Source organism: Nicotiana tabacum, chromosome 4 (assembly GCF_000715075.1).
Source record: "Nicotiana tabacum cultivar K326 chromosome 4, ASM71507v2, whole genome shotgun sequence".
Lineage (NCBI taxonomy): Eukaryota > Viridiplantae > Streptophyta > Magnoliopsida > Solanales > Solanaceae > Nicotiana > Nicotiana tabacum.
The window spans coordinates 83,654,211-83,725,899 of record NC_134083.1 but is presented as its reverse complement, the minus strand read 5'-3'; the positions used below and the strand labels follow the sequence as shown (position 1 = coordinate 83,725,899).

The 71,689-nt window shown below is 37.0% G+C and overlaps 6 protein-coding genes across 9 annotated transcripts in view; 5 read left to right on the top strand and 1 right to left on the bottom strand.

Moving 5' to 3' along the window:
- Positions 1-1,211, top strand: part of LOC107813277 (WEB family protein At2g38370) — a 2,920-nt gene extending 1,709 nt beyond the window's left edge. Inside the window, 2 exon segments of the mRNA XM_016638524.2 lie at positions 1-365; positions 367-1,211. The exon segment at positions 1-365 is cut by the window's left edge and continues 463 nt beyond it. Of these exon segments, the coding sequence (XP_016494010.2) occupies positions 1-365; positions 367-972 (971 nt within the window). The 3' untranslated portion in view covers positions 973-1,211.
- Positions 1,212-19,299: 18,088 nt separating this feature from the next.
- On the top strand, positions 19,300-22,368 carry LOC107813276 (high mobility group B protein 7-like). 2 transcript variants are annotated; one of them, XR_012708377.1, is made up of 7 exons: positions 19,300-19,609; positions 19,721-19,879; positions 20,211-20,298; positions 20,445-20,534; positions 21,563-21,636; positions 21,752-21,838; positions 21,959-22,368. XR_012708377.1 is itself a non-coding variant. In XM_016638523.2 (7 exons), the coding sequence occupies exons 1-6, from the start codon at positions 19,527-19,529 to the stop codon at positions 21,806-21,808; spliced, it is 522 nt and encodes a 173-aa protein (XP_016494009.1). In that variant the 5' UTR covers positions 19,300-19,526; the 3' UTR covers positions 21,809-21,838; positions 21,959-22,368. The 2 variants fall into 2 exon arrangements, 1 of the variants encoding a protein (XP_016494009.1); XM_016638523.2 differs by having other exon boundaries at positions 21,592-21,636.
- A 1,317-nt stretch (positions 22,369-23,685) lies between these two features.
- LOC107813278 (5-amino-6-(5-phospho-D-ribitylamino)uracil phosphatase, chloroplastic) lies at positions 23,686-29,700 on the top strand. The gene is made up of 11 exons (XM_016638525.2): positions 23,686-23,882; positions 23,964-24,104; positions 25,180-25,248; positions 25,355-25,459; positions 26,378-26,432; positions 27,427-27,500; positions 27,878-27,961; positions 28,036-28,176; positions 28,269-28,334; positions 28,766-28,875; positions 29,165-29,700. Exons 1-11 carry the CDS (start codon positions 23,784-23,786, stop codon positions 29,331-29,333), a joined length of 1,113 nt encoding a protein of 370 aa, XP_016494011.1. The 5' UTR covers positions 23,686-23,783; the 3' UTR covers positions 29,334-29,700.
- Positions 29,701-41,111: 11,411 nt separating this feature from the next.
- On the bottom strand, positions 41,112-42,408 carry LOC142180013 (uncharacterized). Its single transcript, XM_075250930.1, has 3 exons — positions 41,902-42,408; positions 41,382-41,651; positions 41,112-41,141 (listed from the first exon to the last, which is right to left on the bottom strand). The coding sequence occupies exons 1-3, from the start codon at positions 42,406-42,408 to the stop codon at positions 41,112-41,114; spliced, it is 807 nt and encodes a 268-aa protein (XP_075107031.1).
- Positions 42,409-44,608: 2,200 nt separating this feature from the next.
- Positions 44,609-50,821, top strand: LOC107829118 (uroporphyrinogen decarboxylase, chloroplastic-like). The gene is made up of 6 exons (XM_016656556.2): positions 44,609-44,832; positions 45,277-45,398; positions 46,582-46,692; positions 46,889-47,077; positions 47,612-47,737; positions 50,137-50,821. The coding sequence occupies exons 1-6, from the start codon at positions 44,712-44,714 to the stop codon at positions 50,650-50,652; spliced, it is 1,185 nt and encodes a 394-aa protein (XP_016512042.1). The 5' UTR covers positions 44,609-44,711; the 3' UTR covers positions 50,653-50,821.
- Positions 50,822-54,515: 3,694 nt separating this feature from the next.
- Positions 54,516-57,914, top strand: LOC107829119 (CBL-interacting protein kinase 18). Of its 3 annotated transcripts, none has more exons than XM_016656557.2 (2): positions 54,516-54,763; positions 56,052-57,914. In XM_016656557.2, exon 2 carries the CDS (start codon positions 56,396-56,398, stop codon positions 57,719-57,721), a length of 1,326 nt encoding a protein of 441 aa, XP_016512043.2. In that variant the 5' UTR covers positions 54,516-54,763; positions 56,052-56,395; the 3' UTR covers positions 57,722-57,914. The 3 variants fall into 3 exon arrangements, with proteins under 3 accessions (XP_016512043.2, XP_016512044.2, XP_075108237.1); XM_016656558.2 differs by having other exon boundaries at positions 54,569-54,789; XM_075252136.1 differs by lacking the exon at positions 54,516-54,763 and adding an exon at positions 55,291-55,313.
- The last annotated feature ends 13,775 nt before the right edge of the window (positions 57,915-71,689 follow it).

The window sequence follows — 71,689 nt, the reverse complement described above, 5'->3', positions numbered from 1 at the left end:
ACAGTTTTGATAACTCTATGAACAAAGAGCTCAAGCAGTTGAGCTTTGAAGCAGAGCAATTCAAGAAAATGGCAGAAGCTTCAAGATATGAGGTGATGAAGGCAATGTCAGAGATCGAACGAACAAAGGCAAGTATTAGAATGGCTGAAATGAGATTGCATGCTGCGAAAAAGATGGAAGAAGCAGCTAAAGCTGTGGAAGCAATTGCTTTTGCAGAAAGGAAGGCTTTATTGAATGGAAAGAATTCTTCCGATGTTGTTCAGCACAAACCCGAGGGGATCACAATTTCATACGAAGAATATTATGCTCTTGCCCGGAAAGCACAGCAAGCTGAAGAGCTATGCAAAACAAAATTCGTAGACACGGAATACTATGCGTAGAACTAATGAAGCAAATCAATCTGAGGTCGCTATTACAAAGAAGATGGAGGAAACTACCAAGGATATTAGACACAACAGGAGTACTCTAGAAGAGGCTTTGGACAATGAAGATGGTACTCAAAGAAGTCTTATTGAACAAGATGGTTTCTATAGGGAGAGATCAGAGCATACGCAACTGCATTACTCGGGGCATAACTCAGCCAAATATAAGTTCAGAAATCCGCAGCCATCTCATACTAGTCATGGAAACCCTCGGCTGGTTGATGACAATGAACCAGACAATGTCAATGACAAACCTGTCCCTGTCTTTCGATCATCAATATCGATTGGAGATATACTGAGCAGGAAGCTGATTTTGCGAGATGATCATATTGTCATGGGCAAGCATATGGAAAGCCACACTGAAAGACAACATGTGTCTTTTAGCCAAATGCTGCGCGAGCAAAGTGGGATCATATTGAATCCTGCAAAGGCTACGAAAGATGGGAATGTACACAAGCAATACATTACTCACAAGAAGAAGTTTGGTTTCATCCAAGTACCACTTTCTAGGCAAAATAAGAAAAAGACACAACCTTTGAATATGAGATGATTTTTTTCATCCGAGGAATAACGTCGTCCGCCCTTGCTCCCACATCAGTATGTTGTTTGCTTGTTTACTAGGCTTGCACATGTTGGCTGTTTTTTTTTTTCAGTGTGCATTATGCTGTCATATCTATTGTTGTTTGTTATTTGTGATTATTGGGTGTTGCCACTTTCTCTTCACGGTTGTTGTAGAGCTCCTCTTGAAGTAAGCGAGATCTAGTGCATTTTATGGCAAAAACAGTAAAACAGAATGCAGTTCCTTTCAAACCACTTGTAGTAAAGCGCTCATGTATTCGTTATTGCTGCTTCAGTAACAAGTCCTCACCATTCATATGAAATAGCGAAAGCTCATTGTCCAACTTTCCTTTGTTATATACTAGACAATAGACATGTCGATCAAAACACAAATCGATGTTATCTGGACATATCCAGATGTAAAATGTTGCAACTTAAACAGCGGTAGACGAATTCTTGCCTCCCCAGTACATGACAAACTTTAGTGTCTGGTGTCCTACGCGCTAAACATAGGAGTATACCCATATCTTGACTGGGAAGTTGCCGGAATTTGGATTTACTGAGACTGAATGGCCCATATTCCAATATTATAATCTTGGAAGCTGAGATTGGAGCAAATATATGTTGGTCTTTTTCTTTCTCAACTTCCTTGGTATTGTATGAGGCAATCCAAATCTTCAGTTCACTTTATGGCCTAAAATGAAATGATCAAATCCGTCTGCTCTCGCTATTGAGTCAACAACCACAGAAAGGCTAGGTAGATTGTAACTTTGGATGGTGAAGGGCCGTCAGTTGTCGTTGTGGGCCTTTATTATCGAGTGCGTGCTTTATGGACGTCATTACAATTCTAACCAAATCTTTTATGACACCAGTAGTCATGAGTGTTAATTTTGACTCATAAATATGCAATTCGTCAACTCATTCAAAACATTGATGGATTGAGCGAATGATATATTTATTTGGTTAAAATATAAGTGTAATTCAATCATCATGTGAATCGGCAACTCATCGCAACTGAGAAATCAATTATAACCATCATTTTCTTCCTTAATAAATTGATTGCTTGAATGAGTTCTTAAAGTTCTTTGTTTCTTTGACCATGCTATGTGAGCTTTAATTTAATGTTTAGTCTTATAAGTACCATCCATGGTTTCTCAAATAAATTCAATGACACACTCTTTACTTCATCTTGACTCAGATAAACTTCAATTGAATTCGGTTTAAACTTGACCCCAGTCGTCTTTCTAACATTTATAGAGTCACTCGACTAAAAGCAAAGAAGAAAATGGAGTATGGCGGTAGTCTGGTAGATAGCTGTTAGTCCCTTGACAAAGTTCTTCGGTAGATGTGGGTTGTGACAAGGATTTTCATGATGGCCTTGGCACACAATCTGAAAATTAGGGCAACATCATGACGGGCAGCTCGGCATGACGGACTGTGCGGAGTTGACAAACACACCTTAACGGAGGCAAGGCGCATTTTACATGGACGTACGTGATGGCATGTTCGTCGTAAGTTAATTGACATAAATTCGGGAAGAAAATTATTTTGAGATTACAAGTATTATGCTATTTCAAACAAGGGATAAACAAATTCGTGACGGTGAGAGGTTAAGTGAATCGAAGAAAATAAGTTTCGTCAAAGTTTGATATTTTGGGATAAAATACAACCCAAGCTAAAATACCCGGTATTTATGGACTAATACCATACATGGTACCACATGGCCATGATAGTGAGGTGTATAAATTGTGTTAAAAGTGAGTAGTATTTTAAGTAAATTGAGATAATTCTTAATTATGTGGATTATTGGTTAATGCGGGAATTAGCAAGTTAATTAAAATTTAGTGAGTAATTAATTATAATTATTTGGATAAGCTAACCCCCCCCCCCCCCCAACCCCAACCCCCAAACGTGACAGCAAATTAGGTGAGAATTAATACTCAAATGAGTGACTCTTACACTATAAAACTAGGTGGCACAATTAATGAGATTGGTGGCCAAGTCATCACCCACTTTGATAAAAATAATTAAGAAAGATGTATAAGCTTGCTAAGCTTATGGATGGAATTCACAAAGCCATAATCAGAACGTGATGGCTTCAGCAAATATCATACAAGGTTATGATTAAATTCACAAAGTGATCTTACGGAATTGCTACAAAAATTCATACGAGATTTCATAAGGTAATAGCAACGGGATTTGCGATTTTAAGGGAATACGGTGCAATCTTTCTTAAGAATATCATACGGATTTTTTTCTACTTCGATCCGCTGTTACGTGTTATCGCAATCAACGGGTGTTAAAGGGATTGTCAAGAGAATCGGCTCAGGTATATTAAGGCTAAACTTTCCTTTATTTTGGCATAAGGCTGGCAAGTGGGCCGGTCCAGGCCCGGGACCGGCCCGGGACCGCGAGCCAAACGGCTAAATGGGCCAGGACGTTTGGTCCGGTTTTAGCGGGTGGGCCGGTCCTATGATTGGGCCCATCAGGCCCGGGACCGTTTGGCCCGTCAGGGCCCGGGACCGGACCGGGACTGGCCCGGTCCCCTTAGCGAGCCTAGCGGGCCCAACGGCTAATTGTTTTTTTAAAAAAAACGTTGGACTGTAAAAAATAGCCGTTGGGCTGTCAAAAATAGCCGTTGGCTATTTATGAAATAGCCATTTAACCCCTCAACTTTGTTTTAATCCCAAACTTTTTATAATTACACTTTTTTCCTATTTTCAACTATAAATACCCCATCATTATTTCATTTTTTCTTACAAAATCATCAATCTATCACAATCTCTCTACTATAATATAATATAGTATACTATAATATACTATATGTATAGCTTAAGATATATAAAAAGACAAAAATATTGTAAAGAGATATTCAAATCAATGCGTTATATTTTTATTATAGCATTAAAAATCATGGCAATATCTTTCTTAGTCTTCCTCCCCCTATGGAATGAGCACAACAAGGTGCTAATACCACCATTGAGAAGAAAAAGAAACTAATCAAGATGTGCCAAAATACAAGTTACATATTAATTTACATGGTATCTCTTACAAATTTCATAAATCCTTCAAGGTCCGGAGGAATTTTCGTTGGTGGTGGCGGAAATGAAGCTTGCTCATCACCGCTTCCAGGCGAAGCATCATCCTCCGCAAGTTCAGCAGGACTAGTGGGTGTATCATCATCCGGTTGCATTTCATCAAAATCTATTTCTTCATCATCATTTTCATCAATAGTTGGATTACCATAAAGAGCATTCATATATTTATGGTTTAATTGTTATATAAAACTATATATACATCTCATAAGATATATAGGCTATATTCGATATACATATATATATAAGCCTATATATATACTATCGAATACGGCTTATATACTATAGTATAGTATAGTATAGTATATATATACTATATATACAACTTAAGATATATAAACTATATTCGATATACTATATATACATCTTAAGATATACTATATATACTATACTATATATACATCTTAAGATATATATACATCTTAAGATATACTATATATACTATACTATACTATATATACATCTTAAGATATACTAGATATAGTAGATATACATGTATATATAGTATATCTTAAGATGTATATATAGTATATAAATCGAATATAGCTTATATATAGTAAGATGTATATATATTATAGTATAGTATAGTATATATATAAGCTTTATATATATATGTATATCGAATATATCGAATATAGCTTATATATCTTAAGTTGTATATATAGTATATACTATACTATACTATAATATATATACATCTTACTATATATATTATATATATCTTAAGATGTATACTATCGAATATGACTTATATACTATGTATATATAGTATAGTGTGTGTATATATAAGATGTATATATAGTATAGTGTGTATATATATATATATATATATATATATATATATATATATACATATATATATATATATATATATATATAATATATATATATATATATATATATATATATATATATATATATATATATATCTTAAGATGTATATATAGTATATAAATCGAATATAGCTTATATATCTTAAGATGTATATATAGTATAGTATAGTATATATATAAGCTTATATATATATGTATATCGAGTATATCGAATATATATCGAATATACTATGTATATATAGTATTGTGTCTTAAGATGTATATATATACTATAATATACTATATATATACTATAATATATATACATAGTTTATAAGTCATATTCGATAGTATACATCTTAAGATATACTATATATACATCTTACTATATATATATATATATATAGATATATATATATATAGCTTATATATCTTAAGATGTATATATATCTTAAGATCTACTATACTATACTATATATATATAGTATATCTTAAGATGTATATATAGTATATTTTAAGATGTATACTATGTATATATATAGTATATATATATATATATTTTAAGATGTATATATAGTATATAAATCGAATATAGCTTATATATCTTTATTACTATTTTTTTCTCTAACTTCTATAAAAAAAATTAAAAATACAAAGTTTCTGTTGGGCCCGTTTAGGCCCGTTTGGGCCCGGGACCGTTAGTACGTGGTCCCGGTCCCGAGCCGGTTCCAGCAATAAGCTCGCGAAGCCCAGGACCGTTTAGGACCGGACCGCATAGGACCGGCCCACTTAGGGCCGGGCCCGCGAAGCCCACTTAGGATCGGACCTGGCCCACTTGCCACCCTTATTTTGGCATGATCTCGTAATTACATGTGTTTGATAACGAGGCATAAAGAGAAGTTCATACTCCTGAATTTATATACATTATCCTAGTCTCATAAATTACAGTATTCTCCTTATCAGGACTTCATATTTAAAGATTATTTTTTATTGATTGTTAATTACAGTATTCTTCTGAATTTATTTTCATTATCATCGAGCTATAATCGATGGGAAGGCCCCTATTGGGCAACCTCTGATCAGATAGTAAGTTATATACCGAGCCTAATGTGGCCGAACGCCTATGATCGAGCCAAGTTGGCCGAGATACAGAGCCTAGTATGGTCGAGCGCCTATGAGCGAGCCTACTACGGCAGAGCAGTTATATATATACCGAGCCTTATAAGGCCGGACAACTATTTTACTTACTATATTGAGAGAGTTGAGTCAGATCAGTAGGTAAGCATAGCTTCAGATTATCTTTGACTCCCAGTTACTTTCAGTTATTATATTATCAGTTCAGTTTCAGCTTTTAGTATATTGCCTTACATACTCGGTACATTATTTGTATTGAGGTCCCTTTTGCCAGGGGACGCTGCGTTTCATGCCCGCAGGTCTCGATAGACATGTCGAGAGTCTTCCAAGTAGGCGATTAGCTCAGCGGAATATGTTGGTGCACTCCATTTACTCCGGAGTTGCTTGTTTGGTCAGTATGATTTAGATGTGTATTGTTTGGTATGGCGGGGCTCTGTCCCTACCCTTATGTCAGTTATGTATTCTTAGACGCTTGTAGACAGATGTCATGCACGTAAAAGATTGTATGGCCTTGTCGGCCTATGTTTAGTGTACGAGTGGTTATTTTGGTCTTATAGGCCCATATGTCTTATGTATAAGTTGGTATTACATGTTGTATTCTACCTATCTCACGGCATCCTCTTCGGCTCAGTTATCTATGATAGTATGATACGAAAAGATACGTTATGTTGGTACTCAATTGAGTAAGGTATCAGGTGCCCGCCGCATCCCATCGGCTAGGGTCGTACACAAGAATATATATAGGGAACTGTACTCAACATCACACTGTTGTGCGTGCAACCCGATCCAAACAACATACCTGTGGCGGCATGCCACCCGATCCACACATAAAATCTACATAAAGAGATACTTACCGAGCTAGAATGCTCATTACTACAAAATACCCGAATATCGGCCACAAGCACGCTAAGTGCATAATACCATCCCTGGGGAGACAGATAGCGCCATACGCTACAAAACTCAAGCACAACTAAGGTGTGATATATGATTTGAATCTCGAGAGCCATCCTGCTCACATAACACCATCGCTATGCGAAACCTCAATATATAAGAAATTTACCAAATCGTTTCACATCTCACACGGCACAATATAGTATTACATAAAATAGCTGACGACGAAACAACATCCAACGTCCGAATACTCCTCCATAAGGAGAGCTATGCTGAAATGAACACATCCGGCCTGATATAGAGCCTATATTCATATTTAAATCCATCCACAGACTTGTGGGTGATATGTTGGAAGTCGTCTTGCTCAACTTTGATGATAACGAGATGGATGGCTTCATAGAATATGTGAATTCTTTACAAGGAATAGGGTCGTACAACTACGCTCCCCGAAAACACTCTTTGGATCTTGAAAATAGGAAAACTCCTCCTACAAATCCTTCAATTAAAGAGCCTCCGACCTTGGAGTTGAAGCCATTGCCTCTACATCTTCAGAATGAATTTCTTGGCCCTTGTTCTACTTTACCGATTATTCTTTCCTCTTGTTTGACTAACGTGCAGGTTGAATCTATATTGGCGGTGCTACATAAGAGGAAGAAGGCTATTGGATGGACATTGGTGGATATTCGGGGAATAAGCCCCGCATTTTGCATGTACAAGATTAACTTGGAGGAAGACGCCAAACCATCTATTGAACATTAAAGGAGACTCAATGAAGCTATGCAATAAGTGGTCAAAAAGGAGATTATCAAGTTGTTGGATGTCGGGGTTGTCTATCCCATTTCTGATTAGTTCGTGAACTTCTGCGGTGCAATGTGTCCCAAAGAAATGAGGCATGACGCTGGTCACCAATGACAAAAATGAGTTGATTCCCACTAGAATGGTGACCGGGTGGAGAGTATGTATGGACTATCGCAAGCTCAACAAAGTCACAAGGAATGATCATTTCCCACTTCCCTTCCTTGACCAAATGCTTGATAGGTTGGCCGGTTGTGCTTTCTATTGCTTTCTAGATGGATATTCGGGCTACAACCAAATCCTTATTGCTCTGGAAGATCAAGAGAAAACAACTTTTACATGTCCATATGGTACTTTCGCATTCAAGCGGATGTCATTCGGTTTATGTAATGCACTGGCAACTTTTCAAAGGTGTATGATGGCAATCTTCACGGACATGGTGGAGGACTATCTTGAGGTTTTCATGGATTAATTCTCAGTGTTTGGGGATTTCTTTAATGATTATTTGGCAAATTTGGATAAAGTATTGGCAAGATGTGAAAAAATGAACTTGGTGCTAAATTGGGAGAAGTATCATTTCATGGTCGAGAAAGGCATTATCCTTGGCCACAATATCTCAAAGAATGGCATAGAAGTCGACAAAGATAAGATTGAGGTGATTTCTAAACTTTCACCTTCGACTTCGGTGAAAGGCGTGCGGAGTTTCTTAGGCCACGCGAGATTTTACCAGTGCTTCATCAAGGATTTCTCTAAAGTTGTGAACCCGTTGTGCAAGCTCTTATATAAAGATGCTAAGTTTCACTTCAATGATGATTGCATGAGAGCCTTTGAATTGTTAAAGTTCAAGTTAACAACCACTCCCATTATCACCGCTCCTAATTGGAGTATCCCTTTTGAGCTCATGTGCGATGCTAGTGACGTAGTGGTTGGAGCTGTTTTCGGGCAACACATCAACAAAAATTTTCATTCGGTCTACTATGCTAGTAAGACCATGAATGGTGCCCAAGTCAACTACACTGTTATGGAGAAAGAGCTCATTGTCATTGTGTTTGTAATTGAGAAGTTTCGCTCGTACTTGATGGGTGCAAAAGTTATTGTCCATACGGATCATGCGACATTTCGCTATCTTATGAGCAAGAAAGATTCAAAATCTCGATTGATGAGATGTGTGCTATTGTTGCAAGAGTTTGATATTGACATCCAAGATCAAAAAGGGAGTGAAAATCAAGTGGCAAACCACTTGTCTCGTTTGGAGGAAGAGGGGAGGCCGCATGATGGCCTTGAAATCAATGACTCCTTCCCCGATGAGCAACTCTTGGCTATTTCAATGAAGGATATGCCATGGTTCGCGGATTTAGCAAATTTCCTTGTGAGTGGAATTATCCCGGATGAGTTCTCTTCAAACCAAAAGGAAGAAGCTCAAACGGAATTGTCAAGATTATTATTGGGATGAGCCATACCTGTTTCGGATTTGTACGGATGGGGTAATTACAAGATGTGTACCGGAAGAAGAGCAAAGTGATATTCTTGGGGCTTGTCATTCTTCGCTATATGATGGTCACCATGGTGGAGCAAGAACAGCAGCTAAAGTGCTAAGTTGCGGTTTCTATTGGCCCACTATGTAAAAAGATTCAAGTGATATAGTGAAAAGATGTGATGAATGTCAAAGGGCCGGTGGTATCTCGAAGAAGAATGAAATGCCTCTCACTACCATTTTGGAAATTGATATTTTTGAAGTGTGGGGTATTGACTTCATGGGACCTTTTGTGAGTTCTTGTGGAAACACCTACATCTTGGTCGCGGTTGATTATGTATCTAAATGGGTTGAGGCCATTGCTCTACGCAATAATGAAGCAAGAAGTGTGGTGGCGTTCTTGAAGAAAAATATTTTCACAAGGTTTGGTACTTAGCGGGCTATCATAAGCGATAGGGGGTCGCATTTTTGCAACAAGGCTTTTGAAACTTTACTTAGAAAGTATGGTGTTACTCATAAAGTTACGAATCCCTATCATCCACAAGATAGCGGTCAAGTGGAAGTCTCAAGTCTCCAACCAGGAGATAAAGAGTATCTTGTCCAAAACAATGAATGCTAACCGGACAGATTGGTCAAAAAACTTGATGATGCATTATGGGCTATTAGACTGCTTTCAAAACTCCTATCAGAATATCTCCATACCGGTTGGTGTTCGTCAAAGCTTTCCATCTTCCTATTGAACATGAGCACAAAGCCATGTGGGCTCTAAAGAAGTTGAATCTTGATTGGGATACAACCGCTAACTTGAGGGTTGCACATTTGAATGAATTAGATGAGTTCCGGTACAAGCTTATGCAAGTTCGTCCTTGTACAAAGAAAGGATGAAGTACCTTCATGAAAAATACATATGGAACAAAGAGCTCAAGGTGGGCGATCTTGTTTTGTTGTTCAACTCACGGTTGAGGATGTTTTCCAGAAAGCTAAAGTCTAAATGGAGTGGTCATTTTGAAATTGTGGGTGTGACACCTTTTGGTGCATTGGACTTGAAAAACAATAGCAATTAAGTATTCCAAGCCAATGGTCACCGGGTGAAGCATTATTTGAGAAACGTTGGTGATGGCCACGTCGTTGATGTTATTCATTTCAAATAATGGTAATTTGCGTCGTGTCGCGACGTTAAATCATACGCTTCTTGGGAGGCAACCCATGTTTCTTTTTCTTTTCTTTTCTTCTAGTTAGGTGTTATTTTTGTGCTAACTGAATTTAAAGTGTGTTGCATGTATGAGTGTACTTTACAGGAATTGTGCCCAGAATTTTGGTTAAGTGTGGGAAAAATTGTGGACCGCAATTGTATTGTGCGGACCGCACAATTATAGTTGTTGCAGCAAAAGGTACTCTGCGTCCACACAATTGCATTGCGGACCGCATAAGTTGAAGGTGGAAAATGACAACTCTCTGAAGTTGGTCTGTCAGGAAAATGGCCAATCGGTGACTGCAAGACAAAATCTGCAGTCCGCAACAGCTTCTGTGCCCGCACAACAAATTATGCGGTCCACAAAACAACATGTCAACTAGGCCCTCAGGTAACAGAGTGCGAACCTCAATTGGAATTTTGCGGCCGTACTCACGTCTCTTTCCCTTGGCAGAAACGGTAGAGTATAAATAGAGGGGCTAAGGCACTATTCTCGTTTTTCACTCTCTGAGCTCACAAATTGCACCAAATTGAAATTTCTTATTAAATTGTCTGCCTACATGCCTAGCCATTATTGATCACTCATCTTTTGCACTCATTAACATCTGGTATGCTTCATCATCTTGATTAATTTCTTTTAATGTTTAGATTTTTTTAGTGAAAATTTAGACCATTTGTCTATTGAATCTATTTGACCAACCGTGTGGGGTAAATATGTAGTGGATAGACTGGAAAATGCTCTAAGGGGAATGGGTAAATAGATTTTCATGCTTAGATGTTATTTCCATGTCAAGATTGTGCAAAAACTTTTCAAGCCCTATGTAAAATTGACCGTCTGTTCGTAATTGTTAGAATATGCGGCCGCACAAGAAATTGTACGGTCCGCAAAAGTTAAAGACTAGGGCACCTTTGTAAGGCATGGTTCTACGGCCGCAATGAAAAATGTGCGGACCGCATAAATCCTATTGCGGTTGTAGAACAGCTTATATCCTGTGATCAAAGAGTTGTCAAAATTGGTGACTCTCAAGTGCGTACGCAAGATAATTTTTACGGACCGCAACTTCCTACCCTGCAAGCATGTTTCTACTGTGTTTTTCACTCTATCTTCTGGTGTGTCCTTACATTCATTCTATGTCCGAACTTGAATTGCAACTAACAATCACCTTTGCTTGGCACAGAATATAGTTAGATCTAGAGGTAGAGGTAACACTTCAAAAGGAAGGGGTGACCCCTCTCGGGAACGAGGGAAGAGACCCTTACTTAGTGCTCAATAGCTTGAAATTAGAAAGAAAACAACGGCCGACAGAGGGAGAGGTGCAGACTTCTCAGAGACCAATTCTTATGTCCCGTTTATGGACGTATCAGAGGGCAACTTAGCCTCTGTACATGAGTAGCCGACCGTCCAATCAAGGTCATCAGGGAGATATCAGCTTAGGGATGAGCCATCATCATCACATAGCACCTCCGAGGGTTCGGAGAGTGCATTCAGGCTTCTAAGCCTTCCATTACACCTATCCCCCAGGCACCAGAGAGATCAGATCAAGGCATCCCCGATGATGGCGGGGGGAGATGCTACTATTACCGGCCTCGAGAGGTCGAAGAAGAAAGAGGTGTGGGAGGACCAATTTTTCAGTTTGGCTGCCTTCACTGGTTTTCATCAATGGTGGCTATTGAGGTCGCTTACTCTTGAGCGACAATTTCAGTTGAAAGATTTAGAAAAGTTTAACCCTATAGTTTTGAGGAAATTTCGGGAACGCAAATGGTGGATGTGGTTTACCCAGATTGTGGTGGATGCGAAGGAATACCTTTTCTGGGAGTTCTACGCCAATGTGGAGCATATCAAGAAAGGGACAAAGGTAACTAAAGTAAGGAACCTCAAGGTGTGATTTGACCAGTACACATTGAACACTCACTTGAGGTTTGATGATATCGAGCCCACATAGTACCTTGAGAAATGTGCACTTGGGGAAATAGCTCGTCCTTGGCTAGCTGATTTTAGCAGCTCCTTGGCCACCACCACCATGGATCACAACTGGGGTTTCTATCCACAGGAGTACGCTGAGCTTTGAGGCAAAGGGGTGGCAGACCTTTGTATGCAGCCGACTAGACCCGAGATAGAATGATACATGTCTTTCTATCCCGCAGGCAATTATAGTGGAATCCATCATGGTCGGGTACCCCATCAATGTGGGAGCCATGATGTCAGCCAATATCTATGTGGTCGCTTGGCAAGCTGATACATCCTACCCATATCCCAACATCATTACAGAGTATATTACGGATACGAGCGAAGAGCCGAAGGACTTTGATATAAAGGTGCAGGCGAAGAAGCCCTTCTCATGGTGCTCATTGATGGATGCACACAACCCTGAGAAAAAGGGACAGCCGTCTACCACCACAAGCCAGTCTGATGAGCCATCGATTGTAGCTGCAGAGGCAATTGACATTCCATCCACTTAAGTCGAGCCTTCACCTATGCCTCCACTACAATCCTCAGGGCCTACAGCAGTCCCTATCACAGGTTCCACCTCGGCTTTGAAGCCGGCGCCGATGCCTATTGCTTAACTCTCTGCGCTGCGAGTCTCCCAGACATTGGCGAGCCTCAACAACTGGATGCAGATAGCTACTTCAAAGTTGTCTGATTTATCTAGTACTATTGCAGCACCGTCCTTTATGCCGGCACCTCAGATGCCCCCATCAGTGGAAGACACTCTGAAGAAGCTCCTGGAAAACCAGAACACTATCATAGTCACATTGGTACAACATGGGTCAGTGATCAAAGATGGGAAAAGAAGTTAAGAAAATAAGAAAGTCCTAGGCCTCCAAGAAGTCAGTGGACAATATCCGGAGACAAGTTAACAAGCTTGCGGCAGCCGTAGATATTCCATTTGATATGCTGATTGACCCACACCATCCAGACCCAGATCCTACAGAGCCGAGGCAGTGCGTTAGATGTTCACCAACCCAGTCACTCCCAGAGTTGAGGATGATGAGATCCGGTTGGAGGAGACTGGGGGTGGTAATGCTGTTGTGGACACAGAGATGGCCACAGAGCCATAGGGAGTTTTTTTCTTCACTCTTACCCTTTCTTTACTCCTATTTTGTTAAACATTGGGGACAATGCTTATTTTTATTGGGGGGGGAGTTTATTTGATTTGATTCAATGATTCTGAGATAAGTGGTTTGTAATAACTTGACAGTATTTTCTCCTTTTCCCTTATTCTGTATATATTCTCTCTTTTCTTCTCTCGTTTTTTATATATCTTCTCTCATTATGTATATATCTTCTCTCATTATGTATATTCGTTATGCTTTCGATAATTTTTGCTTTGTAGCTTCTTTACGTTTGTTTTCTTATTAGTTGGTATTTAACTAAGTAGTTCTTTTTGAATTAGTAGCTTCTTCTTGATTTAGTAGCTTCTTTTTATGTTTTAGTAGATAATAAGCCTTTGGTTTTTTTAATGCCACGATTCTTTCCAAAAATAATTTTTGTGTGAACCGGGTGACTCTTCCCAACGATGGATGGCGTGACAACCTTCTTAAGGGACTGGGTCCATTTTTGGTGTGTACATAATAATAATAGTAGTAGTAATGAATAAAAAGACCCAATTAAGTCATGCTCGAAGAGTCAAACATGCTTCACTTGGCACCAACACACTTAACTACGTGTTTATGGTTAGAAACAAGTTTTTTTGAAAGAAATAGCTCTAGTTAATGACTTTGTGACTCTTGTATTGACTTAGGCAATCATCGAGCGGTTTAATCGAACCATAGTGATTTTCAACCTTGAATGTGGTCGTTGTGGGCCCTCGACTCTATCCTCTTTAACAATCCAGTTGTGTGAAGGGGTGAGATATTTTGTTGCTAGCCCAAGTACCCGTGCGAATGGTCTAGAACTTGCCCCGAATATATTTCAAGGCAAAATTTTAAGTTTTGCTTGGCTTGAGAAGTGATTTTAGGCTTTCCTTGACCCGCTTGAATTTTCCATTGCCTACCAATGTTGTTATCCCTAGTCAACCTATTTGAGCCTCGAGCCTATCTCATTTGTTAACCATGTTACAAGCCTTTACCCGTTTTTTTGTGACCCTCTCTTGGCACCCGAGCTTTCCTTAGCACTCTTGTGAAATAATTGGCTAAAAACATAAGTTTGTGGGAGAGACGAAAAACTTGAAAGAGGTATCAAAGCACAAAAAGAGAAAAGAAATGATAAGAAGGAAAGGCAAGAAAAGGAAAGAACAAAGAGAAAAATGCAAAAGAAAGTAAATAAGTGGAAGAGTTGAAGGGATTCAAAGAAAGGTAATGATCCAAAACATGGAGAAATCAAAAAGGGAGAAAATGAATGTCACGATCAAGAAAGAGTAATGTCAAGTCTCTCTAATTCCCCAAGGAAAAGAAAGTGCCTCAAAGAATTGACAAGGTGTGAGCCGAGAATAAAAAGATGGAGTGCTTAAGAAAGGTGTAACCACTCAACCATAGTGTATCCAACCCTAATCCAAAAGCCTTCATTATATTCCGAAAGAAGTCCTACCCGATTTCGAGCCAAGTAAGCTTACATTAGTGGCGATCTACATGAGAGGCAAGCCTATGGTACTTGAAGTCGTACTTGCGACATTGTCTTGAGAGAGATGAGTGAACCTTTCATAAGCTTTTGGATTGAGTGTTAAAAGTTTTAAGTGAGCTATGAAAATGGAGAGTAGATGAGGAGGAGTTTAGAATCCACAATGACCCACATGAGAGAGTGAGCTTCCTTGATGAATAATGTCAACTCTTGATGCTCAAGTGTCACATTAGAATTATATGTGCATAAACATTCAACTTGTCGCCTTGTTGATAATACATAAGTAGTGTGGATAATTGTTGGTCCCAACCGATGTGTGAATGACTCACCTTTGAATGGCTGAAATGACCCTCAACTTGTGAAGGTGGTAACTATTTTTGTTTGCTTGAGGACAAGTAAAGACTTAGGTTTGGGGGAGTTGATAAGTGGGGATTTTGACTACTTATTAGCACCATTTTACTTTTGTTTTAGTCTAAAAGCATTGAATTGTGTTCCCAGAACTAATGAGAAGTGCAAACTTGCAGGAATGTTGGAAGTTGGACTCCCGAGATGAAATCTGACTAAAAAAGAGTAGTCCGAGCTCAAGTCAAATAGGGTATATAAGCATACAAAGTGCGGTCCACAAAAAGAAATTGCGGTTGCAAAAGAAATTGCGGTCCGCATAATTCCATCTGCGGTCGCAGACAATGAAGGAAATCCTAGCAGACTTTCTAGCAAACTACGAACCGTACATGAATTGTGCTGCCGCAAAAGAAGAGCTTGAGATCAAATTCAGAGAATGTGCAAATCTCATCCTTCAGAATTGCGAAGCGCACAAGAATTGTGCGGCCGCAGAAGACCAGGTTGCGGACGCAATGCTAAATATGCGAACCACAAAAATATTGTCTCGCAGTCGCAGTTCAGAATTATGAGGTCACAGAACCCCACCTCCTGCAAGATGAAGATTTTTGCGGACCGCACATGGAATTGTGTGGCCACATAACCTCCTGAAGGGAATTTTTGTCTGAAATTTTCAGCCTTGTATAAATAGATGAGTTTCATAAAATTAGGTCAACTTTTGACATCAGCAAGTCTTGTAGCCATTTTTCTTTGCCTCTTTGGAAGTTTTCTATATCTTGGAGTATTTTACTATAGATTTTATCATTTTAACTTTACAATATGAGTTTAATTAGTATTTCTTCTTCTATTTCTTCAATTTCAAGCATGAGTAGCAAGATTTTAACTAGTGTTGTGACCCAACCCTAGTATGTAAACCTTATGGGTATCTAATTTAGTGCTTGTTTATGATTGTGTGTTTGTTATTTAGCCTTGTTCATGCTTTAATTTATGAAATTAATGGTCGCAAATATTAGTTCATGCCTAATTGACTTAGTCTCTACTTGAGAAAGAGAGACTTAGTCTAGGAAATCTTAGCTAACAAGAAATTGGGTCAATCGAGAGATTGATTAACCTAATCAAAAGGGTTCAACCTAGAGATAGTAATAACCCGACTCGAGCTTTTATCAACCGTTTTGTGTGATACCCATTTGGACTTGAGAAAGCCAAATTGGGCGAAACCACTCTCTGACCGAGAGGTATTGAGTGGGTAATTGGGAGTTGATAGCTATAATACACTCCAAACACCAAAACAAGCATTAAGGTTTTTATCCCATTAGGCGAACACCTAGGTGAAGGTCATAGCCCTAGACCTTTTACAAACTTGAAAAATAACAAAAATAATTAACCTAGTCTTATTTCTTTACTTTGCAATCCTTAGTTTTAAAATAGAAACAACAACAAAACCATTTTGTGGAAGTGCAAATTAAGATAGTTCAAATTCACGCATTAGAATATATACTCCTAACTCCCATCTAGCTCCATGTGGATTCGATCCCGACTCTTCATTGGATTAATATAATTGCAATTGATTGTGTCATACTTTGTTTTGAGGTATGCATTGTGCGCGATAGGTCAGGAAGCTCGGCACGAGGGATTGTGCGGAGTTGACAAACGCACCTTGACGGAGGCAAGACGCATTTCACATGGATATACGAGATGTCATGACAATGGAAAGGCAAAACCATGTTAAAGCAGGGGCAAATGCAAGGCAAGGCAAGACAAGAAATGACAAGGGCATGGGCAGATTTGATCAAGTTGGGGGCGACTTGACATAAGTGGGTTGCTGAGGCAACGAACGTGTGCGGCTAAGTCAATGGGCGACAAGCTGTGATCATGACATTGGGGCGGAGCAGTGTCAAAGGGCAAGGCTAGGCGCAATGCCAACCGTGGGCGTGCAGCAGCTGGCCAAAACAAGCACATGCAGTGCACATGATAGGGCAGTTGAGCGGTTACAATTGCCCCATCCAAACATGACTCATCATGGGGCTAAGTGGAGGCACGTTTTTAGATCATGGCTGATTGTGTGACTTAGTGGTATACATTTTTAGCATGTTCTCCATGTTTGCCCATCAGTTGGGGCTTGTCAATTGATTGCTTTAAATGCTGCCAAGTGTAATTGGGTAGCCTGCACTATAAATATCTGCATAAGGCTGTCCCAAAGGGGCAGAACTTAGTCTTGTGGCAAAGTGTTAGCCAAAAACATCTAAGTGTAATTCCTAAGGGTGAAAAATTTGTTTTGGGGTAGGGGACTAGGGAGTTCTTTGTTCTTGGCCATAGGGTTGGCTTCTTTGTATACTAGTATTCACATATTAATACGAGTTGGGAAGAAATTCCTGTAAATTTCGTGTGTGCCTTTACTTTTCTTGTTGCCTTAATTTTTCTAAGTCCCAAACGTCCCTAAAATAATTCTAAAGTGTTGGAAAGGCTGAAGTCAATGCTGGGCTTGACTGACGCACGGTGGTGAAGCTCGGGCAGAATCCGAGTGACATAAATCACCCTTGTGACAATAGCCATGTTAGGGCTAAAACATTGTTATTCACAATCACTTAAAGTTGACAACACAACTACTGGTTGCCGGTTGCACCACTAATCTCCAATTTCTTAAAATACCTTATATTATTCTTGACATCATTTTCTTAACTACTAGGACAATTGTGTTACTCTTGTGCCTGCTTACTTGCATTATTGTGTTCCCCTCTAACCCGAATTTCGTACCTAAATTCGTCGTTTGGCTACAGGGATTAGGAGTTATCTCAGAATAAAATTTGGGAATAAATTTGTTCAATATCCGTTTGTTTTTGGTACCAAAAATATCTCTGTCATTTATATTTTAGACAACAAATGCCCTTAAACTGTTAGCCTTGTCATTGAATATGACATGACAGTCCAACTAGGTTAGATTTGTTTACATGACCATCCATCTAAGCAATCCAACATGGCAAAATTATTTTTTCGGAAAAATTATTTTTTCAAAAATATTTTTAAAATAAAAAATCAACACTTATTCCGAAAAAAGTAAAAAAAATTCTAGAAAAATTATTTTCCGAAATAAATAATTTTTCCGGGAATGTTTTACTTTTTTCGGAAGTAGTTTTGCTTTTGTGGTCCAAATGCACTTAAACCGTTATATATTTTTTCGGAAAAATTATTTATTTTGGAATTTTTTATTAAAATACAAAATCAACACATATTCCGAAAAAAGTAAAAAAAAAATTTCGAAAAATAATTTTTCCGAAATTATTTTTATTTTTTTCGGAATAAGTGTTGATTTTGTACTTTTTTTAAAAATCCGAAAAAATATTTTTTCCGAAAAATTATTTTTTCGGAAAATATTTTATCCGGAAAATTATTTTTTTGGAAAATTATTTTTCCAGATTTGTTTTTATTTTTTTCGGAATAAGTGTTGATTTTGTATTTTTAAAAAAAATTCGGAAAAATAATTTTACGAAAAAATAATTTTGCCATATTGGATTGCTTAGGTGGATGGCCATGTAAGCAAATCTAACCCAGTTGGATTGCCATGTCATATTCAATGACAAGACTAGCAGTTTAAGGGCATTTGTTGTCCAAAATATAAACGACAGAGATATTTTTGGTACAAAAAACAAACGGAATGCATTTTTGAGCTATTTCAGATAGTTCAAGGGCATTTTTGGCCCTTTTCCGTTGATTGTGAGTATTTGTTAAAATAAAGATAAAATTTATATCAAAATCATAGATTTATCTAATATCATATAGAAATTAATTAAATTTATCGTGATTATATATATATATATATATATATATATATATATATATATATATATATATATATATAATCAGATATAGAACTAAACGACCCCACTTACCCAAGATCTACGCAGCTTCACTTTTCACGTGTCATTTCCATATAGGTCCGTACAATCCCCACTTTTGAGTCATCGCGGGAAATCTTTGCCCTTTTCTTAAAGGCGCTTCAATTTCATTATTATAGACACTTTTCAAGTCCCCGCCTGCACCCCTAAAATGTAGAAAATCCTCTCGTCCCGCTAAAATGTACCCCTAATGGCGACGTGTCCCGCCACTCCTTAATTACTTTACTACTCCCCTAAGCATTAAGCAAAGGCGTTATCCTACACCCAGGTGCATGTTAGTCTAAATTTTGCCCCTTATAGCCATATTAATGGCAATTTCAATCTTCCATTAAAATCGAAGTTAAGAGGTTGGCTTTGGATTCAATGGTGTATCAAGCTAGAACAAGGAAACGGGTCCACGGTATCCAAATACGTCGTGGTCCCGACGGCAGTGCCTTTCAAAAATGGTACCCCCCCCCCCCTTTTCTTTGCTTCCCCCACTTTAATTTACTCCGACTGCTAATCTATGTGGGGTTCTTAAGTATGTATCTATTAATGCGAGTATATTTATATCGCAGTGAAATATGTGGCATTTCAGTGGCTGTCGCATTGGCTGACATGCACGAATGTGAACCCAGAAAGGATGTTAAGAAATTGAAATGCCAACCCAGGAGAGCAATCGTTGTTAAGGAGCAGAGGCCCATTGACCAACCCAAATCAGCTTTTCGAGTTTTCATGTAAGTTTGCTCTTATTCCTCTGTTTAGTAACTCTCAATCGTATTTATGAGTTTTGCTATGCCTATTTAAACATACTCAATGTGTGTGCCAAATCTTACATTAAAAACCGTATTACCTATTGGGAGATATTTCATATTAATAAAATCATGGTCTTAAGTGGTCATGGACTCATTTTGCGAAGCGAGGAATTTCGCTAAAGGTGCTCAAAATTCAAGCAGTGATATTTGACTTATATTTACAATATAATTCTCTGGTTAATGGTGTTTAGCTAACCACCCTTCGCTAGTTGTAGCTCTTCCCTTGCATGACCTCATGGGTTTGGTATTGCAGGGAGGAATTTGTGAAGACAAACATGGACGGGAATGAGTTAGAAGTGGATAAGAAAGATTTTGAGACATGGAAAAATATGACACGTGAGGTAGTTTATTTAGTACTTCTAGCCGTTTCTGTTTGCGCTTTTGGCTATATTCTTTAATCACACATCGCTAGCTAATCATGGTTCATCATCATTTGTTCATTGAAGTGTTTACTTATGTGGTTGACAAACTCCATTATTTATTTCAGGAGAGGTTCTTGTACTTCATGAAAGCCGATAAAATTAATCTTGCATACTTGAAGCTTTTGCGCAGAGAGGAGAATGATATGCAATGGAGGGTAATCAGCATTTTACATTTCTTTGTAATGCTGCTATTGCATATTCCTTGGATGATCATTGTTTGCCACTTTACATATTGTGCTCCTAAATGCACTCCTCAAAAAAAAATAGTATGCTCCTAAATGCACTCTGCTGGCTAGTGATGCATTTTTAAATAAAAATATGGCCTTGTTTGTATAGTATGGCATCCATTCTTGAATTTTCCTATGTCCTTCGAAAATTCCCAAATTTCAGCCTTGATTGAATTTCTTATGTTTTTTTTTAAACTGAAAATTCTCTCTTTTAGGAAGTTGCACGCTTATTGCTTCAGGGAATGCAAACATGATAAAATTATATTTTTTCTTATCCAGTAATTTCTAGGAGAGGACATTGATTTCTACTTGACATTAGATAAACAATCGAATCACGTCAATGATAAAAATAGTTCATATTCCAAAATTGTGTTCATCCTCCCCATTATCTGCAATTTTATTAGTCTCTCGAGCAAACATACTAGTATCTCTTACGAATGCACATTTGCCTAAGATCATGATCTAATTGAACATATCTGCCTCTAGCTTTCCAACTAGAAACTCGATTACTGTGTATTATAACTGCTGAAGACATCTGGAGGCTTAATGTACTTCAACTGTGGAAGTTTTACATCGAGAGCTCATCATGCTCTTTTATGTATTTAGTTTCTCTCTCTACATTATTTCCTTATAATTCTTTGAAAAGCTTGATACTATGATCTGCTTAATAAGTACTAATAATTTCCTTAAGGATAATGCTTTTGGTTTCTTCGATCTTTCTGATTTCTCATTAAGATGCTTAACTTTGAAATATAAGTTTCTGGATACTGTAAATGACATTAACATCCTATGTCTCCTGAATCTATCAGGATATTCTTATGGCTTTAATTTTTGGAAGGTTTCTTCTCTGACATGCTCGATGAATAATAAGTTAGTTCGTCTGCGATAGTGCATTTGGTCCCTCTTATCTTTTGCATTCCTCAATTAGATTTTTAACTTTCAAGTACAACTTTTAGAATACTGTAAATGATGTTTGCATCTATAGGCGGACGACGAGGCGGATTTAGCTGAAGTTGGCAAGTACGATTGGGTACGTTCCTTTGCCTCTAGTTTCCTCTAGAATTTTGGTTTTAGCTGATTTCTTTTCCATATTGAATCACAATAGCGATGCACACATTGCTGACTTGTTGTCTTCTTGTTAGCAGAATTATGAATATTATGATTATGATTCTGAATCTTCTGGGGATTTGATTCTGGCTTGAGACAAGGAAGAGCTTTGACAACACTAAAGGGTAGCGATTCTATTTCTCACTTATTTTTGTTTGCTTGTATTTGAATTTAGAGTATGTAGTAATGCTGTAATGGGCTCCTAATACCACAATGCAACTCTTCTCTTTTCTTCCATGAAACAGGACGGTTTGTTTCCATGGACAGCTGGTATAATATCTTGAGGATTGAACATCATTTTGAGGGCTCCATGCTTTGAATTGGTGGAGCCTTTATGTCAATGGCTGGTATCTGTTTTTGTGCAGAAGCCTTGCCCATTCCTACCTTATTGGAGGCAAGTCAGGTGGATTGTCTATTTGTTACTATAGGAGTTAGGATATTGAACATTGATACATTTTCTCAGACAATCACCAGTGATACATATCTTGAGATCAGCCAGGAGCCTTGTATAGGATGTTTTTTTGGTAAAGGTTTGCGTTTGATTTGTAGGCTTCCTCCTGGAATAGGGCCTATGTGTACAGTCTATTATGAAATGTGCATGTTCATTGAATTATTTATATTTGAATGTGACAGTGGATGATCATTCTCTTCCCAATAGGAAATATTGAAAACACCTTAATACTACCAAATTGAAGTGGTGCTTTCGTTGCTTAAAGCGATGAAGCGCGCTGGGGTGGGGTGGGGGTAGGGGGTTACACTTCACGGATGAAGCCAGAGAAGTGTGCTTTTGCTGTCGATTGTTTGAATCTCAACTTTGAACAATTGGACTAATATCAGCATTACTGTATATTAGATGCTGAAATTAGTTATTTTAGTTATAATTTTATTATTATAGTACTAAACTCATATATAACTAGATTTGGTATAGCACATGTGGCAACTTCCTTTCTTCATAATAAGAAAGATGTGCCTTCATCTTTTGAAGTTTAATTTGTAGATTAATATTTGAGAGTTGGCATTTGTGTAAAGATTGATTTCAGAATTGGTATAAAGCATTTCAAGTTGCCAAAGGAAGTACAGATGGTACCAAAAGTTGCTAACATTTTTATTGCTGAACGTCGATTTACTATATCCTGAAAATCTTAAAGTGATACCAGTATTAAGATTGGGTCCATTGGAAGTAACAACCACTATCTATGTATTTGTTATGATATAATTTTTTTTTCCATGTAAAGCATTTCATTTTTTCTTGTGCTAAGGTATGTAAGTTATAGTTATACTAGGAGGTGGTGAATGGGGCAATGAGTGGTGTTTTGGGAATAATTTGAAACATTAAAAGATTGATAATAATGTTTGGGCTAGTCGAATGGTATGAAACTGAGTAATCAATTTATGTTTTGCACAAAACAGAAAAAGAAAAAAAAAGGTTCTGTCTACTAATAACTATATCTTTTGTCATCGGTTATAAAGAAAACTCTTCTGTGAGGAAAACACTTTCAAATAATCAAATATTTAAACTAATTTCATAAAGATATTTTCGAAAAATAATCTTTTCACTTATTTAAAAACACCTCTAGTAAACTCAAACGGTCACAAAGCGATACCAAAAGGACTTCTTTTGGCAAAATACAAAAGCAAGATGCTTAATTCCGTCTATGTGAGCTTGTTTACATTGTTGGTTTGAAGTCCGAATAAAAGAGATCATAGATTGACAATCCATATAAAATTAGCCAATTTATTAATCCTCATAATACACGTATTAATGGAAAGTGCTCATCCAAAATTTATTTCGGATTAAGCGTAAATTTTATTATTTATGATCATAAAATGAAATCAGGACGCCTACGGTATAAAGAGGAAAAAGAAAATGGTAATTTGTGGCAAAACCATCTAAGAGGCCATGTATTCGAGGCCATAACCATCAACGGCCCATACCATTTGAAAACAAATTAAATGGATAAGTAAAGGTAGGCCCAACCTTGAGCTGCGGAGAAACGACCATCTCCTCCTCCTCCTCCTTTCGTTTTAATCTCAAAAGCTTCTCTCTCAATTTAATTACCCGTACTAAAAATGGAAGGTACTCTTAGCTTCAGGAGTTGCTCTCAGGCTCAGCTCCCCTTACAACCAACTTCTTTCCCTCCTCAATTCCCCAACAAGTTCCAATTCTTGGTTCGCTCTTGCTATTTTCCTCTTATATTAGTTTTTTCCTTTTTTTTATTCCAATTTTATTAATTGAGATTTTGTATGCAGAGAGTGCAGAAAACGAAGCCTTTGAGCTCGCCGCAGTGTTATCAGAGCCGTCGTTTGGTGATTAGGAAGGCGTTGGGGACGGGCGATAATGGGCACTTTGAAGATTTTCCAGTTACACATAACAAGATTTTTATGGAAGAGGTAGGTATTTTGCCTTTACTAGCTTCTTTTTAAACTTATTTCATCTATATTGCTGACAGAGGCTGAGCTAGAATTTGAACCTTATCGGAGATTATAATTCTTTTAAGTTACTGGGTCCTAATTTAATAATTTGTACATAATCATTGGATTTCTTAATACAAATACGTAGTTTGAACAAAAGTTACTGGGTTAAGCCGAACCCGCAACCTGTTCCGCCCCTTTGCACCTAGCCACCTATATTTTCCGGCCGTTTCCTCTTAGGTTGAGGCTCATAGCTTAAGAATAATATTATGGTTTATCTTCTTCATTTATATTCCTGTCTTTGAATTTTTTTTCATCCCATTTCTCTGTTCCAAAACGAAATGACGGGTTCAAAATACAAGAGTCAAAACATCTAATATTTCGTTTAAAATAATTATTTAATTCATATCTAGAAACTACACAAAATGTTCCCAAGAGGATCTTTGAATGGTTGAGGCATAGGAGTAATAATTAGGAGGTCTCGCGTTTGGGTGCTATTTATACCACTTAGTGACAATCCATTTGCTTTAGTCTTGTTGGTCAGAGACTCGGAGTTACTTGGTAGCTTTGGTCATGGGCAGTGGCGGAGCCAACAATATATGCTAGGAGATTCAAAAAAAAATACTACTAGTATGTTCCAGTTTGGATTTGAACCTATGACCTAGAGCAATTTTTGAACCCCTTTGCCTTTTGAACCCCTTTGCCACTATACAGGAATCTTCTCTTATGTTAAGGGGATTCAACAGTTTATATATGACCAAAAAAATTCATTTTTGCTAGTATTATTTTCCGGCGAAGGGGATTCAATTGAACCCCTTGGTTCTATATAGCTCCGTCCCTGCTCATGGGATGTAACATGTTGCCTACTGAATACTCGAGTTGCACACAAGGTGGCCTAAGCACCGCCATCATTTAAAAAAAACTTTAAGTTACAATATTTCTAATTAAAAGTATTTAGAAAAATGTTTGAACGAACAGTTTGATTTCCCAATAGTGATATCGTTGTTTAAAATGGGACTAAGGGGTATTTATTTGTGTGTATTGGATTTTGCAGGCAATTGGTGCCGAATACGGAGAAGGTTTTGAGACATTTAGACCCAATGGAATGCTCAAAGTTGATGTGGTAAGTCCAAAAGTTTAGTTTTTGTAGCATGGTTTATGAGTCTTTGCGCCTTGTGGTGCTCCAGGCACCAGATCTATACTCAAAGAGTTCCTTTTTATGGATTTAGGATTTCTTAAATGATAGACTGCAAGCAGGTTTCCTCCAAAGAATCCGTTATGCGATGAAGCCTGATGAAGCTTATGGCCTCATTTTCTCTTGGGATAATGTGGTGGTAAGACCTCAATCTTTGACTATCTGGTCTAATTTAGGAGAGCTTACCTGATTTGTGATAGTATAAATGAACGTGGTCCCTGAAGCCTGGCTGACAAATTATTATGTCTTCGTAAAAGGAAATAATTTTCTGTTGTTGATTACTTGATTTGCCCTATGATTCTTGAAGTGTGCTGGTTTTCATTCAGATCCAACATTTGATGACCTTGCCTTAAAAACTCATAACCTCCTCCTCTTTTCTTCTTTTCTTTTCCGCATTCCTTTCTGGTTCTTATATGGGGGACTTTATCTTAAATTAGGTTTGAAAGATAGATTAAACATGGATAGGATTATACTGCAATAGAAGTACAAGATACCCGAATTCTGATGTTTTCATCACTCACCCTAGGAGTTGATGCTATAACAACAACAACAACAACTACTACTATGCCTCAGTTCTAAACAAGTTTATGCTTCAAAATATGACTCCTACTGAATAGAGGTGGCTTGTTTTGTATCAGACAAAGTATTAGGTGCATGGACTGGAACTCAGACAAAGTATTAGGTGCATGGACTGGAACTCAGACAAAAGGCCACAGGAACTTGGGTTCATGTTAAGAAAGAAGAACTTGATAGAATGAGAAAAAAAAGTTATATGCATATGAACAATGTATATCTTGATCACATGTTTGTCTAAATATATTGATATAGTATGATGGTAGAGAGAGAGATAAGATAAAATTTGGATTGATTTCCTGTAGACATGTTGCTGAAGAGAAGGTGTAAGATAATTGTAGACCAAAGATGTGGTAAGATATTACGTTCCAATAATGAAGCTAACAGTAATTGCTTTGCTGAGTTCTTTTCTTCTACTTGAGTGGAAGTCGCAACATTCAACTCTTTGTTGACAAAGTAAGTAGTTCCACATCTTATTTTTCAGGCAGATTCTGGAGCTCTGAAGTTGGATGCGTGGAATCAACTTGCCTCTGAAGAAGGTGAGTGACTTGCCATTTTCTCTCTGAGTAATTGAAGTTCACTTGGTTTGCATGTAAATATCAATATATTTCAGCAGTAAAGCATTAGTCAATCCGAGTGGGATTGAAATTAGAGAATCATACTTTTGTTTCATATTGTAGTACAGTGGAATTATTTGCCCTTACATCATTTGAAAAAAAAGAAGGAAAAATCCTCTAAAAGGGAAATGGGTTTATATTAAAGTTCTAAAGTTTTCTAGGGCCCCTAAAAGAGAATGAGAAAATGGGAATGTGATAGGATTTAGCTGTCTGCTGCCAGTACTGGCATATCCATCTGGAGTGCCAGTAACATGTCATCCGTGCATAATCAGGGATCTTATTGGCACTTTTAGGATCTCCATATCAATGTGAGACAGTGAGTGGTAACTGTTTTTCCAATTTTTAATGAGGTTCGTAAATATATAGGTCAGATTCTTTTTGGCCTCTGTGAATCCAAATTGACCTATATCAGAGATCAGGGTGAAATTGGCTTTTCTAAATGGTTTATCTCCCGTCACGGGCTGAATTTAAGCCTTGATCTTGGGGGCAAGGGAGAGGGGCGGTGGCTGACTGATCCAACCCCACCTCCATCCCCCAAAAAATATTTATGAACATCGAACAATGAGCCGTTTCAATGTTAGTCCTATGAAAAATGAGCCCTTATAAGCAACTTATGGTTTGCAATCATACAAGAAGCATAATCTTATAGGCCGTAAGTTTGCAATTTTAAACAATTGGGAAGGGTATGATATAAAACTAATCTTTGCAGTTCATGGGGATATAATAAATAGCTAAAGCATGATCTTCTGATCCTATTAAAAACAACAATTGCTGTTTTTCCGGACTTGGTCTAGTGAATTTTCAGAGAATACAGCACCTGTACTTTCCTCAGTTTGTATATTCCCATATCTGATGCTTTTAGTTTTGACTATATTTTGTCAAATAATATAAATTATTTATCATTTGTTATGTGCAGGATTAGAGATTCCTGAAGATTATAACGTGCAACGGCTGTTACTTTATGCAGATGCTGATCATGTTCTAGATAAGGTTTGTAGTTGATGATCATACAACTCATGAGTGCCTATTTTTATTTGTACAATGAGTTGGATAGTGACCTTTCTTAATTTTGTTCCAAGTCTGTGGCCCATCAAATTTTTTACTCTTTTGTTAGATAAATAATTGTTAAATACTCTGGGAAATTTGCCTATATATGCCCCCCCCCCCCACCCACCCACACAAGAAAAAAATAACAGGTGGGGGGGATGTAAAGCTCAAAATGTCATCTGCACAAACTTTTAGGTTTAAATGGTACGAGCCCCACTTGCTTTTGGGAGATTGTTTTCTAGTTTTGCAGAAACTCTTTCTTATATATTCAAAGCTTTATTAAAGCCGTCTATTTCTGAGAAATCATATGCAATTGACAGGTGCTGCTGAGGGAGAAGAAGGAAGCTGATCGAGATCGATTGAAGACGAGGCTTTCCCAAATCTATTATGACAATCTTCTCAAAGTAAATCCTTTTTGCAGAATAATCATGCTGTCATTTGTCATGAACTCAAGACCATAACTATAATTCTCTTTTAGATTTCAGAACCAATTGAAGGGTTGAAAGAATGGTTGGATGCTGTATCAACTGCCCGTATCCCTTGCGCTGTTGTGTCAAGTCTTGATCGCAGAAATATGGTTGAAGCCTTAGAGCGCATGGGACTCATGAAGTACTTCCAGGTAAAGCTAAATACATTCTCTTAGAGATGATGTATATAATGTGGTCGGCACGTAACATGTGCATGTTGTTTACTGTCATGCTGTTGATGCAGGCAATTGTGACAGAGGAGGACGGAATGGAGTCCATAGCACATAGATTTCTTTCTGCAGCTGTAAAGGTAAGGCTGAAGTGTATTTTGAGTGTTGGACTGGTGCATTTCTAACACTTAAAAGGATTCCAAAACCATATTAAGCTTACTGTCTAATTTGGATTCTTTAGGGATGGGGATGCTTTTAGCAGATTTCATCTCTTACTAGCATATGAGAGAGAAGATTATATATAACTGTGGTGTGTGAACTGAAATTGTGTTTTTTTTCTAAATTTAATCTGGTGTGGCAGTTACAATTTTTTATTTAAACTTACAGCTGCGTTCATTGTTTATTAAATCCTAGAAATATGGCCTGCTGCACCACTTAAATGATAGATCAACTGTATAGTCTCTACTCTTTCCAGTTTCCTCCATGCATTTTAAGCGCAGACCAAAATACAAACCTTCTTTTCGACTCTCTTGGTTTTCTTGGATCTTACCGATTGAAAAATCTTCTGCAGCTGGACAGAAAACCATCAAAGTGTGTGGTGTTTGAGGATGATCCTAGGGGCATAACTGCTGCTCATAACTGTACAATGATGGCTGTAGCACTTATTGGTGCCCACCCAGCGTATGTGTTACTGTTTTCTGATTTTTCTCCTTATTGTTGAAGCTCTTGCTTCTGTCTTTTTTTCTCTTTCTTTTGAACTGTCTAATTGCATTATGTTTGGACACAAAATATTCTTTGCTGCCAAAAAGGAGTCCCGGACTCTTCTTCCCTTTAAGGGAGGGGTGGGTTTAGGAGTATGCACTTACTTCAATATCTGTTTTTGAATGTTTGCATTATTTTAAATTTCTTCAAATGCAGTATGTCACTGCTTCTTCTTGCAAATTTTTATTTAGGACTTTGAAACTTGCAGGTACGATTTAGGGCAAGCTGACCTTGCTGTAGGTAGCTTCAGTGAGCTTTCTGTGATCAATCTCAGGAGACTATATGCACATAAAGGCTCCAACTTTATGGACCTACAGAAGCAAATAGTGGAAAAAACACCTCGCAGAAGAAAGCTTACAATTGACACCATTTTCTGATCAAGTTTGATACAACGTCTTCCTCCTTTTCCTACTTGTAAATGGCCTTTTTAGTGTAGAATCTGTAGATCATGCCATCTCTTGCCTTCATTCATTCTTTAGGTAAAATGTAGCTGGCAGAAGATGATTTACCTTGGGGGTAATCGGAAATTCAGAAATCCCTTTTCTTTTTTCTCTCTTTCTTTTGGGGGGTTTTCTGTTTGTGTGATCAAGCCGTTACCAGCAGTTGTATTGGAAATCCGATCCATTTCCCTAATAATAGTTATTTATAGTTACATGTAATATTGTAACTTCTTCTATAACATATAAAAGATTGTATCTTTTTTTCTTTTACACTTCAGTTTGAATGTAGTGGTTGATTTTTCAACTTTGGGTTCGGGTTTATGTTCCTATTTGTGGTTTGTTTATTTATGGCTGACAATAAAGAAAGTTGCGTCTGGGCATGAGTAGTTTGATGCTTGTGTTTTTCAGTATTTGTTCTTCATGATTGTTTGTCAGATAGAAAAAATATCATTTCTTCAGTGAAATTTCCGGAAACAATACTGTCAATGAAAATCGCCAAATTGATTTAGATATCCAGTCCTTGCATGTATAACAATAAATTCAATATAATCCAATCTCATAAGTGGGGTCCGGAGAGAATAATGTATACGCAGACCTTACTCGACCTTGTGAAGGTAGAGAACCTATTTTTGATAGACCTTCGGTTCAGGAAAGGCAGTCATAATATTTTTAAAAAGAAATACAATACTGGAGAAGTCATAAAAAAAAAAAAGCAATAACAACATCAAGATAATTGAAGCAAATAAAACAACGGGTAGTACTAGAATCTAAGTATAAGAAAGTAGGAGAATAGAATAGTATTGATATAAGCAATGCACGAATCAAGCCTACTTGTTCAGTATTTTTGCAATTTGTTCTTTTATTAAAAGTTTTGCTGTCTCCAAAACTTTCTTTTGTAAAGTCTCAAGGTTGTTTGTAAAAAGCTGATGTTTTTGTATTTTTAAACAGCTATAGTAACAAATAATCTTCGTCAAAGAGATCTTCTACCACGCCTAATCTGTCATGTTATAGCCTATTTGGCCAAATTTCTCCCCACCCCAAACGTGCCTCTTTTTTTCTCTCTAAAAAATCACTTTTTTCTCTACTTGAGGTGTTTGACCAAGCTTTTTTGGGAAAAAACTATTTTTGGGAAGAAGCATAAGCAGTTTTATAACTTGTTTGGCCAAGCTGGAAAAATTAGCTTATTTTGAGAAGTGTTTTTGAAAAAAGTACTTTTGGAGAGAAGCAGTTTGTGTTTGGCTAATCACTCTGAAAAACACTTTTGAGCAATAATTTGTATTTTGCCAAGCTTTTCAGAAAGTGCTTTTAAGTATCAAATTACGAATAAGAACATGAATAGATTTACTTAATAGTTAATATTATAAGTAAATAAATAATCTTAAAAATTTATTCTTACATGCAATAATTAAATCTTTTTATTTTATTTAAGTAAAATATTAATAAAATTTAAACGTACTTAATTCTTTTAATGTAAGTTAAATATATTAAAAATTATTCAACAAATATAAAAGCATTCACCCCTAAAGTCACTATATATTAGAAAGTTATCCTAAAAATAATAAGAAATATTTATACATTAATATCCTAAGTATTAGGTTTAATGGTTATTTTGGTATATACTATATTTTGTTAAGGGTATTTTTGGTAAGTAGAAAAGTCAAAACTGCTTCTGCTTCTGCTTCTGCTTTTGGAAGAAGCTATTTTTTTCCGCTTCTCAGAAACTGCTTCTGTTTCTTCCCAAAAGCACTTTTTTTCCAAAAAAGCTTGGCAAAATACCTCAAGTTAGAAAAAAAGTATTTTTGAGAAGAAAAAACACTTTTGACCTCTTGAGAAGCTTGGCCAAACAGGTTATTAGAGAAGCAGAAAAAAGTAGCTTCTCCCCTGAAGCAGAAGCAGAAGCAGTTTTGACTTTTATTCTTACCAAAAATATCCTTAACAAAATATGATATATATCAAAATAACCTTACTTATTTTAAACCTAATACTTAGAATTAGAGATTATATTATTGAACTCTCCTAATGTATAAATATTTCTTTTTATTTTTAGTATAGCTTTCTAATATATGGTAACTTTTGGGATGAATGCTTTTATAATTGTTAAATAATTTTTTGATATATTTAAATCATCTTGAAAGAATAAAGTACTTTTAAATTTTATTTTCATGTTTTACTTAAATAAAATAAAAAAAATTAATTATTATCTTTAATAATAAATATTTGAAATTATTTATTTATTCATATAATATTAACTATTAAGTAAATCTCTTCATGTCCTTTTTTTTAGGTAAGAAAATTTTATTTACCAAATAATATTTACAAAACATAAGAAAGATATAGCAAATACACACTGAACATACAACCCCAGGTGTATCAACTTTATAGCTCTAATGCTAGTAATCTAACTCTTGCAAACGTCTCGCTAGCTTCTGCTTCAGTTCTCCTCTACAGTGTATTTCTTGAACAATAACTCTGGTCAACACTGATGCATTTCTACTCTTAGCTTGAAAGATTCCCAGGTTTCTCTCCTTATTCATAATTTGATACTTAAAAATACTTTTTGAAAAGCCTGGCCAAATACAAATTATTGCTCAAAAGTGTTTTTCCAATTGATTAGCCAAACAAAAACTATTTCTCTCCAAAAGTACTTTTTCGAAAAGCACTTCTAGAAAAAAATACTTCTCAAAATAAGCAGATTTTTTCAGTTTGGCCAAATAGGCTATTAATCTGCATTGATAAAAAGAACTAGTAATAAAATTCTAAAACGAAATTTCATAACACGTTGTCAAAATGAAGAGACCTTGGTTTTAAGCCAATAGAAGCAACATACACTAGATAACGTATGCTGGATTTGGACCATACTTTTTCACAATTGAATTGAGCAGTTAACAAAAGAGATTTTTACCTTCCTATACACTATTTGAAACTTTATTACCTTCCTTACTTAAGTTTCAATTTAATTACATAGGCATATATAATTTACCAATTATATACATTTTAAGAATTTAATGAGAATCAATTAACTCCTATAATCTCGCTAACGTACATAACTCACTCCCTCCACGTTTCTCTATCCATACCCTCCCCCCACGATTATGTATTCTCTCCCTCCACTAACGATCTCTTCCATTTTTGTTCAAAAATCTTTATAATCTCTCTCAATCTTTCTGAATTCTCTGTCAAAATCCTACGAAATCAGTAACAGCTTAAAGTTTTCCTTCCCTTATAATGAAGAAGAAAGGAGTTCTGAAGAATAACCCTAAAAAGCTAATGTTGGTGATATTCCTACTTTTGATTTGGATGTTTTCTCACAGAATTCACCCAAAAAAGTAGTGAAATCGACACATGCAAAACCAGAGACAAAGTCCAAGCTTTCCCCTCGTGAAGCTAGGGCTGAAGTTCGAACAAAACTCAAGCATGACAGAGATGCTGGTGAAATCTCGACATCTGCTAAATCAGTAAAGCGGAAAAGCAAAGAAATTACTCGTGGTGATGATTTCGTCGAAGAAGAATGTATCCCGAAACCTACAAAAAAAAAACCAAACTTTCTCCTACTGTCAAACCTTCAAAAAAAAAAAAAGGTTCAATAATCTCCTAAAATCATACCCCAACAGTTATTGGAGAAAGTAAAATTTTAATAGTTACAATTTTGGTTCTTTTTTTTTTTTAGTTACAAAACCTGTTCTCATTCTCATGACTATACCTATTTTTTATTTTTCTGTATTTGTAAAAATTTTGTCTACATTGTGTATATTTGTTGTTGGTTATCAACTTTTCTACATTTCACTGAAAATTGCAGATTTCTTGTATATTATTCGAAATAATTTTGTTAGGGAATGTACTACATGATTTAGATAGTTTTATTGGTTGTTATTTGCTCTATTTATAGATGTTAGTTTCATATTCTGTAAACAAATTGTATATATTATGTCTAATTGTTAGTTTCTAATTTCTTGTTCTAAACATAATTTTATCAGTCAATTTGTAGCTTTCAATGTAGTCAGTTGTTATATATGTTTTCTAATTTTGTAACTTACTTGTATGCAATATATTAATGTCTTTTGGACTGTAGCTAAAGTGTAATAAATTTGTGATTATTTTGTTTTTTAGTCTTTAAACAAGTTTTATTAACTTACTATTTCTTTTGGTGCAGAATCGAATATTTTTTGCACCACATGATGTTGATTATGGCATCACTAGGCTCCAGACATTATCCAACCCTACTGTTCTGTCAGGCCCCGAACTCGAGGAGCGCGATCGGCGCTCAAACGAGTGAACCCGATCGAGCAAGCCTGTTATATTTTCTTCTACCCAAACTCATCCATGAATAAAGAGGAGATGCACTCCATTAATCAAACATTGAAAAGATTTTATTAATAACTCCCATTTCATTTCCATTAGCAGCTTCATTCATAATTTTCAAATTATTACAAGTTTATAGATATAATGAAAAACATGTTTGCCAAAAATACCAACACATCTAGTTCAATTTCCAACATCGAATATCACCCACAACTTGTCTACGGAGTCTCTAAGTACAACAGAAGTGAAGAATGGAAGTGCCGGCAACAAGGCCCCGGCTATATCTCAAAACACAATATACAACTCAAACAACATCAGGCCCGGAATAAAGTAGGGCTCACCAAAACCTGCTGAATAGAGAGTGACTGCTAACGGGGACCAAAATTGCCTCGCTGATGAACCACCTACATCCATTGAAGATGCAACGCCCCGACAAAAAGGACGTTAGTACATATGGAATAGTACTAGTATGTAAAGCTAACTGTCCTCTTTCAAAATAGAATGCTAACATAAAAGGAAAAACTATGGAAACAACAATCAACAATCAATGATATCCAATTTCTAAATTAAAAAATATTAATTTCCAAAATACGAAGATAATGTTATTTTTGGATGGGAGATCTTTAGCACCGATATACCACTGTTCATAATATCACCGTTCACAAAACCAATGTTCACAATACCAATACCACCGTACTTTTAGCACGGAGTCTAATCATGACCCGATCGACTAGGCCATCTCATCCGAGACATCAACCACAATCACAATTTCAATTACAATTTCCAGCACAATCACCACCATGTGTGCGGCATGGTGTCCGATCACGGCTCGATCGGCTAGGCCATCTCACCACAATACTGTGTGGATCTACATCATCCATTTCTATCAATAATCTCATCCCAATTAAGTAAAATAATTTTATCACATCAATCTCATCCCAAATAAGGGGAATAATCACAATCCATTCCTACACCAGCACGTATAGTTTCGGGGTTAGGTTATTCAACCTACCCTTCTTTGGTGACTATCGATACTCCCAAAAATATTATTGATTTTCTTACAAAGGAAACAGCAATATAAATGCATTTACTTTATAACCTTTCATACCGTATATAGCCTCATTGGCACTTTCAACAACTTTTAACATCATTATTTCATTGGCTCTCTTGGCCATACATATGATTTTTCATTCATAGCACAATATCTGTATTTCATATTCCACACTTTTATTTCTTCCCTTTCATGGATCATCATTATAAATATCAACAAAATAGAATATTCCGAAAATCACAACTTTAGGTTCATTAGTAATGAAGGCTTTAAACACAATAGACTTCTTTTCAAGAAATGGAGTAGAATGATTGACAATCGAAGCACAAGTTAAAATCATAAACAAGTAACACATCATTTATTCTTGAAATACTTTTTCCCAAAAAAGGGTAATACACAATTTCAACTCATGAATATGTAAGAACGGAAAACACATCGAAACTACTTACAAAATATAACATTAGCTAAAACAGCCGCATATGAGCATCACTTGAGTTCATAAGCTTTTAGGCAATTCTATTTTCGAAGTCAATTTCGGAACAATTGAATCAAAGCTCATTTCATAATCTTTCTCACATCATCTCATTTCATTGGCACCATTGGCCACAAGTATAACTTTCACTCTTGGCACGTTGGCCACACTTTATATTCCCAATCCACTTATTTCACTTCCAACCATCTTTATAGATTGTCAGAAATAAGACATTTTCAATCAAGACTTTAGGTACACATATGAGCAATTAAGAGTCTTAAGCATATCGAGAATTTCTCACACAATTTGGCATCATAACCTTCATTTGAAAAACGACTCAAAGACATAGCATTTTAATACACATATCATTCTTGAACACATTTCCAAAGGATAACATAATGTGATAGGAACATTCGGAACACGTTTTGAATACATAATTCTCGACACTTTGCTTATTCAGGACAATCAAATTTATTGGGAATATCTCGGAACATAGAATAAGGAACTTGAGACAACCATACTTGAAACTTACGGGAACATCATGAAATTCAATTCTAAGAGAGTAGTTTAGCCAACATACCTCAAAATTCATCCCTTAATGATACTACAATGATCCACTATATTAAGCAACTTCAATCTACAATAACAACATCCAATGAGACCAATATTAGTAACAAATTCCATAATTTAGGCCATTTAGGCACTTTATCAAACACCTAGTATGCATAAATCTCTACATCTCTTAATCATAGAATTAGTTCATCCAACTACTACCATTTACCAACAACTTATCCCACCATCATTCTTAAACAATTCTTAACTTCCAACATCACATACATGACCATCCATCCACACCCAACCAACAAAATTCCATCAAATAATCACCTTTAAATCTCTACAATGGTTATGTATTTAAATTGGGAACTTATGACTTCCAATCACCATACCATAAGTTATAACACATATTTCATACATAAATAATCATCATAGATTAGTTGGAGATGGTAGACATACCTCTTGTAGTGAGACTCTTGAAAATTCCAACTTGTAGGGTTCTTGACCAATTTGAGAATTTGAATGGAATTTTGTGGATCTTCAAGATTAATCCTAGTTAATATAGGTATTTAGGAGCAATAATCAACTCAAAATACTCCAAAAATATTACCTTGGTTTATGGGAGGGAAGTGTTGGACGGATTTTCCTTGATATGCAAGTCCTAGCTCAAAGAAATGACTTAACCCCTCTCTCTACCCGGCCTTGGGGGTATTTAATGGGCTCCTACGTGCGCGATCGCGCACTTGGTCGCACATCTGGTCGCGCACTTGAGGCAGAATACCCTCTAATATGTGCATCCGCGCATCTGGTCGTGCATATAGCATAGGTCGATAAAATGGCCATAAATATCTATAGAAATATCCAAATGATGAACGGTTTAATGAGTTGGAAACTGCACTCAAAGGGCTTTAATTTGATAGGTAGATCACCTCCTAAGTATATATAGTTTGGTAGCAGCATGCGTTTGAAGTAGGATGTTGTGCGAATTGAGACATCCTTTCCACTTAATGTATCCAACTTGTTCCACACAAATTCTTGCCATTCACAAAACTCCTTAGTATGTTCCAACACACCTTAAACACATATTTTCATTTCAAAATGATGTGGTCCTATCCTATAGGTCTCCTTTAATACTCGAATAGGTTATTCCCAAATACAGTTGGCGTACTTTAAAATCTTAAATCATTAGGAAATTTTAACGGGGCCTTATATGTTCCTGGCTACATCAAGGTGTTATTGTTTGAAAATGGGTTAACGTTGTTTAAGAAGACATGTTTTGGGAACTTTCTTTCTCTGCCCAAAATATGTATCCAAAATCAAGAAATTCACCTTCTCATGAAGTATGAATTGAACGCATCCGGTTCTCATTTTTTACAGCAGAGATAAAGGGTGAGAGGCTGAACTTTGGGTTGAGGGATTTTGCCCTTATCACTAGCCTTAGATGTTTTACAGAAGTAACGGACGTTGGTTACACAACTAAGTATGACAATAAAATAATGAGGAACTATTTTTCGAACAAGAAAAAAGTTGAGAAGTCGTACTTGAAACAAATTGTAACCAGCCGTAGTTGGGTGAATGGTGAGGATGCAGTCAAGTTGTGTATTCTCTATCTAATAGAATTCTTCCTCTATCCTTCAGAGAAAGATAATGGTTTGATAGACTATTTTAGATTCTATTTGGTGGACTCGGGGCAATATGCGAATTTCGCATGGGGTATCGAAGCTTATACACAATTGCTTCAGTCTGTTAGGCATAAGTTGAACCCTTCTATGCATTTTTATCTCATTCGAGGTTTTTCACTCGCTATGCAAATCTTATTTTATGAGTGTTGCTCTACAGTCAACAGTGATATAGTTACAAGGGCTGGTAATTTGATCCCCCATATACTTAATTGGACAGCTAGTAAGGACAAGATATGAATTTCTGCATTGGAAGAGAGGATGATCAAACCATCATGGATCAAGGTACATGTTTTTCACTTCTGGACAGACAATATAATATAAATTATCTACACATTTTATACATATGATGACTAGGTCCCTCACATTATTTTTTCACTTAGTTCACCAACATGCTTGAAGCCCTAGAAAAGCTTTCTAGAATGACTTTACCAGACAAAGTTTTATACATCCTTGAAGAAGCTGAAACAAAGGTCGAGCATCCGACATATGCTCCATCTCCATCTGGACATAAGCATGCAATGGGAATAGATGACAAGAAAGATATTGTGAAATTATTTATTTAGCTCTTTCTATTTTAATACGTAGGTCGGTTCAGACCTTGAATTGTTCAAGAAAGAGGTATACCTAATTCTTGATTTTTAGTCTTTTTATATATTTGTTAGCCTCTAATTGTAAGATACATTATAACCATTTTTTGTTCTTTAGGTTTTTCAAGAACTAGGTAGCATTCGACTGCTACTCAATGATTCCATCAAGTTTGTATTACACGCAATAAAAAGTCAACAGGATACTAACATTGATGCTAAGGTTTTATTCGAAATATATTCATTTTGGACAACAATTTTTATCATGTTTATGTTTATATTAGCATTCATAAAGTATATAGCCTAACAAATTCTGCTTGCAGTTTACTGGTAGTTCTATGAAAATTGATGAGCATTATAAAGAAAAGAACAAACAACAGAATCCTGACAGTAGTGCTAAACCAGTGTTAGGCAGCAACAGTAAAACAAATATTTTAACAATTTTAACACAATTTGATGATAAATAATCTACATTATATCTAAATATAGCCTAAATTACCAACAAATAATCTACATTATATTTCCAATTGTTGTCTTAGATACATGACACATGTCTGACATTCAAAATGAGGAGAACGTTCCTATATCATGCCCTATAGGTATTGACTCTTCTTCCCAATTTCAAGGGGCATTGGAGGAAGAAACTGTATGTATGATTTAATACATTTTATCTACATATTTCACAATACATATTACATCTTAGCTACAGGCCGGAATTTCAAAAAATTAACTACAATTAAATTATAATTTATCTACAGTGTTATTTTCGTTTACTACAAATGATCTACAATTTTATTAAGTTGTACATATTTATTGTAACAGAGAAAGAAACTATGCATGTGGACTCTCCAAAACAGGATGCAAAAGTTGGCATACAAAGAGAGCATTTAAATTAGGAGAAGGAGACTACGCATTTGCAATCTCCCATTCAACAAGCAAATGTTATATAACAAGGAGGCGATTGCAATGAAGATTTCAGTGGTATTATATGTTACAATATAATTGTAGGAAAAAAATAACAGCTTTCATATAAGTTTCAGTTTTCCCAAAAGAACTGATGCAACCAACATACAATGTTGTTCTTTTATTTTAAATTTTGTGGGTGAATCAGCCGACTACATCAATGTAGGTGATTCGGATAATGACTCCAGGTCTAGAAAAAAGGCAGTAACACTTGATGATTTTGACCTTCCAAAGAACTTCTTACAGATTGTTAAGTTCGGCGAGGTTAATGAAGATGAAATAACCCCTGTGCATCAAGGAAGAACAAGGGTTCCTGGAAAGCATGTCAGATCCTCCTTTCTCCCTTATTTCAGTTCTGGGGGAAGCACTTTTGTTAGACCTCCTCCAATTTTCAACATCAAGCATCCATTTACTGGGGTTATTATCGACGATGTTGATCCTGACTTGTTGGAAGAATTCAATAAGTGGTTATATTTAGGTACCGACACGGTTTTAGAGAGGTTAGATTATACAATTTTTTCATATTATTGAGTGTATACATATTACGAATTTCCAATTGAAACTACATAGTAATTGTACTTGTTATGTCTTTAAATAGGAGGAGGGCGCCTTATACTTTAAAAGATAACCAGCTCAAGCCGTGGTTTGATTTTGGAGTGGCGAAAGTTGATTAAAAGGATTGGTTTTATACTTTGGCACATCCCGGACAAGTCCTCAACAACGCGGTACACACATACCCTGGTAGAATTTAATGATTAGCTATAGTATTATGTTATTTAAGAAATCTGTAGATTTTTTGTTTGAAAACTGTAGTTAAATTGTATGAAGTATTGAGAAATAATGAAATCTGTTTTTTTTTGCAGCACATTGATATTATTTTAAACTATTTGAGGAAGAGAGGAAAGTATGGTCCTGAAAACAAAACACGATTTACAACCACTGATTATATGTTCAAGACTAGAATTGAACAAATTTATGAGAGGTACATTAATGCTCCTGTCGATAAGAAGCTTGTTGTTGTCAAACCCTAGGACGTCGTATCAGAATGCATATTGGGGTACCGATTACTTGCAAATATTGCATGGGACAAAGTTGATTTTGTGATTATGCCCATAAACATTGTGGAGAAATTTCATTGGTTATTGGCTGTGTTTGACATTATCGATACGGTTCTATATATTTATGATTCTATGGCCTCTTCACGAAATCGCAAACTTGTTGAATCTGTTGTCGATAAGTTTGCTATTATGATCTCTTTATACTTATCATGCACCGGCTTCTATGGCAAGCGTCCAGACATCAACTACAAGAACACAAAGGCATACATTGAAAAATGTATTACTGACCCTCTTGAATTCAACGGTTGGTTGGTGAGATACCCCAACAAAAAGAGGGATCACTGTATGTGCTGCTTTTCCTTTTATCTATTTAACCAATTGTATTTTTTACATTGAATGCTAAATCTTTTTTCCTATTATTTTTTGCAGTGACTATGGTGTATACGTAGCGGCATTTGCAGAATATGCCAGCATTGGAGAGCTATCGATTTCAAAGGAAGACCTTTCTGATATTGATCAACACCGTAGACGCTATGGAGTGCTCCTTTGGAATTATGCTAGGAAAAAGCAAGAGCTTGGTGCAATTAGTAAAAGTGAGGTGACTGGCAGATTAGCAAGAAAAAAAGGTGCACCAGCAGTGAACGAGAGAACACAAGTCCAAAAAAAAAGAATTAGTTGCCCTTTTCAGTAGAAAAATTATAGTTAAAATGTTTAGTTGTAGCTGGATTGTATTAAAGTTGTAGACAAATTATTTATTAAGAACAAGTCAGCTGCAATTTATTTGTAGCAAATTTGTGCTACAGTTGTTTTACCTTTTGTTTTGTTATTTTGTCCAAAATTTTATTACTTAGAATAGAAATATCCGTGGCTTATTTTTTGGTTGAAAGTTGTTAGTACTTGATCTCTATATTGGTACTATATAAGTTCTTTACAACATAACTATAATTATGTCTACAACTACTATACAAAAATACATAATCTATTCAATTTAAGCAGTGTTGTTAGGAAAGGCTGAAAAGTAATAAATAAACACAGTATTTGAACCAAATAACTACAAACCAATTCCATTAAGAGTTGAAATCTGTTTATCAAACATTCATTATCTAAGACAATCTTTATTCAAATTAGCAACACAATTACACCACAACTATAATTCTCCAGAACAGAACAAATACAACTTCATATGTTTTAAAGGACAGATTATCATTAACAGTACTCAGTAAAAAAAATCTTTAAACTGTATCAATTTTTATTTCCTTTTGGGAGCATTCCTACAAGATCTTTTATTATGCCCTTCTAGTCCGCAATTGCCACATGAAACCTTGTACGTCTTTGCATTTACTTCATCATATTGTTTATATCTTTGTTTTTGAGGTCTCTCTGGCTGCCTTTTCCCAATAGGTGGTATTACAACTTCTTCAGCTATATGTCGTGGCGTATTCCATTTGCTTTCATCAGGCAGCGGGTCTACTAGTATTTCATAAGTATGCAGAAGGCTCTCCCTCGTGTAATAAGGATAACAATAATTTTCATAAGACTCGTTCCTCTGCCTCAAAGCCACCAAAGCGTGTGGACAAGGAAGTTCATCAAGCTGGAATGTCCATAATTACATCTCTTGTTTTGAAGGCAAACAATGAAGCGCTTCACACCATCTATCATAGTACAAATGTAATCTGTTGAGGCCCTCACCTACTATTTCATTACAAACACATAACAAGTTGTCAGCAAACAGATGTTATTGGCTATAACTACAGTATCAGTATACAACAACATTTCTACAAGTATCAGTATATATTTAGTTTGATGGAATCAATGATTTGATGTTATCGGCTATAACTTACTCTCATCTTCTGCGATAATGTCCTGTTGTCCTCCAACTCTTTGTTGTATTTTTTCCCAAGATATGTAAACGTATCCTTTGCATTCAATAACTTTTCATTAGTCCAACGTTCAAGAAAAGTCCTCATGTACTCTAATAGTTCTACTAGGTGCAACTCTCTTGTATCTTTGGTTACCACATTCAAGGACTCTGCAATGTTTGATGTCATCGTCCACGTTTTGTTCACCGTAGCATGTACCCAAGACCATATGTGATAGCCAATATCGTATAGGTATGCTTTAACACGTGTATCAAATTCTTCAATTTTTGACATTCTTTCATTAAATTCATCAAGCGTGTATGATCGTGCCATGGCAAAGTACAATTCGCTTAACTTTAGATGACCCTTCTTGAACTTTAACCTTACATTTGTCCAAATATGCCACATGCAAGCATAATGTGGCATGCCGGTATAAACAGTAGATGTTGCCTTCAAGATACTCTCATTCTGGTTCGAAATAACACACATATTTAGTTTTTCACCATATGCATGTTTGAATTGCTCAAAACACTACCTCCATGATGCATGATTTTCTGAATCAACAAGGGTGTATGCTAGTTGTAATATGCTACCTATCACATAAGTAGAAAAAAGAAATTCAATTTCTGTAATAAAACTTGAAAATATAAAAAATACAGTCTCAAAAACAACTTTATACTAATATTTTTATAATTTATCTACATTACCTGCTGCATCCATTGTGCTAGCTGTTACCATGATTCCCCTATATGCCGACTTCAAAAAGGTGCCATCAACTACTACAATTAGCCTACAATGCTCCCAACCCTTGATGGACGTACTAAGTGCAACAAATGCATACAAGAAACAGTCATCTTCAGTCTTCTACAATTTCACTACCGACCCCGGATAAGTCTTCTCCAGAATATACAAATAACTCAGCAAACGACTGTAGGAATATGCAGGATGACATCTCAAAAATTTTAAAGCCTTTTCCTTTACTCTCCAAGCTTGCATGTATGCTAAGTTCACACCATGATCCGACAACATGTCAGTTTGTATGTCTTTTGGGGTGTATATTGTCTTAGGATCCGCATATTTTGGCATCACCATGCTTCCAACTACCACGACAGTAGGTTTGCGTTGTATATATGTGTTGTCCATCAAAGAGGATGTGTGCAAACTGTTGAATTTTCGAACCTTGAACAATGTTGATTCATTTATGCTGGTGGACTTGAAGTGCCACGTACAATTGTCCCAATACATACGAGGTAGTAGCTACAGAATAAAAATAATTCAAAAAATATTATGCAAATTGTAGCTACAGAATACAAGGTTATTTATGTAAAACAACTTGTCTTAAATAATTTATATACAAAAAAATTATAACTTATACATAATATGAATTTGACAAATAAAATGTTCCTACCTTCTTGCACTAGACCTATTTACCCTAAATTGAAACCTATTCATGACAAAATAATATTTCATTGCACTGATAATTATTTGCTTGTCTTGGTAAACTTGGCCTACTTCAATTACATTTGGCGTATGTTATGTTATGATAATACTTTCATATTCCATAATTGCTGGAGATGTTTGCATATCAATCAACTTTACTGATCCTGATATTTCTCCAATTGTGTTACAATTGCTTGAAAATTATACCACGTTAGTATTACGATAATCAGATGAACCTGCACTCAAATAAAGTATAGTAATTCATGCGTCTGTATATTCATGTGTTCAGTATTTGACAGAATACTTGTAGAGACATAACCGTTGAACTACATTTGTTATATAGTATTATTGTAGATAATTTATAGTAAAATTGTAGAATACTTGAAATTGAAAAACATCAACACTGAAAAAACATAGCAAACCTGCAAATGTGCTCGCATTCGACATACTGCATTCCGAATCGAAATCACGCACTGTTATACACAGCGGATAAATTCCTAAGTTTTTATTTTCCTTTTCATCTCCATATACACTCGAACTTCCATATCGTTCCGAATTTTTATTGGAGGACAACGTTTGTTGACAGTGTATTTAATTTCGATGATTTTTGCGGAGGTATCAATCATTAGATGCTCTGCAATTGTGGAATTCAATTAACTATAATTTGACTCTTCATTGACTACAATTCCATCAACATCAAAATTTTTGTATCTCCCAATGCTATCCCACTGACCATTGAGCTGAAGTATAATCGTTAATTTTGACATTATGTTGCGAAATTCAATTCAATTGTAGCTAATTGTTTGCAAATATTTTCTTCAACACATTTGTTTATAGAAAACGAGAGAAAATCAGAGAATAGAAGGATACTACAAATATGTTGCCTTGATTATTGTGCGATGATGCGTAATAGAAGGATTCTACAAATATGTTGCCTTGATTATGGTGCGATGATTGCGTCAGTAAAATATCTAATTGAAATATAAGCGATCCCAAAATCCTGCGTCTAAATAAGGAAGACTATCGCAGAAAGGAGACTAGTTTAAACAAATATATATTTTTTGTAGTTAAAATGTGTTTATGTCGGGTAAATATCTAAACTTGGACATTTTTAGTAATATAATTTCAAATAGCTTACATGAACGAAAAAAATCCTTAAAAAAAAAAGAAAAGAAAAGGCGAAGGAGTGGAAAGTGGGCCTACAGAACGTCCTAGAGTTTGCCATTCGTCAACGTAGATTTCCTAGTGTCGGTCTGCTCTCCCTTATCTTTTTTTTTATCTGCTTTGACCCTTTACTTTTCTTCTTTTTCCAACTGCTTTGAGATGCAAAAGAAAATTTCGAGCCTGAAAAAATGATGTCTTGTAATTACAGCTCTGTTTACTCTTTCTCTTCTATATCTCCTTCCTCTAAATCTGCTTTTACTTCTCCCTCTAACTTTAATGTCAACCCCAGAATCTGTTGCTCTGCTGGAGGTAACATTCTTTACACTGTACAGATATTAATTTCATTTCTGCATTTCCAGTTTTGTTTAATCCGATAGCTTATTATGATTAATTATTGACTCAGTTTTTTTCGGCTAAGATCCAGTCTTTGTTATGCAATTAGTATGTCTTCACATTCACAGTTATGCAATGGCTGCTGTCTTAAAACTTGATTTTGGTCAATTATGTAAGCCTCAAGGACCCCAATTTAGTCTTCATTAAAATTACCCTACCAATTCATCTTAGTAGTAGTATTTTGCAATTTCAATCCAAGCATGTATAATTTCATCTATTATACAGTTAGCTTTTATCTGAAATTTCCATATACATCCCCTGACCGATTAGAGTTAGAGCTATTTATTCCCACATTTTTTATGCAATTGTACCTTCAACTTCTTAAGTTGGTTGAATTTTCATATTGATTTTAACTTCCAGGAACTGTTGCGGAACCAAAAGCTATAAGTGCAACAGAACCTTTGTTGCTTGATGCTGTACGGGGTAAAGAAGTAGAAAGGCCTCCAGTTTGGCTTATGAGACAAGCAGGGAGGTATATGAAGGCAGGTTTATAGGTTCATATTTTCAACTTCATTTTAGGTGCTTCTCAATTCCAACATGCTTCTCCTTCCAAATTTGATTATTCGTAAAGATTTATAAGGCATAGTGCATACTCGAACTTTTGCGTCTGTCTTTTTTTCCTTTTGGGGATTTCCATTGTGTTGCCTTTTTTATCACTAAAAATCCTATCTAAAAGATTTCTACCTACATCCCATGAGTGTCAACAGATTCATGTTATGGGTCCATTATAGTTAGCTGCTTGTATGAGAAAAGAATAGTTGATTCTTCATGCTTTCTTTGGGAATTAGAGAACGAGAGGTCCAGTGGAAATTTTTAATTCTACTCAATCATTTACGCCTCATTCCCAAATTAGTTGAAGTCGAGTCATTTGTATCCCTTCTGCTCTATTTAGGATATTTCATTCGAATAATAAATAATTTAAGACAAATAACAAATTAGGGGTTCTCTAAAACTAGACGTTCTTTGAAACCTTACACTTAGGTCTACATGAATAACAACAATAACTATTATGTAAATCTCAACTTACATGAACAACAACAAGAAGAATGACTACGCTTGACTCTTAGCTCTACATGAACAAGCAAGTTTTTTAACCAGAAGGAAAAGACTTCTTAATGTATGCGTGTTGGTATCACCTATATGGATCTTTTGCTTTCATTGTATTATGTTCTTTGTAAGTTCACATTGGTCCTAAGAAATTGTAGGTCTTTTGCAATAGCTTCTTGCCAAGTGATTTTGTGTCTACCTTGTTCTTATCACCTTCAATCATTATATTGTTACACCTTAGGGCATCAGCATATAGAAGTCTACATATGACATGTGCACACCATCTCAAGCGATATTTTCTCATTTTACCCTCTGTGTCTGCTACTTTGCACCTTCTGTTAGAGAGTAAAAGAACAAAATGGGACTTAGGAGATCATTTTTTTGATGCTTTGTTGAACTTGTTCTAGGAGAAGTGAGTAATATCAGAAAGGACCTACTTGGATTTCTATGGACCATAAAGCCATAAAGCTTGACAATTTTCAAATTCCTAGTTTTGCTTCCTTAGGTTAATTTAGTATTACGTTTTTGTGTTGCCATCATGATTCTGACTTATATTATTTCCTTTTAACTTTTTTTTGTTCTGTCTAATTACTCTGCATTATTTTAAATTTTTTATAGAGCTATCAACTCCTCTGCGAGAAGTATCCATCATTCCGTGATAGATCAGAGAATGTTGATCTTGTGGTAGAAATTTCCCTACAACCCTGGAAAGTATTCAGGCCTGATGGGGTAAGATTCCTTACTAGTGTCCTACTTTAGCATGTCTTTGATAGAATATATGTATGCATCATTAGGTATTGCAGTCTTTTCTTCAATAAGCAGAATCACCATCTTTAGACGTTTTTTGTTCCCAAATTAGTATTTTCATTTTTATTATGCTTAATGGTTTGATTTGATTGTTTCTTTCATGGTATTATTGTGGCAGGTCATTTTATTTTCAGACATTCTTACTCCTCTTTCTGGGATGAATATCCCTTTCGACATTATAAAGGGGAAGGGTCCTGTCATATTTGATCCCCTGGGAACAGCTGCTGATGTTGAGAAAGTTAGAGAATTCATTCCTGAAGAATCAGTTCCATATGTTGGAGAAGCATTAACAATTTTGCGGAAAGAGGTACTTCGTCACATTTCTTTTGTATCTTTAGGAGATCATCTGGCAGGAATGACTATTCTGCCCCTTCACGTTAAAATCTTTTCCAAGTATACCTGAGGCAGATTTTGCTATTACATGGAGTTATTTTGTTATCCTCGAAGGAGAATATCCCATTTTTCCTTCTGAAAAAATACCTGGTGCTCTTTATAGCAGGATACCGTTGAACTAGAGGAACTATATACATTACTGTACAAATGATTATTTATTATTTTCTGTTCACTTAACAGTAAGGAGAATTCATATGCATTATGTATATATAACATATGATCAGTGGACTGAACAATTGAGCTTTTATGCTCATCTCATTGCTTTTGTATCATATGAAACCCTAGGCCCTAATATCACCAGCCAAAAGTTTGTAAAGATATACTAAAACAACTCTAGGACTTGGCTTAAAATCAGTTACACTAATTATAGTCTGCTATCTCTTAGCTGTCATTGTCACGTCGTGCCCTATTATGGTGATTTAATTAGAAATTGCTTTTGCATGTCTAGGTCAATAATCAAGCAGCAGTTCTTGGTTTCGTTGGGGCACCTTTTACCCTGGCGTCATATGTGGTTGAAGGTGGTTCCTCTAAGAACTTCACAAAGATAAAGAGATTAGCTTTTGCAGAGCCCAAGGTAACTTACAATTGCTATTACTAATTTTCACTAAAACAAAGTGTGTACATCGTGAATCCGCAATACTTGATTTTTGAAGAAGCCTGCAGTCACATACACTTATAACTATAGCTTGTTACTGTAGTTTATGTTTTGTATCCTGAACTTCTATCGAACTTCACCATCCATTGAGATTATTTAGCAAGAGATTTCAGCTTAAATTCCCCTTTTGTCTAGCTTCTAGAGCAACATTTATTAGGGATTGTTGAGCCCTTGATTTGTGGATGCTGATCAGTTGTTGTAAGGGAACAGGACGTGGTAGATATTTGGAGGCCACATGAGTAATTTGATGTTCGATTAGAAAAGCATCTCTAATATACTACTGCCTGATATTATTATGCGTATAGATCATAAGGATCTGATGTTTTAAAGACCACACCATTTTCTGTGGAGAAAATCAGAAAACTGTGAAACCTAAAATTCTTTTTCGAGTACCAGAAATGACATTAATTTTTTCATTAGTAGGCACGTCACTTGATTTTTGAGCCTAGTACCTTCCTTTTTTGGGTTTGCGTTTTCTTGGGAAGGGAAGGTCTAGTGTTTGTCAATTAACACCGGGAAGGAGTCTTGTGTTTATTTAGTTCTAATATCAGAGCTAAATTGTTGTGCGTTTTTCCCTCATGTATTTTTCGCCTGAACTAATCGAAGTTTAGACAGCTGCCATTCGGCCTCCTAAGGTTTGATAATACGTGCATCATTCATACTCTTTTTTCCTTTTATGAGTATTTTTGTTAATCATACGCTTGTTGAAACTGTTAGTGGCCTGAATTGTACTCTTCTAGACTTGAGCCTAGTTATTATGTATATGAAGGTATTAAGTTTTACAGAATTTGTATTTTGATTCCTAGATATGACAATACTTGCCACCCAAAGGAAATTTGGAAAAAAGAAAAGGTCTAAGCCTTGAAGTGTTAGGAAAAATCTTTCAGATTGAAGTACCTTAGGTTCGTTGCTTGATGTTATCAGAAAAGAAAGGGTTGGATTTGATGTTCATAGAAGATGTAAAGCGAGGGATAAAATGAGAGGGAAACTGAGAGAGAAATGCATTAAGATTGATTCATAAGGGAGAAGTGCAGTTTTAAGTGTAGGCTGAGATCACATCTCTTTACTTTGCCTATTGACCCATGCAGAACAAGTTTGTGAAGGTGAAAAGAAGTTTCATTATTGCCATTTGCTTCATTTCTTTTCTTTTCTGTTAGGAATCAATGACAACAATACCTCTAGATCTTTACCACTAAGGCACGCCCACCTTTCCAAATCTGAGGGATCGGTATGCATATTTCTAGATACCTTGCTGTTTAGGGAAATTTGGAATTTGCTCTTGAAAATTGGTTTAGCATGTTCATATAGCCAGGGGAGGATCTACGTAGAGGAGATGGGGTGGTACGCCACCCGGACGCTCGGGTAGAATTTCTTGTATATTCTGGTATTTTACGAAAATATGGTTATTATGCAAAGAGTGGCACCCCGAATCACAAAGTGACCGTAGGTGCCATGGTAAGATAGCCGCTTTCCACATACAAGACCCGCGATCGAAGCTATTGATGGGCAATGGAATTTAGCTTTTCCCTCTCGGCCTTAGTCGTTCCCTTTTCCATTTGTTAATCTTTCTTCTCTTTTTCTTAAATTCTTGTAATTTTGTTCATCTTTGTCTTTCCTCTCATTGTACAGCCCCATTTTTACTATATATTAAACATTTGCTTTCTTTTGCTTTTTCTAGATCTAAAATATTTTTTATTTAAATATAATTTTAATTATTTTCTTCTGTTATCCATATACTGTTGTTTTCCCTTTGATTTTGAATAAAAGGACCAAATGTTTTTAGTTTAGTTATCATGTATCTTATAAAGTAAATCGAATTAATTCAAAACAAAATCGAATAAAAAATAGAAAATTTGCAAAATATACAGCCTAATTTAATCTCCTTGACTAGTGGTAAATTTTAATTAAATATAGTGGCACCCGTAGTCATCGAATCGTGGATCCGCCTCTGCATATAGCTCTGCCTCAATCTGGCCCCCTCCCCTGGACTAGGAACAAAAATAGAGAGAGTGCTGAAATGGTGACAAGCCTTTTCTTCATGCTTCATAATGTTAGCTCAATTATTTGGAAGTGCTATTAAGGTGAAAATAGTACATTCCTCTTCTATACTGATGATATATGTAAAAAAAACCAAATTTATTCAACGTCATATTATATCCTTATAGGGAAGTATCAACTGGAAATATGACGAATGAACGTCTATTGGTAGGACCAAAATTGATTACTTGTATTGTATCATGTTTTGATATTTAAAGACAGAGCATTTTGGCAGTAGCTTATTGATGTTAAAATGTTGTCAATTATTGTTGCTACTTTAGGTCCTGCATGCTCTCCTTCAAAAGTTTGCGACCTCTATGGCTAAATATATCCGTTACCAAGCAGACAGTGGAGCTCAAGCAGTTCAGATCTTTGATTCATGGGCCACTGAGCTAAGCCCAGTCGATTTTGAAGAGTTTAGTCTGCCTTATTTAAAACAGATAGTGGAGTCAGTGAAACTAACCCATCCTGATCTCCCACTGATTCTTTATGCAAGTGGATCTGGTGGCTTGCTTGAGAGACTACCATTGACAGGTGTAGATGTAGTAAGCTTGGATTGGACAGTGGATATGGCCGATGGAAGGAGACGACTCGGTCCTAATATTGCCGTACAAGGTAATGTGGATCCTGGTGTCCTTTTTGGCTCAAAGGAATTTATCACCAATCGAATAAATGATACTGTCAAGAAAGCTGGTAAAGAGAAACATATTTTGAACCTTGGACATGGCATCAAAGTAGGCACACCAGAGGAAAATGTTGCTCACTTCTTTGAGATTGCTAAAGGACTTAGGTATTAGAAGTCAATTAGGTGGTCATCAATCTTAACTTGTTCCTAATTTGACACGAGCATTTCCATTTTCTTTTTCTTCGTTTTTCTCATTTGTCATTCTGTATTAAAGCTTATGTGAACAAAGAAAGGAGACACTTCAAAAGCATTTTTGCTGAAATAAAGTCTGTTTACTCTTACTTGAGACTGAAGTTAAAGCTAGGTACTTAGTAACTGAGCTTAAACATTGAAAACAAAATGTTGAAATTCTGATAGTTGAACTGCCTTCACAAGTAGGTATCTAATTCTTTATTTTTTGGTTGCTGCTGCTTTTTTAAACTCTTCCCCCCTGTGATTTGCTTTCCAGCTGCCACGCATCTCTTTAGGATGGGGATAAAATGGTTAAGTACTAGTAGAATATAAATATCATAAGGGGCTATTATGTTGTCTTTTACAAAACGAGTAAGCTAAGTATTGGCCAACGGTCATTAGAATTTAGAAGTTTATTCTTCACACTTAGAATAATGGAGCTGTTAGGTGTTTCTGGGGTACCAGACAGGTGGTGGGCTAAAACAGATGGTAGGAGTTGTGCACTAGTCAACTTTTTTTGAAGATAACTAAGTAGTTTTTGTGACTACAATCACATCAAGGACAGACAAGAGTTTGAAGATGAACAATCTGTCAAGTAGTTATGACCAATAGAAGACCCTTCTTTTTCTTTAAAATTGGCTTCCTTTTTGTTTTATTTTTTATTTTATTGAATTCTTCATTTATTTGGGGTCAAATGGTGAACAGAAAATGGCCCCCCTTACCAAATTTCCACCAACCCATGGCCACACCAATACATAAAATAAAGAGGAGCAAAGCAAATTATTCGTGCTTATGATGCAGTCGTTTAGTTGTTAAATGAAAATGCACTCATTTCTAAAGATGCCTTATAAAATATTAACTAGGTATAAGATTACATAAACGGGCCAAAATTCTTTCTTTGCTACTATTTCTTTTTTTAAAAAAAATTGTAGGAATGGGTGTGGACCAGTGTATAATGGAGAAGGAAGAAGGAAGATTAAAAAGGGGAAGTGCTGCTGCCTGTGAGAATCTAACTCTGGATCACAATTCTACTGTTTTTTTTAATATGAATCGGAACGACAAAGAGTTAAATCTCAAGATTGTGGCAGCAAGATCAGTTTTTAAAATACCCTCTATTTACGTAGTCTTCGATCACAATTCTACTAGGTTATAAATAAGTGGTGCAAGGTAATCAAAAATTAAAATGTTGCATCGAGAATTCCCCACTTGTTGTATCACATTAAATGTGTCTGTATTTAATGTAAAATCAGGATCAATCAACAAATTCTGAATTTCTGATCATGACACATTACAATGGGGACTACTAACATAATTGATGACCAGTTATTACTTGCCTCGTGGATTTTCGAAGCAGTATTTAGGTGTAAAGACTCGCTGCTTAAATTAAAAATAACCGAAAATGCATCATTTATGTATAATAATATAGTTATATCAGTGTGAATTAGTATATAATCTACGTATATTGATTTTAAAAAATAAACAGTGAATCTGACCGGCTATTCGCGGGAAGATACCTTTTGGGGTTTGGGGATACCTCTCCAGAAATGATCCTGCCAAGATACAGAGATGTCGATATCTAATCTTTTATGTGGTCTATAATGCAACTTTAAAAAATCATAGAGTCATCGAACAAAATTTGAGGTTGTGATAATCATGGCTTGTATTATATTGTATCTTTTTTCTTCTATCATTCAATTCGTAGAAACATCTTAATTTTGATTCAACTATGAGTTGGACTTTGTCTTTTGAACTTCTCAATTTTCTTCTTTTTTTGTCTTCTTCAGCTGTAGTTGATTGGCTAAAAAATTACTCCAATAAGGTTACCGTGCCGTACTATTATATGGTTTAATGCAATATGAAAATTTAGAAAAATAAAAAAAGAAAAGTATGACTTAGGATAATCGTTTTGAAGCTTTCATATAAAAAGTAAATCGTGGCCCAGAAATAAACATTTTAAATCTCTCATCTTCCCCAATAAGCTGTTCAATATTCCTACCTACTTTTGCACAAAAAAATTGAAAGAAGATTTGTCTGTAATATTCTTTTCCTTCTAGGCGCCTAAGGAATAAATTATAGATGCCATGGACTCTAAAGGGTAATTTTGGTAAAGAAGAAATATTAATTTTAGTACTTATACAATATTTAGTTTTTGGTATAAATCCTACATAATTAATATAATCCCTATGTAACTAATATAACATCGAATTTCGGTATTAAAAATCGTATAAGTTAGCAAAATCTAATATCAAAAATCAAATGCCAAATTGCAAAACTCTAATATACAACAACAACAACAAAAAGAATATATTCAATGTGATCCCACAAATGAGGTATGGGGAGGGTACACAAACCTTACCCTTACCTTGTGTGAGGTCGAGAGACTGTTTCTGATAAAAGCGTTTTTAAAACAGGTTTGAAAAATACAAGAACAAAGACGCTATGATGAAAATATTGAAGAAAGAAAAAAGTATTAGTAACGAAAATAGTAAGATAACAAATCAAAGGAAACAATAATAGTAATAGAATTGAATAATAATAATAATAATAATAAGGAGAAGATGGAGCAAATAAGGTGCTCTAAGCTAGAACCATGGCTTCCCTCAGAAAAGAAAAAAATCGTTCGAATACCTGCTAATCTTCTACCCTAATCCTCGACCTCCATACTCTCTTATATACGATCATATCCTCGGTCAACTGAATACGTGTCATGTCATGTCTAATCACCTCTTCTCAATTCTTCTTCGGTTCTCTACCTCTATTTAGACCTATCACTGCAACCTCTCGCACCTCCTAACTGAGTATTAGTGCATTAGCTAATATTATATCGAATATAACTTTTATATATATATATATATATATATATATATATATATATATATATATATATATATATATTACCCATATATATAGTTGAATTTATACGTGATTTATAGACAAGTGAATTAATTTGATCCAAAAATAATAGATGAATTAAATCGAGATATAAAACTTAGCCTTAAAATCGAAATATACGACATATATATTGATTCCGGGCGCAGAGCTAACGAGAGCAATAAGAACAATACATATAAGCAAGAAAGTAAAATGTTATTGAGCTTTTGATAGAATATAGTGTATGCTTGCCAGAAAATTCGTGTCCTTTATAATGATAGTATAACTCACTATTTATAGCTGCACCTAGGGAACAAGGTCTTAGTATTAAGCTCCTATTTAATGACAATTATGAGGGCCATTGAAGGATGTGTAACGGTGGGCAATGAATGCCATATTCTCTGTAACGAATCATGCACTTAATGTTGCATAATATTCTTCATTGAATGCTACCGGATGACGGCATTAATTTTGCCGTTATGAGTATTATTTTCTTCGGTGACAAGCGAGATTATTGCCTTCGGATTTAGCTATCTTCTGCCTTCGATTCCACGTATCGCTTTCTCCTACGATAATTAAATATGAACTTATTTTACTCCGTACATATATGTGTATTAGACGTGATAGAATATGAAATATGGATATAAGTATCATCAATACGTGGTAAGATTAAATACTCCTATTTGACAATTCATGAATAAAATAGTCATAAATTAGACAATTCTTGCTTGACAATCTATGTATTATTCATCGCATAATAATTTATATGGTTATTTATTACTATATGACAATCCTTGCATTATTATATATTGTATAAATAATTCATGCATTATAGTTCCCTCATATTTAAACCATAAACCAAACGTATCTCTAAATATACTTAATTCTCTCTTTCATCAAGCGGTCCACCACGTGTCAAGGTAGAGTTGCACTATTTTGGCCGATTGCAGAAGCTTACCTACCTTTTACTTGCAGACAATTACTATTAACATAACAAATTTAACATTACAACAATTGTATTAAGACAACAGCTTTGTGCGTTTCCTACAAAAATACAGATTCACGAAATTACACATTTACGACCAGAGCTTGTTTTTTTCTCTATTTCTCTACCCTCTTAGCTTCGGATCTTCCGAAGTTGTATTCTCCTACAAGGTTTCTCTTTCGTTAAACCATTTCAGGTTTCTTCTTCTTTTCCTCTTTCTTGGTAATTTAGATCCATTTTCAAATATTTTCTTGTGGATTATTAATTGCATTTTCTGATGATTGGTAGAGAATTCAATAAATTCTGTACATTTATTAGAAAAAATGTTGTGTCTTGGGTATATGATGTGTGAATGTTTCACCTTGTATTCTTGAATTTACAACTATTTAGCATTTACCATTTGTTCATATTTTTCCTTTTCTTTTTGTTGGCCCCGGGTTTTGTGGGTGAGATGGTATGGGGAAGAAATAATTCTGTTGAGGTCTGACGTCTGAATGATTTTCCTTTTTGTTTGAATGTGCTCATGCCAATTTCGGTTCTGGATTTGATCTGAAAAGCGTTAGTCGTATCTCATCAGCTCATTTTTTTGATTTTATATTTAATATATCATGTTTCTTCTACATACTGTATTTCTTTTCTTTCATATTTTGTTAAAAATAAAAGAACCCCTTTCTGGTACAGAAGGGGGCCGGGATTAAATTGGTTTTTCTTTTTTTGCTCCTTTCCTAATCAGTATGCTGGTCTAGGTAGGATCAAAATATAAAGAATCTAATTTTACTATTTTAGATTAAGAAATAGATCTTGCCTTATGATATGACTAAACCTAGCTAAATAATTTATCTTGGTGAGTCATATTCTGGCCTTGTGATAGAACAACTTCTTCAGCTTGAATTTTGTGGTCACGTAAATGGAAGTACAGTACTCCCTCTGTTCCAATTTTTTTGAACGTGTTTGACTGGGCACGGAGTTTAAGAAAAAATGAACGACTTTTGAAATTTGTGGTCCTAAACAAGTCAAAAAGGGTCCAGAGTATTTCTGTGGTTATAAAAGCTTCTCATTAACGGTAGAATTGAAAGTTTAAGCTAAATTGTTTTCAAATTTAGAAAGGGGGTCATTCTTTTTGGAATGGACCAAAAAGTAAATAGGTTTACTAAAACTGGAACGGAGGGAGTAGTATTTATCTTTAATATAAACCTTTTAGCTGCATTTGTGTTCTTGTGGTACAAGGGTGTCATAGTTGAAAAGTTATGTATTCAGATCTTGATATCATCTTTATTTTTTTCTTTTCTGTAATGGATATAATTGTCTTTTGCTACTGGCTCTTCAGAATGATTTCATGTTTAATGTACAGCCACTTGTAATTTGGGCTTCTTTTTCTTATATATCTCCAATTTTCCCTTTTATGTTTAAGTTAACAAATTATTTAGCTCATATTGAAACGTTCTAAGATCTGATGTTCTTTTTCTTACCTTGTGATTTTTCAGAGATTTTGCGACATATCACTGAAAGCAAATATATTTGGGATGCAGAAAGATGGGGTTGAACGACACCTCTTGGTTCTTAGACGCCTCTGATTTTCCGTCTGCATTGGGGTTATTCTGTTTTCTCCATAATGATTTCAAATTTGCAGCTCATACGGCATTTAAGTTCTCGTGCCAGATGCACAATGAAGCCACGGTGCTTAAGCATCCAGTAGTCGTGCTGAAGCACGGCCTTGTTGCAGACGGTTGAATGCCGAAACAAGGCCTCCTGCTCGTGAAAAAAACGAAGTAATCATATCAGCAGGAGAAGAATTATTTATAGTTTAAGGTAGGATTGTTAGTTGAAAATGGAGAAGAAAGGAAATGTATTGATGCAGAAATATGAATTGGGGAGATTATTAGGTCAAGGCAACTTTGCTAAGGTTTATTATGGAAGGAATCTGAAAACTGGACAGGGTGTAGCTATCAAGGTAATTGATAAAGAGAAGGTTCTAAAGGCTGGATTGATAGAACAGACCAAACGAGAGATATCTATTATGGCACTGGTCAAACACCCACATGTTTTGCAGCTATACGAGGTCATGGCAACTAAGTCTAAGATTTACTTTGTGATCGAACATGCCAAAGGCGGGGAGCTTTTTAACAAGCTGGCAAAGGGGAGGCTCAAGGAAGATGTTGCTAGAAAGTTCTTTCAGCAACTGATCGCCGCTGTTGAATTTTGCCACAGCCGAGATGTTTATCACCGTGATCTCAAACCGGAAAATCTCCTGCTGGATGAGAATGGAAACCTAAAGGTCTCAGACTTTGGATTGAGTGCATTGGCTGAGTCTAAGAGGCAAGATGGCTTACTCCACACAACGTGCGGTACGCCAGCATATGTTGCGCCCGAGGTGATTGGTAGAAAAGGATATGATGGTGCCAAAGCTGACATCTGGTCTTGTGGGGTGATCTTATTTGTCTTGTTGGCTGGTTATCTTCCATTCCATGACTCAAATCTTATGAATATGTATAGGAAGATAAGCAGGGCAGAATACAAATGCCCTAATTGGTTCCCACTAGAAGTGCGTAAACTTCTCTCTAGGATCCTTGACCCAAACCCTCATACAAGGATTTCAATAGCCAAAATTAAGGAAAGCTCCTGGTTTAAGAAAGGGTTGGAATCCAGGCATGTGAGAACCAAACTAGTACAGAACCAAAATGTTAATGCAGATGGCAATGTTGTTTGCAGTTGGAGTTTGGAGAACAGCATCTCTTCCTCTGACACAAAGCTAGAGTTAGCAAAACCTATGAATCTTAATGCATTTGATATCATCTCTCTTTCAAGTGGTTTTGACTTGTCTGGTCTATTTATAAGAAATTATCAAAAGGAGGAACTGCAATTCACATCGGTGAAGCCTGCTGCGGTCATCATATCCAAGCTTGAGGAAGTTGGCAGGAATCTGAACCTAGAAATAAAGAAAAAAGAAGGTGGATTTTTGAGATTAGAGGGATCAAAATATGGAACTCTATGCATTGATGTGCAAATATTTGAAGTTACTGACTCCTATTACTTGGTTGAGCTGAGAAGGTCAGGTGGTGATGCGATCGAGTACCAAAATATGTTGACACAATCTATTAGACCAGCACTTGAGGAAATTGTTTGGGCGTGGCAAGGTGTGCAATCTCATCATTAGTTAGTAGAATCACTAAAAAAGAGCTTCTTATTTCCAGATGCTCACTCTGTCAGTTTATCTTACTTTTGTATTAAGTAGTATCTAAGCTAATCCTGATTCTGCCTGTTTGGTTTGCTAGTACTAATTGTCATTTTTCACTATGTATCTGCCTGTTTTCAGCACCTATATATCCAAGAAAGCATATTACTGCAAACTTCAAATTGTTTTCCTGGTCGACGATTATTTTGTTGTTTCAGCTCATATATATTCTGCCTTATGCAATCCAAGAAATTCTGCAAGTATTGTTTTGGCCCATGATCTACTAGCCAAGACATCATAGTATAGTTAATGCTTTGGTCCATGATTTAGTGGTTGGAGCTTTTTGATTTAACTTTAACATGATACAAGTATTGTTTAGTTGGTTCTCTTGCTTTCAGAATTTTTTCACAGAAAGAGAAACAAAACTTGAATTATGTTCTATGTTTATTTCTGGACTAATAAGATGGTGATATATGAAGTTCCTTCTTTTTTCTTGTGCATCCAACTTGCTTGTTTTCCCTCCTTTCTAACATTTCAATTTTTTTAGCTTACGTAAAAGTGCAAAATTCATTACTATTTATGAACTAATGCCAATAGATAATACAAATAAAGAGAGAGATTTCGAAATGGTGCACTGTTTCAAATCCAAACTCTGGTAGTTCATGTACATGTATTTAATTATACCTGTAGTTTATTTGTAAATTTTAGAGCTTTGGATCTTGGAGCTTTTCTGTGTTAATTCGTATCTACTTATGAGGTTTGAATTCTGTCCCGTTTGGAAAAGAAGAAGAAGAAGAATTCCATTTTTTGTGGGATTGGCTTTCCATATCTGTGAAGATTCATTATACATAGCAGACAAAGAAAAAAGAAAAAGGAAGGAGCAGAATAGATGAAAATGAAAAACAGCTGAAAAAATAGGAACGTATATGAATGATTAATTATATGGCAAGATGCAGTACGAAAGGTCAATTGAGTCAATAAAATAAATAAAGCAAAATGTTTTTTCTTATATTTAATGTAAAACATTCGCAATATAATATATTGTTTTAGCAATATAAAATATAAAATTAATGTGACAGTCATATGAATATATATGAGTCAATGAAAGTGTTGATGGGAAATTAAATAAGCTTGCAATATGGCACTAGAGGGGGAAGAATGAGGAAAGAATATGACGTATTTACTCGCAATCATTTAGGGATTACAACAAAATTATTAACAAGATACCAAGTGAACAAATCCAGTGGTTCATTGTATTTTTCTTATGATGAACTTACTCTTATGGACATCTATGTCGGCCATACTTTTTCGACAATAATTTTAATTTTCTTTTTTGGGTCACGATGGGATATCTAAACAAACTCTCCAGTCTCCACTTATGGAAGGTTCAGGTGGAAAAAAGTTTTTCGAAACCAAGTGTTTATATCAAATAATACTATTTTATTATATTTAAGTCATAAATTAATGTGAGAATGAATATCAATTAATGATGATTTTCTAATAAATATATTTTTAAAGATATGTGTCATGTATTTATATATTGGATCGGTAAATTTTACCCGTCCAGAGATAACTGATAAGTGATAAATGGCAGTGTCTTCGTGCTGGCTCAAGTTTGAAGAATAAATGTGTTTACCCCAAAAATGGATAGAGTTGAATTTATACGTAGTTCTAAGGATACGTGGTATAACTTGGCACAAATCGAAAAGTAAGTAGAAATATATTGAGTATTGACTGTATAAAGAATGAAATACAAACCAAACTGAGTGGAAAACGGTTTATGAACAAGCAAGAAGAATCAATATACAAAACCCAAAAAGGATAATCTCTATATGAATATCAATATGTTTTTCTCTGTGAATATCAATAATATGAGAGTGTATGAATACCTTAATCTTCGATGCTTTACAGAAATAGAAGCTATCCCTCTTATATTGGAGAAATCCTACTTTAGATATAATTAAAAATACATAGTGGGGATCTCATGATAGATTAGCTTTTCCCTAATTCCCGCCGAGAATCCCTCCCTTAGTGCGGCTGTAACGGCTCTTGTCTCTTGGCTCGATCTTGGTCGGATTTGGTATTGGTCGATTTCCAGATTTAGAGCTCGATATTAACTCGAGCTCGATATTGACTCAGGGCTCGGTATCGAATCGGGCTTGATATTGGTCGGTTTCTGGCTCTTAAGCTCGATGACACCGCTTCACTTCATAGTTCGATTTGGACTCGAGCTCGTTATTTGATCGGTCCCAGAAATTTGAGCTTGGTAACCTGGATTCAGATCTCATCTCGATATTATGAAGATGACCTTCGGTCCATTATGTTCCAATCGCGACTAATCATATGAAGGTCGAAATCGATTTTGACCGTATACAGATAGTCCCCTCGTTTCTCGGAAAGAATGTGCCGAGAAACGACATGATTTTTCAGCGGTATGACTAGATATACACTGACGTTTGTATTGAGCCTGACCATGACGTACGTGATAGATGTCCCGTCAGTTCAGTTACCAAGGCATTAAATGCGTGTCAGACGATGGTCGGCCATTACTAATATTGAACCGTTATTGCCAACCCTATAAATAGCTCATCTTTTTATCATTTTTTACTTTTACATCTCCAATTTCCAAATCTTCTAAGTTCTTTTTCACATCTTCTGAGTTCTTCATCTGTAAATCTGTGATTTCCACTGCAAAATCCCTCTTCAGAATACCAAACCTTGTCATCTTCCTCTATTTTCAATCTTCAAATCCAAATGGCGAAAACGTCAAAAATCGTTTCTCAAAAAGAAAAAGCTTCTTCTTCGCGGCCTGCCGACGATAAAATACCGGTGGAGCCACGACCTGAGGAGTGTATTCCCGGGGGGTGTGTCGGGAGGGGAGGGGTGTTCTTACCTCCAATTTTAAGATCGACAAAGCCTCGCCGGTTCCCGGTCGATGCGAGCCAGCATCGAGGTATATGTGCTCGATAACCGAGGGACATCTTAAACAGTTGAGGAAAAATTGCAACTGGGAGAACAAAGAAGTGATAATCCCGGCTCCCGAATAAGATATTACTACTCATGTGAAATGGTTTTTAAGTGTTTATACTTACCCTTTCACGTTGGGCCCACTCGACCCAGTTGTCATTAATTTTTGCCGCCAATACCAAATAACCTTAGGCCAAATCTATCTTTCTTTTTGGCGGATCATTATTTTGATCCGCTTCTTTATGAACAAAATCGAGGGGATGCCTTTCACCCTCGACCACCTCATTAGATTGTACAGCCCTCGCCTCTATCGAGGTAAGTTATTAAAACTCTAGCGCCGGGCTAACAAAGTGTTGTTCTCGAGCATAGACGAGGACAAGGATCGAGACTGGATGGGCAGGTTCGTTCGAGTGAAGACTTCCGACCTAATCCCGGCCAAGAAGATGCCATTTCCCGAGGAATGGAATATGAAGAGTAAGTATAATTCTACTGTTAGCTCCTATTGTTTTGCTCCTTCGTTTCTTTCTTACCAATATCCTTTTCTGTGATGTAGCGATTGCTTGGATGCCCGGTGCTATTCCTAACCTTGAGAGCTAGGTACGGGACCTGGCTTCGACCTCCACATATGTCGAGCGCTAATGGCGCGACTTATCAAGGGGCCGATGGGAGGCTAAAACTCATGGTAAGCCTCTTTCCCATGTCTTCGATGATTCGAACAAAATGTCTTTTTTATACTTAACCAATTTTCTTGTGTGTAGGTTTGGGCAAAGATGCGGTTATGAGGCCCCCGTCTGGCGAGGAAGAGACTTCGGCCCCGGTTTCGAAACCGGCGAAGGACAACAAGAGAAAAAAGGCTTCTACTTCCGAGGATCCAAAACTTAAGACAAGGACGGCTCGTAAGCCGAGGAAGGATACCATCTTTTTGATCGAAGAATCAGCTCGGCGTCTAAGGGATGAATACGAAGAAGAAGAAAACGATGGGTCCATACTGGTGGCCCGAATGAAGAAAACCATCGATGCCCCAAAGTCAACTGGGTCGATGGCAGTTGATGAGTCTCCGTCTCGAACTGAGGGAATATCGGAGAAGGACTCAGGCAAAGTCCTCGAGTCGTTGGAGATCGAGGATGCCTCCCACCGAAGTCAACAAACAATGGGTATATCTGAAGGGGCCGGCCCTGAAGCTCTTCGAACTGAGGAGAACGCCCCAAGCGACTCGCTTGGGGCAATAGTAATCGGAGACTCGCATACTCTCCCTGCTTTTTCCGAAGGAGCAATTCGGGAAGCCCGAGCTTTGGGGACCCTCGAGGTAGACGGGGCCCATGAGGGAGAGGACCCCTTTCGTGATTTGTTTACCGGTATCGAGGATGCTGCCATCTCGAGTGACGCATCGGGTCTTTTCTTCGAGGTTCAACGAGCCCTGAATCGGGTAAGTCTCAATTACCTTTGTTGATGGCATATTTTTCCATTTTCTGCCTAACTTTTTCTTTTTTTCGTATAGGCAGAGTTTTCCAAGTCTCGGGCAGAGCTGAACCGACGTGAGGCCGACTTTCGAGGGCTTTTGGAGGAGAGAAATGCCCTCAAACTTCTTAGTGGGCATACAAAGCAAGAGATCAAAGATCTTCGAGCCGAGTTGGCCAAGGCTCACCAAGATCAGATAGACCTGATCGAGCAGGTAATGAAAATTTTAAAAGCTCATGGGCTCGACTCGGGAACGGTGGCTAACATTTCAATCTCACAGCTGCTGCAGAAGATCGAGAGGATCGAGCAGTTTCGTGAGGAGGTCGACACGATAAAGGCGGAGTCCTTGGGATAGAAAAAAGGTATGGACCGTCTTGCTGCAGAGAAAGAGACCGCTCGAGCTCAATTATCATCGGTCGAAAGTCAACTTCAAGGCATGAAGGAGAAGAGCTTGGTTTAAGCAAGAAAAATAGAGGATCTCGAAGCTCGGTTAGCTTCCGAATTTGCCAAGGCCGAGAAAGCAAAGGTCTAGGCGGATGCAATCGTGGCCGTCTATCGGGCCGATGCTAAAGTTGCCCAAGTGCAAGCGAGAGAGGCAGCTGAGACCGCTCAAACTCGAGCATATTGGGTTGCTGAACTCTCCAAATGCCAATCTCGGAGGGAAACCCTCGAGGAGATCTATGCTCAAGGTTTTGATCTTACCGAAGAGATACTAAAGGCTAAAGAACTTGAAGCCGATGCTGGTGACCTGGCTTCCGATGATGATGATGATGATGATGAGAGCAAGATTGGGTCTGAGAGCGGGGAGGAGCCCGATGGAGAAGAGACTGCCCCCAAAGATAATCAGGAAACTTAGGGTTTTTTCCATTTTGATCTTTTTGTGTAGGGTCCTGATCGGACCTTGTAAATATTCTTATATATATATAAAGATCTTTTTCATTTCTCGACTTGTCTTATCCTTGTGAAGATTTTGTTTCATTCATGCCTTATGAAAGTTTTCATAAGTTTGAGGCTTTAGGCAATTTGATCGAAGTCGGACCTTGTAGTCTTTATAACCGAGTGAGTTTTTGGTCGAGATCGAAGTAAGAGTAGCCCTTAGGCTTAATAGACGAGTGAGTGTTAGCTCGAGCTCGAAGTAATGTAGCCCATAGGCTTAGTAGTCGAGTGAGTGTTTGCTCGAACTCGAAGTAATGTAGCCCGTAGCCTTTATGGTCGAGTGAGAGTTTTGCTCGAACTCGAAGTGATGTGGCCCTTAGGCTTAATAGTCGAGTGAGTGTTTTCTCGAACTCGAAATAAGAGTGTCCCCTTAGGCTTTATGGTCGAGTGAGTGATTGCTCGAACTCGAAGTGAGAGTAGCCCTTAGGCTTAGTAGTCGAATGAGTGATTTCTCAAACTCGAAGTAAGAGTAGCCCTTAGGCTTAATAGTCGAGTGAGTGTTTGCTCGTACTCGAAGTAAGAGTAGCTCTTAGGCTTAATAGTCGAGTGAGTGTTTGCTCGAACTCGAAGTAAGAGTAGCCCTTAGGCTTTATGGTCGAGTGAGTGATTGCTCGAACTCGAAATGAGAGTAGCCTTTAGGCTTAATAGTCGAGTGAGTGATTGCTCAAACTCGAAGTAAGAGTAGCCCTTAGGCTTAATAGTCGAGTGAGTGTTTGCTCGTACTCGAAGTAAGAGTAGCCCTTAGGCTTAATAGTCGAGTGAGTGTTTGCTTGAACTCGAAGTAAGAGTGACCCTTAGGCTTTATGGTCGAGTGAGTGATTGCTCGAACTCGAAGTAAGAGTATCCCTTAGGCTTAATAGTCGAGTGAGTGTTTGCTTGAACTCGAATTAATGTAGACCGTAGGCTTAGTAATCGAGTGAGTGTTTGCTCGAACTCGAAGTAATATAGCCTGTAGGCTTAGTAGTCGAGTGAGTGTTTGCTCGAACTCGAAGTAATGTAGCCCGTAGGCTTTATGGTCGAGTGAGTGTTTTGCTCGAACTCGAAGTGATGCAGCCCTTAGACTTATGCGGGGCTTGATTTCGTTGTTTTTTCGGTTGGCAATCCCCGATTTATGGGGTAATGGTCGGCCCTTAAGCCTGTTTGCATAATAGATCACGAAACAGAGGATGGATTCTGAGATATGAGTTATTGGTAAAGAAGAAATTTCTCTTTATCTCATTATACATGTGTTCATGTTTTGCGACAGGGATCGAGCAAACTACACGAGCATGGTTCGTTTTGACAATTTGTCTCTTACAATTTTTCCTATCGAAGCCCTGTCGTCATGAAGTAACTTCCTTGCATCGAACTTGATAATCGAATTTATTTTGTTATACTCGAGGGTAATGCCCCCCAGTATTCGAGGTTGATTGTAAAGAGGCCTCCAATACTGTTGAACTATTCTAAGTTAGCACGATCAATGGTTGACTCATTAAAAACCTTGCCGAAAAATCCATTTGGGACAAAACCGGTCTAAGGGAAAAAGAGTGCAACGCGTTCTTTCAGGCCTAATGGCTTCGAGTTGAATACTCCATCCCTGTTTCTGGTCGAACACCTGCAAGGGTTAATTTCGAAATATAAATGAACATAGGAGGGTCGTACCTTAACAATAGTATCATTTTAGGTGCGACACGTTCTAATTGCTTGGTAGTTGTTTTTCGTTTATTACACCGAGCTTGTAGGATCCTTTTCCGATGATTTCGAGAACCTGATACGGTCCTTCCCAGTTCGGACCCAATTTCCCTTCATTTGAATTTTGAGTGTTGAGGGTGACTTTTCTTAGTACTAAATCCCTGATTTTAAAATTTCGAAGATTGGTTCTTCGATTATAATACCTTTCGATCCGCTATTTTTGGGCAGCTAATCGGACGAGAGCTACTTCTCGTTTTTCATCCAATAATTCTAGGCTCGTGTTCATTGTCTCGTTATTCGACTCATTTGTCACATACCGAAATCTGACGCTAGGTTCTCTGACCTCAACCTGGATAAGAGCTTCGGCGCCATAAACCAATGAGAATGGTGTTGCTCCGGTAATAGATTTTGATGTCGTGCGGTACGCCCATAGGACTTCAGGTAGTATTTCTCTCCATTTCCCTTTAGCATTGGTTAATCTTTTCATAAGATTTTGGATGATGGTTTTGTTGGTCGATTCGACCTGTCCGTTCCCACTGGGATGATAAGGTGTTGATAGGATCCTTTTAATTTTGTAGTCCTCGAGAAATTTAGTTACTTTACTGCCAATGAATTGCTTTCCATTATCACATACAATTTCGGATGGCATCCCGAACCGACATATGATGTGGTCCCAAATGAAGTCTATTACTTCTTTTTCTCTGACTTTCTCAAAAGCCCGTGCTTCAACACATTTAGAGAAATAATCAGTCATAAACAAAATAAATCGAGCCTTACCTGGGGCCGATGAGAGGGGGCCGACGATGTCCATTTTCCATTTCATGAAAGGCCATGGAGATAGGACCGAGTGGAGAAGTTCCCCGAGTTGATGAATTATGGGCGCATGTCTGTAGCATTTGTCACATTTTCGAACGAACTCCCTTGCATCCTTGTTCATATTGGTCCAATAATACCCTGCTCTGATTATTTTGTGGACCAATGAATCGGCACCGGAATGATTCCCGCAAGTGCCCTCGTGAATCTCACGTATGATGTAGTTGGTATCTCCCGGTCCCAAACATATTGCCAGCGGACCATCGAAGGTCCTTCTAAACAGTGTTCCATCATTGGATACGGTGAACCGTGCAGCTTTTGTGCGTAGAGCTCTCGATTCCTTTGGATCCGATGGAAGTTTCCCATTCTTGAGGTACTCTACATATTTGTTTCTCCAATCCCAGGTTAGACTTGTGGAGTTTATCTCAGCATGACCTTCTTCGATTACCGATTTCATGAGTTGTACGACAGTCCCCGAGTTGAGTTCGTCATCCTTGACCGACGAACCTAAGTTCGCAAGTGCGTCAGCCTCACTGTTCTGCTCTCGAAGTATATGTTGCAAAGTCCATTCTTTGAATCGATGTGGAGTCACTTATAATTTATCCAAGTACCTCTTCATTCGATCTTCTCGGACTTCAAAAGTACCGTTGACTTGATTTACCACGAGGAGGGAATCACATTTAGCCTCCACGACCTCGGCCCCCAAACTTCTAGCTAGTTCGAGACCTGCAATCACGGCCTCATACTCGGCCTCATTGTTAGTCAATTTTTTAGTTTTAATGGACTGTCTAACTAAATTACCTGTGGGCGATTTCAGTACGATTCCCAGTCCAGACCCCTTTGTGTTCGAGGCACCGTCCGTGAAGAGGGTCCAGACTCCCGAAGAGGTACCCAATTTTATCAGTAATTCTTTTTCAATCTCGGGTACGAAGGCCGGCGTAAAATCAGCAACGAAGTCCGCTAAGATTTGAGATTTGATAGCGGTTCGAGGTCAACAATCGATGTCGTACCCGCCGATCTCTATGGCCCATTTGGCCAATCGACCTGAAAGCTTAGGTTTGTGAAAAATATTTCGTAGAGGATAAGTTGTTACAACATGTATCGGATGGCACTGGAAATATGGTTTTAGTTATCTAGAGGCATTTATTAAAGCAAGCGCTAATTTTTCTAAGTGTGGATATCTAGTTTTGGCCTCACCTAAAGTTCGACTGACATAATAAATAGGGAATTGCGTACCTCGTTCTTCTCGAATTAGGACTCCACTTACCGCTATCTCCGAGATAACTATATACAGATAAAGCTGTTCGTCTACCTTCGGGGTATGAAGCAATGGAGGGCTCGATAAATACCGTTTTAGCTCTTCCAAAGCCTGCTGACATTCTGGAGTCCATGAAAAATTGCTTTTCTTTTTAAGCAAAGAGAAAAATCGGTGGCTCCTATCCGAGGATCTCGAAATGAATCGTCCTAGGGCGGCTATCCGTCTCGTTATCCTTTGCACGACCTTTACATTATCTACCACCGTGATGTCCTCGATTACTTTAATTTTATCGGGGTTAATCTCGATTCCTCGATTAGACACCATGAAACCGAGAAACTTGCCCGAGCCAACCCCGAAAGCACATTTTTCGGGATTGAGCTTCATATTATACACCCTTAGTATGTCGAAAATTTCCCGCAAATATTTTAAATGGTCCTCTGCTCGCACGGATTTAACTAACATGTCATCAATATAAACCTCCATTGATTTTTCTATTTGCTTTTCGAATATTTTGTTTACTAGGCGTTGATAAGTTGCACTAGTATTTTTTAGGCCGAATGGCATTACATTATAACAGTAAGTCCCGTACTTAGTGATAAATGAGGTCTTTTCCTGATCCTCCGGATTCATCTGTATTTGGTTGTACCCAGAATAGGCATCGAGAAAGCTGAGAGTCTCGTGGCCGGCCGTGGCATCGATCATACGATCGATATTAGGCAAAGAAAAAGAATTCTTAGGGTATACTTTATTCAGGTCTTTATAATCTTTACACATTCTAAGCTTGTTCCCCTTTTTAGGGACTACCACCATATTTGCTAGGCACTTGGGGCCTTCTTTTTTGTTTTACCAGGTGGAACTTTGGATCCAAGCTTAGCTTATGAGTGGTGATTCCCGGTGGGATCCCTGTCATGTCAAGATGGGACCAAGCGAAACAGTCTATGTTAGCTATAAGAAATTGAATAAGCTTTCTCCCGAGCTCGGTATCTAACCCCGTGCCCAGGTATACCTTTCGTTCGGGTAGATATTCGACTAGTATGACTTGCTCTAGTTCTTAGACCGTTGATTAGGTAGCGTCAGAATCATCGGGGACCACGAAGGATCGAGGGACCCCATGTTCATCATCTTCGTCAGTCTTCTAATTCTTCGAAGCTGACGTTTGTGATTGCTATTTGGTATTCTGTTCCTCCTTCGAAACCGATCCTTTTGCTGATGATAATGATGATATCGGAATCACTTCATCAATGACAAACATTTCTTTTGTGGCCGGTTGCTCCCTGTAGACTGTTTTGATTCCCTCCGATGTTGGGAACTTCAAAACCTGGTGGAGGGTCGAGGGTACAGCCCTCATATTGTGGATCCACGGTCTTCCAAACAGGGCGTTGTATCTCATATCGCCTTCGATCACGTGGAACTTCGTTTCTTGGATGGTCCCGGCCACGTTAACTGGCATGATTATTTCGCCCTTAGTAGTTTCACATGCCATATTGAATCTATTTAGTACCAAGGTTGCGGGCACGACCTGGTCCTGTAGACCGAGTTGCTCTACGACCCTCGATCGAATGATGTTGGCCGAACTACCTGGATCAATTAACACACGTTTAACTTGAGTTTTATTCATAAGTACAGATATTACCAGTGCATAGTTATGTGGTTGCATGATTCCTTCCGCGTCTTCGTTATTAAAGGACAAGGTTCCTTCAAGGGTGTAATCCTGAGTCCGGGATCACTTTTCTCTTACAATCGACATCTTAGTGCGTTTAAGCACTGACCCCTGGAGGGTATCGATCCCACCCATGATTATGTGGATGATGTGTTGTGGCTCTTCTTGTTCGTTTTGTCTACTGAAATCCCTGCTTTTGAAATGGTTTTTGGCACTATCACTTAAACATTCTCGAAGGTGACCTTTATTAAATAATCGAGCTACATCCTCTCTTAGTTGCCTGCAATCTTCCGTTTTGTGGCCATGAGTGCCATGATATTTACACATTTGATTGGATTCCTCTGGGCAGGATCGGTCTGTAGAGGTCGAGGCCATTTAGTATCTTTGATGCGTCCGATAGCCGACACGATGGCGGATGCATCGATGCCGAAGTTATACTCTGATAACCGTGGTGCTTCCTTAGGTCCGATATACCTGTTGAACATATTCCTGTTCATCAGCCCCCGAGACCCTTGGCCTCGATCATTTCTCTTTTTGCCTCGTACGGGGTTGCATGAAGGTTCGCTACCCATACGATCTCCGTTATACGATCGATATCGATCCTTGTTTGACCTTGATTCTCAGTCGATATCCCTTTTAATAACGGACCTAGACCCTAACTAGTCGTCTTCAACTCTAATCTTTTATTGATATCAATTATGTACATCTACCCAAGTAATAGCCGGGTACTCGATCAAATTCTGCTTAAGCTGTCATGAAGCCATCGAGCTCCGCACGTTCAGTTCTTGAGTGCAAGCTTGTACAGCCCAATCGTCAGTGATCAGTGGTAGATCTATTCGTTCTATTTGGAAACAAGATACGAACTCTCTCAGCATCTCGTTGTCCTTCTGCCTTACCTTGAAAAGGTCCGACTTTTTGGTCTCGACCTTTATGGCTCCGACGTATGCTTTTACGAAAGAATCTGCAAGCATAGCAAAAGAATCGATATTGTTAGACAGTAAATTATGATACCATATCATTGCTCCCTTTGACAGGGTTTCACCAAATTTTTTCAATAATACAGATTCAATCTCATCGTCCTCTAGATCGTTCCTTTTAATGGCACATGTGTACGAGGTGACATGTTCGTTGGGGTCGGTCGTTCCATTATACTTAGGAATTTCGGGCATGCAAAACTTCTTTGGGATTGGTTTAGGAGTCGCGCTCGGGGGGAAAGGCTTTTGTACAAATTTTTGGGAATCTAATCCCTTCAATATCGGAGGTGCCCTGGGATCTGATCTACCCTGGAGTTATACATTTTCACTTTTTTGTCATTTGCTTCGATCCTCCTTTCTCCTGACTCTATTCGTTTTGTCAGTTCTTCGATTATCTTAATGATTTCGTGATTAGTCCCCGATTTTTGCTCATTTGACCTTACTATGGCTGGCCCCGTTTTGTGGGTGACTTCTTGGGGTGGACTGGGCTTGAGTCTGGTCGGTGCCTGGGTTTGGCTTTGTAATTGGGCTATTGCTACTTGTTGAGCTTGCAACATTTCAAAAATCATACGTAAGCTAATTCTGTTTTCCTCAGCATTTTAGGTATTTCGAGCTGTAGACCGAGTTCCACCATGAATGCTATTTTCAGGGTCGGAACGTTGGTTCGCCTCGATGGACGCATGTGAATTAACGTCTATTGGCTCTTCGACCCGAGCTACAACGGGATCGACGAGTGGCCTTCCATCCCCGGAGGTTAAGTTGTTGTTCTCATCTTGAAGGCCAGCTTCGTTGTCGATAGGTAGGGCCATTAATTGAGAATTAGTCGTTTTCAACCTGAAATCAAAGATACTTCCAAGAGCAAGTGTGAAATGGTGTGTTTTGCAGAGATTCGTACCAAATAACTACTGTTATCCTTAGCCCCACGGTGGGCGCCAAACTGTTTACCCGAAAAACGGATAGAGTTGAATTTAAACGTAGTTCTAAGGATACGTAGTATAACTTGGCAAAAATCGGAAAGTAAGTAAAAATATATTGAGTATTGACTGTATAAAGAATGAAATACAAACTAAACTGAGTGGAAAACGGTTTATGAACAAGCAAGACGAATCAATATACAAAACCCAAAAAAGGATAATCTCTATATGAATATCAGAATGTTTTTCTCTGTGAATATCAATAATATGAGAGTGTATGAATGCCTTAATCTTCGATGCTTTACAAAAATAGTAGCTATCCCTCTTATAGTGGAGGAATCCTACTTTGTATATAATTAAAAATACATAGTGGGGATCTCATGATAGATTAGCTTTTCCCTAATTCCCGCCGAGATTCTCTCCCTTAGTGCGGTTGTAACGGCTCTTGACTCTTGACTCGATCTTGGTCGGATTTGGTATTGGTCGATTTCCAGATTTAGAGCTCGATATTAACTCGAGCTCGATATTGACTCGGGGCTCGGTATCGAACCGGGCTTGATATTGGTCGGTCTCTGGCTCTTAAGATCGATGACACCGCTTCACTTCATAGTTCCATTTGGACTCGAACTCGGTAATGACTTCGAGCTCGGTATTTGATCGGTCCCAGAAATTTGAGCTTAGTAACTTGTATTCAGATCTCATCTCGATATTATGAAGATGACCTTCGGTCCATTATGTTCCAATCTCGACTAATCATACGAAGGTCGAAACTGGTTTTGACGGTATACAAAATGAAAAGTAGGAATGTTTTCTTGTTTCTTTGCACTGATCCAAATACTTTTCCCAGAAAATATCTCATCTGGCTTTTAATTTTCTTCTTTCCCAACAATGAAAATTTAGCAATATATTGGAGGTCAAATGGTTGAAAGTATTCCTGTATGTTGCAGTACTATGACTGCACGCTCTTATGCACAACCATATGTATCAACTGGAAAAGATAATTAAGTAAATTGCAACTAGGACGTATGTATGTAAGTTTTTGATAGTCGCGGTTGAAGTGTCTGATTATATAAGCTTGACCTATTTTTCATGCCTTGAAACCAGGTTCTTTGCATACTGTGATATTATGTTGAAGTGTATAATCAGCTAATCAAAAAGGTTAATTAAGCTATTAAAGAAATCACACTTTTTTTAATCTAATAGAGTAACTATTAGAGGAATTATATTTTTTATCTAATAACTATGTCTTCAACATGGCTTGTGCAGCCGAGGGCACCTATACTATCACGTAGGATGAAT

Bases quoted from the DNA above. Each gene is read 5' to 3' on its own strand.
- LOC107813276 (XM_016638523.2), top strand. From the start codon at position 19,527: ATGGTGTATCAAGCTAGAACAAGGAAACGGGTCCACGGTATCCAAATA. The intron at 19,880-20,210 runs GTAAGTTTGCTC...TTGGTATTGCAG, and splicing joins TCAGCTTTTCGAGTTTTCAT to GGAGGAATTTGTGAAGACAA. The intron at 21,637-21,751 runs GTACGTTCCTTT...TCTTGTTAGCAG, and splicing joins AAGTTGGCAAGTACGATTGG to AATTATGAATATTATGATTA.
- LOC107813278 (XM_016638525.2), top strand. From the start codon at position 23,784: ATGGAAGGTACTCTTAGCTTCAGGAGTTGCTCTCAGGCTCAGCTCCCC. The intron at 23,883-23,963 runs GTTCGCTCTTGC...TTTTGTATGCAG, and splicing joins CCAACAAGTTCCAATTCTTG to AGAGTGCAGAAAACGAAGCC. The intron at 25,460-26,377 runs GTAAGACCTCAA...CTTATTTTTCAG, and splicing joins TCTCTTGGGATAATGTGGTG to GCAGATTCTGGAGCTCTGAA.
- LOC142180013 (XM_075250930.1), bottom strand. From the start codon at position 42,408: ATGTGTGTTATTTCGAACCAGAATGAGAGTATCTTGAAGGCAACATCT. The intron at 41,652-41,901 runs GTAAGTTATAGC...TGGACATTCCAG, and splicing joins CATTATCGCAGAAGATGAGA to CTTGATGAACTTCCTTGTCC. The intron at 41,142-41,381 runs GTTTCATGTGGC...TTTGATAAACAG, and splicing joins TAAATGCAAAGACGTACAAG to ATTTCAACTCTTAATGGAAT.
- LOC107829118 (XM_016656556.2), top strand. From the start codon at position 44,712: ATGATGTCTTGTAATTACAGCTCTGTTTACTCTTTCTCTTCTATATCT. The intron at 44,833-45,276 runs GTAACATTCTTT...TTTAACTTCCAG, and splicing joins AATCTGTTGCTCTGCTGGAG to GAACTGTTGCGGAACCAAAA. The intron at 46,693-46,888 runs GTAAGATTCCTT...TTATTGTGGCAG, and splicing joins AAGTATTCAGGCCTGATGGG to GTCATTTTATTTTCAGACAT.
- LOC107829119 (XM_016656557.2), top strand. From the start codon at position 56,396: ATGGAGAAGAAAGGAAATGTATTGATGCAGAAATATGAATTGGGGAGA.